We start from the raw sequence: 72,089 nt of genomic DNA, 5'->3' as shown, positions 1-72,089 counted from the left end.
GTATGAATTTAGAAAGTTAAGTATAATGCTTATAAACACATTGAAGTGTATCACAAACATACTTTGAGTAATAACACATCTATAGCCATTTGCTATTTCAATTCTTGCTTACTTATTTTGCTGTATATATCTGCTTTTATTTGGTTGCCTTTCAATTCTTTACCTTTTCAACCAAGAGACAGAGTAGAAGTCCCTCCTTCAGGTTGGAAGTTTTCTGTGACTGATTTGACTGAGAGAATAGATCAGGGATAAACTTTGACTGCTGCCAGGCTCACACTTGGCACATGATGACAATCCCCACTTTTAATCTTTTGGAACAATCTCTTAAATCTCAGCCAAATGCTGAGGAAAAGCCCTGAGCAGTTTCATAGGTTCTCATTAGTAAAAAAGCTGGTCTCTACGGCTGGCAACTTCAGCTCTGTTTTCACCAGTATGAGAAGGAGGTTGAAGGCATTTTTATTTTCCAACCTCAGCCAGCAAAATCGACTGACAGTGTGTGGTACAGAAGCAAGCTTTTCAATTTAAGTACTGATGGAACTGCAGTTCTGTAATCAAGCTAATATTGTTTTAAGACAAGCTTGATATCCCTGACTGTAGAGGAAGGGAATCCCAAACATTCCAACCTCATTCTGCTTACTTAATTCAATTCAGACATGTCCAGCATTTTGCAGATTAGTGTGTAATATTAGGTTATGTTTGTCTTTTAAAACAGTTTCTACATTATTGTGCATATTTATGAAATGCAGAAGTCCAATTAAGCAAAGGTATAAAGGAGCAACATAAATGGTACACAATGTGTTATAGTTCAATTTCCTAGAACCCACATAAATGCTATCTAGGTATGATTACCCATCTATAATCTCAGTGTTTTGTAAGCAAATATTGGAATCTCATTAGAAAGCTTGTAGTTGAATTATTGAGTTCTGGTAAAAGATATTGCCTCAGTAAGTAAGGTGGGAAATACCCACAAGGGACACTCAATGTTAACAAGTGGCTTCTCACAGGCATACATATGTTCACCTTCACCATCTTATAGTGATCCCACATATGTTCTAGCTCACATAGTAGAAATGTTTCTTACTCTATACAGGTACACATGAAAAAAATGAAATACAAAATGTATGAATAAAATAATTATCAAATCAGTATAGTAATCATATACATCCTTATACATATATCATTTTGTGTGTTAGACATTTTTGAATTTTTGCCTTCTATTTGTATTTAATTTATAAATTTATGAAGAATTATAATCATTCTACTGTATTTTAGAATATCAGATCTTCATCTACGTATATAACTATATTGTGTACTTTTTCTATGACCTCTTATCCTAGTTCTATGATTTACATTCTCTAAAGACTACTTTTCTACATTTATTTTACCATTTGTATATGAATGAGGTCAAGTGAAAGAAAGTGTCTGATTTTTCATCAAGCACAACTGCACTCTGTTCCATCCAGGATGTTGTTAATAATGATACTTCAGTCTTTTTAAAGCTAAAATATACAGCACTATATGAGTATATGTGTGGATACCACATTTTCTTTATTCATTTATAAATAGAAACCAAAATTGACTTTGTATCTAGACTATTATGAATAGTGATGCAATAAATATAGATTGAAGATATCTGTTGATATGATGATTGCATTTCCTTGCAATATATGTCCAGTGTGGGACTCCTGGGTCATTTGGCACTTGAATTTTAAGATTGAAAAGCAACTTGTAATTACTTTTAGTGATGGTTACAATAACATATTTGTACAGATAATGGGTTCTCTAGAGCTATATCCTAGGGTCTTAATTTTTTGAACCTTATAGTACTGTCTTCTTATTGGATACAACAGAGTAGCATCCATATACTTCTTCTGTAATTGATCTAAATGCTACCTGGCTTCTCACTGTTCCAAAATGAGGGATTTTGTAGTATTTCTCTGCTACGTGGGATGAAGCTATCTTAGGTACGGTAGATTTTGTTTGTTTGTTTGTTTGTTTTGTGTTTATGCTGTAGCTGTTGAGTAGATACTTCTCATTGAGGGTTATGAATGTCTAGAAACTATAGTAGGTTAGACAGACAGGTGCTCATGCTTGTGTAAACTTCGTAGCACAGAGGAACTAATGTAGAACACTCAAGTTTTAGTAATGTGGGTTGGACTTGGTAGTTTAGGCAGGATTAGTGCTGTGTCCATGGTATTGCAAATGAACTGCCTGTGTGTCTATAGTTCAGGACAGGGATGGTCCACAGGCTAAGAATAGAGCCTGTTAGTGTTCAAAATGCACATGTATACATGCATACACTGAGGGGATCATGAGACTTAGGAAGGATTATTTGTCTTTTGCAGGCCAAGACTACATGAGGGAATGACTGTTTCTTATTCCTCCATATCTTAGGTTTGTAAGGCCTTTTCATACACATTTTCTGTGGTAGAAGTTGGCCTGGTTGCTTTAGGGATAGAGTGTTGTGACTGAGGCAGCCAATGAATTTCACTGGAAGAGAGATGAGATGCACAGCCATTATATATTTTCCTGGTTGCTTTTCAGGTCTATGGGAGGGTCAATTAGTCCCCCATGCTCTGTTGAGTCAAGCTAACTGAACTGTCAGCTACTCCATGAGATTGTAGTTTGGATGGAGCTTCAAAGAGCCACGATGTATCAATATTCTGGCTAGAAGAAGTGACAGCATGGAATGTGCTCTTCTCTGCGGTGATAACACAGTGAGGAGTCACATGCTAGTAGGCTCAGAGCTGGCAAGCTGAAGGTTTCTTCAGCACCAAATGTTACAGGGATCTATGATGGCAGCAGGGTGTAGAGACAAGATAACCCATGTGCCTGTAGTGCTTTGGCATCTGCCTCAAACACACCAGGGAAGAGCCTCTGCCTTACCTTTGTTTGGATTTCTTTCTGCCGAAGATCTGCTCAGACCTGTTGTTGAAGCCATCTTTAATATTATTCTAGTCTCTATTTGCCACACATATAACAAAGCACATAAAGATGTTTGAAACAATTTGTATATGTGTAATTTACATAATTATATTCATTTGTTATTCGAGATAAGGATAGTGGAAATTTGCCAGGATATGTAAGAGTCTTTACTATTAAACAAGAGCACTATGGGATATTTCAAGATTTTCTAGGAACAGGTACATCTCATGTCGCCAGGTATCAGTTTTGAATAAAGGTGATTTTATATGATTCTCAAAGGGGGAAAAAAACAGCAAACTTCATTTAACTATTGTAATTGTGCTAATAGTATGTATTGTTGTAGTAAAAGTAGGAGGTTGTCTGGGAGGTATGCAAACTTTCTCAATTTTACTCTATTCACAAAATCATGTGATATCCAACTGAAGACGTTTTTGCTCCCAAGTAATATTTCTGAATCTTTGCTTTTAGTCAGTAATCCAGAGAAGCTTTTCTATGTTATTCGACTCAGAGGATGAAAATTAAAGAAGAAAGAGATAAACAAAGCGACTAAAAGGGAAAGACTCTAACGGGCATGGATAATCATGCATTCACAGTTAATTATTTTCTTCAAATATAATTCTGAATGACTTCACCCTTGGTAGATCATTACACAAATATAGAGATAACAGTGAAGGAAAATTGTCTCCACACATGCACCTTTGGTGACTCTGAACAGATATACTAATTTGCTCTTACATTAAAGGATTGTAAGTCAGCTTCCATGTTGAAGAAGGTGGAACATACTAGGAAACAAGAAGAAAAGAGTACCTTGGATATAAACTCACCATAAGAATTGAGCCACAGAAAATAATTACTCTGTACAAAACCCACCTTTCTTAGAGTTTAATGCCAAGACTGAGTGTTGAATGGCAATTGGGATTGTTTGGTAGGATAAAGTCTTGAGAACTTTATCCCTGGAATCCACAGTCCCTGGAATCCACGTGCAGAAGGTTCCAGTCAGTTATTCTATAACCTCCACAAATATGCCATGGATCACTCACACACACACACAAATACAGGTAAAATAAAATCCTGTGTTTTTGGTGTAACTTTACTTGAATACTAATTAACAAATGCAAAATATTACATTTCCTTCCCTTTTAAAGGATTCTTATACTTGTTGAGGACAAAGGTCCCACAAAGATCTTTTTTTTTTTTTTTCCCAAGAACTAATTGTGTTCACAGAACTAGGGATGACAAACAATTGTCCACACTATGCTTGTTTTGAGACACAGTGTGACATTTTTCTTTTTCTTTCTTTTTTTTTTCAAAATTTAAATTAGAAATGATCTTATTGTACATATCAATCCCAGTTCCCTCTCCCTCCCATCCTCCCATTCCCTCCACAAACCTCCCATCCCAACCCCCTCTGCTCCCCAGGGATACTCTCTCAGCCTAGACACACACAGGGATGGCTTAGGCCCTGCCCCAAATGATGTGAAAGGTCCCCAATGGAAGGTATTTTTCTTTAGAGGATAGATATTATAAATGTTTACCAATAACAGCCACATGCCATTTTAAAATGCATTTTTTATTTATTCCTTGAGGATTTCATATTTTATATAATGTATTTTGACCATATCAACTCTCCTTCCCCATTCCAACATCTGGAGTCTCTTCTACCATTTCCCTTTCTTGACTTTGCCACTTTTTATAATCCGCTGGATCTAATTAATATTATGACAAAAGAGCAAGAGTACCAAGCCATTCACTGGATCATGGGGCCACATCTCCAATTTGTGAATTTACTTACCCCGTAAATTCCTTTTTATTTTTTCATTCTGTTTCTGTCTTTTTCTAGCTTCCATTATGAAAGTGTGCACCTAGACAGTAGTCTTCTGTTTTCCTTTCACTTGCCTTTAAAATTTATTTTTTTTAAAAAAGCAATGGAAAATAAATGAAAGCCTCATATTCCATGTGCAGCTGGGATTTTGCACAACATGTATTACTAACTGCATCTGTGCAGAAAGACCACCATACGGATGGGAGTGGAATCATTTCATTTAGTTCATATGCATGAAGTAAGTGAAGAGTTGCCTATATTTTAAATCTTGCCAGAGCTAAGCAACCATAGAACTATGAGCAGAATCCAAAAGCATTCATAATCAGTCTCATGTTCTTTCTAGTAAATTGCAGTATATCTTTAAAGGCTGTTCACTTGCATACTCTGAGCAGTCTACATTTTGATTTCAAAACACACTTTATGTAATTTATTTTTAAAATGTTTATGTTAGAAGTATATCTTATTTTTGGCACTATCTGTAATTTTTATCATTTTCATGCTTTTCCAGATGTTTTAAATATGACATTTAAAAGAAAATTGAAATCTTGACAGTTATCAAAATTGAAATTTCACAATTGTATGTGGAAAACAAGTATATATTTCTAAGTAAGGAGAATATTTTTGTGTGTGTGTGTGTGTGTGTGTGATCACAGGCATTGTGATCTGTGTCAAGCTTGTAAAGATAAAAAGACTATTGGGAAAATTGCTTCTCAGAGATGAAATGTTGAAAGGATTCACCAAGAAGAAAGGCACTTCAACATTGGAACTGGGTACCTGGAAAATAAATTAATATATATTATTTATTTATCATTTAAAGCATTGGAAATATTCTCCATCTATATGGTTTTGGAAAAAAACAAGTTTTAAAGAAAAATGGTGAATCCAGTTTTGCCTTTCAAAATAGCAAGTCCTGCTATAAAGTGTTCCTTTTGAAGTCATATATGAAATGATAAATGAACTTGTATGAACAGCTATGAACTTGTAACACATTATTGGTAGAAAGAAGACAATGGAAATTCAATTCTAACAAAAAAAAACTTATTTTAAAGAAATGCCACATGAGGGTGTTAAACCTGGTGATGTCTTTGCGCTCTTTCATTGTTAAAGCCAGCTGCAATGACACAATTATGAGAAATACTAAAGTTTCTTCATTGTTATGTTGGTGACAATTGTTATATGTATTAATATAACTCATGTGAATAGTTCATTTATTCTCCTCAGCTAACAACAGTTGACTTGAGAAGCATGATTAAACAAATCAAATACCAATACATTTTTGGTACAAATAAATCAAATACAAATTTATAATAGCAAGGGAGTTTAATAAACTAAATATTTTAAGGACACTGGCATTATTGGCTATTGCCTTTTTGTCTTTAACTTCTTCTTCAGCATGTTAGTCAGTACGCAATAGGGAAGAACCTGAAAGGAAACCTTTTAGTAAACTGCTTGTCATACTGTTGGAGGGACCCAAGTTCAGATCTCCAAAACCCTGCTAAAAGCCAGATGTGCAATCACGTGGCTATAATCCAGAGAAGCACTGGAAAAGAGGGTATACCTCTTCTTCTGAACTTCCTGGCCAGCCAGCCTAGCCAAATAGAAATGTTTGTGTTTGAATGAGAAATTCTTTCTCAAGCAGTAATGTAGAGAATAAAATACCAAGTATTTCCTGCCCTCCCTACCCATGTGCATATATGTACACATGCATTTGCACACATAGGAAAATGATCATAAACTTACTCCACATATAGCCACATCTCATGTATGATTTATTAAAATTGATCTGACAACCTTAGAAATTTCAAAACATTTTACACAATGAAAAATATAGAATAGAAACTGAAATTCATGTGAGTTTGTATGCTTCTTACAAATTTCTGAATAATGAACCAATTATCAGCCCAAATTTTGAATGATAATAATGTAAGAAGTGATAGATGCTGAAATATATGTGAGTTTGTATGCTTCTTACTGAATTTCTGAATAATGAACTAATTATCAGCCCTAATTTTGAATGATAATAATGTAAGTGATCTGTGCTTACTATATCACACTATGCTATGCCTTTCATGGTCCACACAAAGACCTTTTTGCATTTTAAAGAATAAAGAGGAGTACTATGAAAATGAATCCTAGTTTTATGTCATTTTTCATGCATAGGTATAATCAGACCTTCTTTTGAAGGTTTTAACAAAAAGATTTTTTTGCTGTTGTTCATTGAGTCATTATAGTGGCAGACAAATGTTTTTCTAGCTCACTAGGACATTATAGGTCAATTACAAAAGGATACCAGAGGCAAGAATGTGCAATAATAAATGCATACTGGGGATGGGGAGAAGGGAGGCAGTCCCTGAGTGTCCAGAGGTAATGAATCATTTTGCCAATATACAAGCAGAGCTCTGTGATTATCAGCAACTTGTGTCAGTTCACACAGCTGAACAAATAATGGGTCATTTATTGAGCTCTAATCTTCTTCCCAGGTTGAGTGTTTTGTATATTGAACAGGACTAAAGATTTTGCCCAGATCTTCATAAATAAGTGGAACTTCACTAATTTTTCAAGGCTGGCTTTCTCTTACCAGTCTTTGAAAACATTGCACCTATCCTGCAAAACTATGGTGCTGACCCTCTATCCCTCCCTTTTTTCCTCCATCCTGGGAGTGATAGTCTTTAATAACTATTACTTCGTCAGCAAATTCTTCCTGTGAAGAGTGACTATTGCACTCTTATACAGGAAAGTATTTAGTTGGGGCTTTCTTAAAATTCAGAGGTTTAATCCGTCATAATAATGCTGGACAACAGGGTGGCACACAGACAGATGCGGTGCTGGATAGGTAGCTGGGAGTTTTACACCTGGATCCTAAGCCTTCAAATATATGGACCAAAGGGAGCCATTCCTGTTGAAAACCCCATACTGTTTTCCTACTGAGAATGGTTTCTCTTCCATAAACAGATTTAAAAATCATGTTTTAGTTTCTGATAGTTATGCTCAGTGCCAGTGAGAAGAGAGATACTTTGTCACTGACTGGCTTCTAAGTGATCTGTATATGTGACAAAAGGTTTGCAAATGCCCTGGTTTCTCTGTGATGGAAATTTCTTGACAGAGTACCAATTTCTCTAGCTGAAATTCATATCCCCTAATGTGTGCTGTACATTCTGCCACCAGATGCTTGCTGTAGAAAACTGTGAGACCCTTGGAGAGGTGGCTTTCTGAAGAGGAAGGAAGCTTTGAAAGGAACTAGATGGAGCAACTGAGTCCCACACATCTCTCATCCAAACTTGTATAAAGGAAGTGACCCTGTTTCTTTTTCTGATTCTTCAAAAACGTTTGAAACTTTCTAATAGTTTTATTAGAAATTCCATTATATTGTTAGGCATTGATGTCTCATGCCTTTAATCCCAGCACTCGGGAGGCAGAGGCTGGCAGATATCTATGAGTTTGAGGCCAGCCTGGTCTCAGAGCTAGTCCTAGGACAGGCTCCAAAGCAATACAGAGAAATTCTGTCTTGAAAAAACCAAAATAATAATAATAATAATAATAATAATAATAATAATTCCATTATATTTTGCATTCCTTCAGTCTGTCTGAAGAACCAGTAAAAAAGATGGGAAGCTAGTTTTCTTCAGATTCTGTAGCAAAGACCTCACAATATCTTACAACACATATGTAAACAATGAAGATGTTTTGGCAGGAAGATCATCTTTCTTTACAAATGGCAGAAGCCTGGAACCTCGATATGTGCAAATTCACCTTTCTACCATGACCTACTTATACTGCTTTAGACACATTTAGGATTTCCCATTAGCTGTAGGAATTCAATGTCTTATTCTCACAGAATTCTCAAAGAATTGTACCTTGACTCCTCTTTGATGGAGCCCCAGATAGTAGATTGTAACCTCAACTGAACTCTTACCCAGTAGTGATTGTTCGGCCACAATTTAGTCTAGACTCAACATTTCACATAGATGCCCACAATGTAACATCTCCCACACTTGTGCCTATCTCTTCAACCACACTCAAACACTAACTACATCACGAATGACAGGTCCTGTACCATGTTTTATCTCACTGACCTAGAAATGGGAGATAAAGAAAGGCATAAAACAAAACCAAACTGTTAATATTATAAGTGTAACTTCCTAAGTCTTTGTTATTTATTTGAAATGGAGTTTGTACAAATAAATACAAAAATTAGATGTTTAAAGTTCTTGACTTCTGTAAACCCTCAACTCTTTGATGACTTTTAAATTATCCTTAGTTTTAATGTATTTCCTTTACTTCCCTGTAATTATAATTGTCCTTTGATACACTTATTCACACTCTTCCAGTAATTTTAGTTGGTACTATTAATCATCTCCACTGAAACACTGGTTGAAGAAAGCAGAAGACAAAAATATCTCACCCGTAGTCTACTCTTGAAGAATTTGTTCTTTCACTACACATCCTTGTCATTTCCTTCACAGAATATTCCCTAAGGGAAAGCTATACTACACACTTTCGCTTTGTTAACCATTCCAAAGTGGGTTTTCTTCAAGTTGCCCATCCCTCATACAAATTATCTGATACTTAATTGTGATTTTTCACTGACTACCAATTGGACTGTAGAAGGCCTAAAATAAAGGTAATTATCAAGGGAATGTATCATTTTACCTATGAATAAAAATTCTCCTACTTCTTTTAAATTTCAGTGATTGAGGCAATAATCAAGTAGCCAGGGGAAAATACAAAACAAATTACTGTCCACCTCTTCATAACACAGGTCTTTTATTTTGTTTTTAGTTATTTAAGACAGATGAATAGGAGTGAGATAAAGGATTGCAGAGATGTTGAAAATCTTGACATGGTATTTTTATTTCAAACTGTAGAGTCCATCCTTAAGGACCAACCCGATGACCGGGAGATAGGCAGCAGCAACAACAAAAATAGAACAGGAAACAAATAGGTAAAACCACTTCCTCAGCATTATCTCTGTCTCTGTTGCTATTGGATAAAGGTGAAGTTAAAAGTTTGTATTAAATATTGTTAAAACCTGTATGTACATATTAATGTATATTTTCACATATAAATATATCAGAATCAAAAAGGGATTTTAGAGTTTTATAATAGAGTCTTAAAGCATTCAGTCACTTAATGTCAGTCATATATTGTTTGACTCAAACATTTGATGAAATAGAAGAAACCACATATATTTTATTATTTTTATTAATAAACAGACAAGTTTTTACAATTTTTTAAATAAAGTTAAATTTTGTACTGCTTTGAAAAGTTCTTTTAGGAATTATATCTCTCTTGGCATAATTTAACATGAGATCTGATCAGAGAAATGCACATTTTGTTTTAAAAAATAAAATTTAAATGATGGATAAAACATTGAAAATTTCCAAAGAGCCTATTTGTCTCATGTAGGCTTACATTTGCATTATTTAGACTATTAACTAAAATTGTAACTTTGAAAATTAGCATTGCAATTATCCATGTGATGATACTTGGATATTCTGATTAAAGATAATAAGCACACACAACTTGTCTTGTGTTTTTCTATTCTTACATAGATACTATTACAAAACAAAAGAAGATTCATAGAAGAAAGCTTAACAAAGGATTGCCCTATATACTTTTGTTGCTGTTAATTTTTGTTATTATTGTTGTTTTCTTTTAATAAAAGCGCTATAAGAGAGCCAATGAACATGGGGCAAAATGTCTTCAAAGAGGTAAAGAATGTAAACATAATATCAATATGCCACAAATTTCATGTACTATAATGTTCAATAAGGTTTTCAAGTTAATTACCTAACCTTTGTGGTAAAACACGCAGAGTACTGTACTACTTTGAAATTGGTAGGAGTGCAAGAACATTCACTTTCTTTTGCACCATAACCATTATCAATTTATGGACTGTTATTATTTCACTGAAACAGGCCCCTACCTGTTAAATACAAACTTTCTATTTCACACACACCATTATCTCTTTAGCTCCTAGCAATACCATGCTCTTTCCGTCTACATCAGCCTTTCTCCACCTGTGGGTTGCAATTTCTTGACAAACCTTCATCTCCAAAAATGACATTACAATTTCTAACAGTAGCAAAATTACAATTATGAATTAGCAGCAAAAATATTTTATGCTTGAGGATCATCACAACAGAAGGGTTGACGCATTAGGGTGATTGAGAACAATTCCTCTATGTAAATTTGACTAAAGCTTCATTGTAATGGCATGCCAGAGGATTTGTGCTTTTATAAGTAGTTTGCTTTTCTGAGGTAATGTCATAGTTTGTGTTATAAGATCTTCCGATTTTAAAACTTAATAATATTCCACTGTTTGTGTTTATACATCTATCCTTTTAAGTGCACTTAAATGGCTTCTACATTTTGACACCTATGAACACTTGTGAACCAATGTAGTTTGTCATAACTCCATTTGCTTTGCTGAATTTTGATGTGTATTCAGAAATGGTATATTTTATGAACTCCATCCAATAACATGTTTTTGGTGATATGTGGTGGATGGAAGGAAGAATCACTACTCCAACTTGTTATTTCACTCCTGTTTCTTTACACGTGTGGATCTCAGGAACTGGCACTGTGAAATTAGACAAGACTTAGAACTAACAGCCAACTTGAAAACAAAATGGGAAAACCAGAGCCATAAACTAAGGTCAGTCACATTAGCATTGTCATTTTCATGACACTATTACAATACAAACATTTCTTAATTTATGAGACTTATGTAATTAATTGTTAATTTTGCATTTTTCAGTTAGTCGTATGCCCCCTGGTGTTGAAAGATCACTGTGATGGTGAGGCATAGCAGAAAGTTTGAAATATAGAAGGCCCAAAGTTAGGAGAAGGAATTTTCTTATGCCAAATAGATTTCCACATTAAAGTGGCATACATAATATAATAGACAAAAATAAAACATACTTTACCATTAGATATGGGTGTGAAACAGTTTTTGAATTTTTAAATTTGAGATTATATTTACATAATATCTCCTTTCCCTTTCGCATTTATGAGCTATTTTTTCTTTTATTGTTACTACACTCATATATGTATATGTGCCCTCATGTATTATAAATACAATCTGCTTGTTATGTGTAATGTTATTTTCATGTGTGTTCTCCATACTGAGCATTTGATAATGGGTAACTAACTGCTTGGTGTCCTCTTCCCTGGGAATGTCTATTTCTTTTATTCTCACAGACTTTCCTAAGTGTATTTTATAATATCTATTATTGTCCTTGTTCAGATCGTGTATAGGCACTCTTTCTGATAATACTTAATGCATGTAACTTCACACATTACTAGGAGAGCCAAACTCCATGATCTTCTGGAATTTGGCAATATTTCCACTCCCTTTTCCACACAATGTTCCCTGAGAGTTAGATGCTGAACATTTTTGTTGTTATTGTTTTCCTGTAATGGTCTCTGTTGCTAAGAGAAGTTAAATTGAATTTTATGTTCATTCATGTGTGTAGATTCTGAGACATTACTACCAGTTCACAATCACTTATTGACATCCTGAGCTTAGATTACTTGTTTTAATGTAGCGAAGAGAAGATTCTTCTAGAGTAAAATGGCTTTTAAAGGAATGGGTTGAATATTATTGTGTGGGTACTTTGAGTTGGATGTAAGGACCATTTCTGGCATAGACTTATTTCCTGAAAAAAGGATAAAAAGAGAAGAAAAAAAGAAGGCTTCTAGGATAAACATTCTAAGATATTCTAGTTGGCACAAAGTCATTGTGTTTCAAATCTGCCTTAAAATGGAAGAAAGTGATTTGATTTCGACTTTCTGAATATGATATATATATATTCTGAACATGGTATATATATATATATGTATATGTATATACATATATATATACACACACACACACAGATATCAATTATAGTTAATGACATGTGTACAATCACATGACAGTGTAAAACTACAATTACACAAAATACAACTAAGTAGATGTATGAAATAAACATATTCTAAATGGTTATTTTTTATATTGTTTCATTTCAAAATGAAATGAATACATTATTCTTTAAAAATTCCATACCTTAAAATTAAACTTCTTATTATTCAAGATATACTAATATAGATTTTTTAAACTAATTTTAGTTCCTTCATTACATTTTGTCTTTGCTCTAATGCATGAAATTACCTCCTAGGAAAATATCTTACAGGAGCAGTAATGTGATAGGACAACATGAAATAAATTTGCATTTGCTGAAACTTTGTAGTTTGATAAAAACCATGTTTTGCAAATGACCATTGCCATTTTCTCCATGCAGAAATAGTCAAGAGAGAAGTTCACCCTCAGGTTTGTTAAGCAGAAAGCCAGCTTTTCAAATTAATGGGCACATTTCCAGAGCAAATAGTGCCATAGGAGAGTGAGTAGTACTTAAGAAAATGAAAATAAAACAAAAACTCAAACCTCTTCTCATCTACTATAAATTCAAAGATGGAAGACACTGTAGGAACTGGAATAAGGGACAATTAGAGATTGATGCTATAGTGCATTATGGAAGGAAATAGGATCAGAGACAGTAGTTGAGTCCTCTTCATAACAATGCTATTTTATTCTCTGCAATTTCTTTTCTTACAAACACATTGTGAAATCCAAAATTTCTTTGATACTAGAGTGTTAATAGAATACAATTTGAATTTAAGTTGTATAATTCATCTGTAAAATGTTTTTTTGATTAATCTTCAAAATATTTTATTCATTTTTAATAAATCTGTCATATTGTGAATTTCATATTAAATCTTTGTTGTGATTTTCTGATTAATTTGGAAAGTTGGAGTTTCTGTAACTAATGTCAAGAGGTAATATTTTTCCCTTTGTCATATCAATTCCTGTGTTACTACAGAGTCTTATGACAAAATGAGAGTAAATCAAGTATTTTTACTGTGTAATTTAGGTCATATAATGATGGGGATATTACTGGGGAAATGCATTTTGAAATAGTATTTTTTAAAAATTATATAATTTTTAGAACATTAATATATTTATTAAAGCTAAAAGGCTTATTGTTTCCCCAGGTATACTTTTATGGAAAAACCATCATATATTTGGTAGATCTATAATAAGATTTTTTTTTTTTAAATATAGCGAATGGCAAATGTTTGATTACAAAATTTTATCAATCAGTATATACAGAAAATGGTGAATTTATCTTATTTCAATAAATATTGATAAAGAAAGTGGTCAATAGTTCACTTCAAGTAATTTTCTTTATACCATATATACAATCACAAATATGTGTTTTATACAAAGATATTTATCATTTATTTGAAATTAGGTAATCATATGATAATAACATATTAATATATTTTTCATGAATTAAAATCTCATTAAAGTTATATTTCATTCTTTATGGATATCTCTTAATATAGACGAGTTATACCATAATTCTAAAATGTTTAACAAAAATAAATTGATTATATATAAAGTACATGCATTGATTTATTGAAACTCCCTGCAAAACATTCTAGGTCAACCAAGATAAGCATACATTACTTTCTAACTATATTTACTGATTAGTTGTCTGAGAACCAGAGTATTCTAGATAAACTAAATCTTGTTTTACAATAATTTTTAACATGACTTGTTTCTTCCTAAATTCTTTTTAATTTTTCTAACAAACTTACAGAATTGAAATAAGAACAAATTTACTGGTTAGTCTTGGGTGTGAATGTGAAAGAGACCATGGGGCAACATGAGGAAAATAAAATATGAATGGAGGAATGGTTACATATAAAATAATCAAATAATTCATATTATAATCAATACCAAGTTGAATGCATTTACTTATTATAGTGATTATGATGAGTGATGGGGGCAGGAATCCTGTAGAATCAACCTTCTAATAGATAAGTTATCTAAGAAAATCTAGTTTCTGCAGAATAGTAACATTCCATCACATTATTTTTTCTAGCACATTTTTAAAAAAACTTTTTGGAGAATTTTATAGTAGTGTATACACATCATTTCAAGCTTCCCTGATTTCCATGCTGGGTCCTTTCAGGTCTATTTAGATATTCTCAAAATCATGTATTTATTTTCTTTAATTATTGTTGTGTATATATTATTTTAGTCTGATTGGAGGGATAAACGATTAGTGGTTGTATCCCTGGAAAAGTCAAATTCTTCCTTCTCAAGAGAAGTTAATAGCCTGTAGCTCTTCATCTAAGAATGGAGCCTTTGTTATTTCTCCCATACGTCTTGGTAGGTTAACTGGCGTGATCATTGTGCAGCTCTTGTTTAAGAAAACATATTGTCTAGGTCCCATAGGTAAAATTTCCTTGCCACCTGTGCAACAAAAGATATCCTTGTCTTCTGGCTCTTACGGTTTTCTTGTTTTCCCTTCAGTGATGTTCTCATCACTTAGGTATAGGTTGTGTTGTAGATTTATTAGTTAGCACAAGACACCATATATCAGCTTTGGGCTCTCACCAACGGCTTGCTGTATGGTCTCCATCTTTTGTAAAGTGAAACGTCTTTGAAGAGAAATGAGAGCAACATTAACCTGTGGGTATAAGGATAAGTATTTTAAATACAGAAGAAATTTTACTAATTTAGGAAAGTTTCAGTAGTGTTTTCTCCTTTTGGGGTATTTGGTTAGGTTCTTTGATTTTTATTTCACAGAAACTATGTCATGTATTTTGAATCTGACAAACGAGATGAAATCATATACTTATGGTCACCCATTCTCAGAGAAATGTCAAAACTAGGGATTTAAAAATTCCACTCATTGTAAACAATAAAAGAAAAAATGACTCTATTTTCCCATAAAAGATAAAAAAGTGTGGGATTGGAACCTATGCCTTTATTCTCATCTCTCAGAAGGCTCAGGCAAGTTGATCTCTGACTTCCAGGCTAGCCAGATCAACCCATGAAGTACCAGACCACCACCTGCCCAACATGTATAAATCCTGTTTCAAAAAGTATAATAAAAGAAAAAATGGAAAATAAATTGTGAAAAAATAATAAAGTTTTGCACATATTAACATGAAGCAAAAAAGATAGCTCTTCTTAGTTTTACATTTTAGGACATATTTTGCTCTCTGCTATACATTCTAGGCTAATTTAGACTTGTATGTATAATCTTAATGATGTACAAAAACTGAAAGAACTCAGTAATTACTTTTCTCTAACTATCTATTTTAATTATATTCTTGCTATGCACAAAAAGGAAGCAATCTAAATGATTTGTTCCTAAAAAACTCAAATCAAATCAAAGACTTCCTACATCCAGAGAATTTCTTAAAAGGTGGTTAATTAGTCATTGACACAAACTCAGCAATCCTGCTTTCAAATTTTATTAATCTTTTTAATGTGAAAATAGAATTTTCATAAATACATTTATTCCAAATGAAATGTGGAGAGCACAATTCTCCCATTTTCTTAAATACTAAACATTTCTCAAAATTTGTCTAAAATATATAAAACTTTCTTATACAATGTTTTTCACTCATTTCTCCAAAACTTGTATTTATTATCATGTGATTATATCCTAGTTATACTTAATAATTTTCTTCAATTAATTTTTGGTAGCAAAATACTTGAATTTTTGAGTTGCTTATTCATAGATTATTAGCAAATTCATTAAACTAACTTTCCTGAGTAGGAACTTATGTGCAGATTGAAATGTATCTTGCAAAGAAAACCTATAAGCTACAAGACTGTTTAGAAACTGAGAAAATACCTGTGACATTGTCTAAAAGGTCCCATTCCATTTGTCAATGAGAATTGTTTAGGTCAATGTTGAAGGGCACATGAGATTTCTTGTGAAATTAGATAATTGAATAACACTTGCCATTTACTTCAGTTTTAGTACAAAACCACAAAATTTTCCTTAATATTTTGAATGGATTTCTAACAAACATTATTGTTTGTCAATATTAATTGTCTGAAAAGCATCACATACATTAGCAATTCTTGAAATTAGGAAATAGATATTCATTCTTCCCCAAGTTCAAAAATTTTCTGGCACATAAACATGCCAAAATCTCTTCTGGTTTTACTTTGTTTATACTTTTCTCCAATTCAGTGTCATTCCTGTTAACTCTTCATTATTGAATCTGAATTATTGTTGCATCTTCTAGAAAGGAAAAGGATTCAAATAAGTTATATAAAGGAGTCATAGGTAAAATCAAATATAATTTCTTCAATATGTATTTTCTTCTACTCCTTTTTTTTGAAAAGTATGCAGATCCTGTTAACCAGATTTGGAGTTGTCTTCAGACCTAAAATTAGAAACAAAACCAAAACCAAAGAAAAAGATCCTAAAACAAAGAAAATTCCCCATAATAGTTGAACTATTCTTGCCAGTTTAAATTCTGAAATTGTTTAATTTTGCTTTTCTTTTCTTGTAATACCATAATAGCTTTAATTCAAAACAATGATGCAGAACAAAATGCAGAGAAGTATGTACTGGTTTGCTATGATGGTTTCTGATTCTGTTACTGTTGTTTCTATTTGATGAGGAACTTAGTTATAGTTTAATATGTCTTACACTATTAAGTTCATTTAATTCCTAGGCCTTTTGCATTACCAAATTTATTGATCATTGCTACAAAGTGAATTCTGTAAACTGAAAGATATTAAAAGAAATTTAAGGATCGATAGTAAATGTGGGTTACCTAACATAAATGCCTAAACATGACAATCCAAGGCAACAACAACAGAAATGTGAAATAAATTAGAAGACTGAGAATTGGTCTAAGCAAATATAGAAAGCAAAATAATAATCACCCAAAAATGTATGAAGTGGCTGTTTCTGGAATAAGCCTTTGAGCCATGAGCCCTTTCTTTTAAATCTCTTACACTTAGGATTTTACTCCAGAAGATGAAAGTTTCTAGCTTGTCTTGATGTGGAGGCTAATAGCTTTAGTTTCCTGGCCAGAATGACTTCAATTCCTTATTGAAACAAAAGTCCCCTGCAGTGTGAACATGGTAAGGGTATGTATGATCCCTCTCATCCAGAATACTGCAATAATAACTCACTCACAAAAAGAGCCATCTCCCTGGGAAACATTGTATTTCACATGTTGGCTTGATACTCTTTACAGTTTAGTCTAAAGCCTCCAGAAAAATAGCTATGCATATTTTCTGTGACAAATAAAATTCTCCTGTAAAAGAGACAAAAGACTATTTTACAAGAAGTTGAAAGACAAAGTACTCCGTATATAAGAATTGCTAAATTCATTTTTAATTTTCTGCTAATCTCCTGCCTATGTTCTCTCAGCAAACATATTCGAGATGAAATAAGTATTTCAAATATTTAGTAATTTTTGCTATATGAAAAATGCTATTTTTCTTTCTTCCTTTCTTTTTTTTAAGACAGAGTTTCTCTGTGTAACTTTTGTAGCCTGTCTAGGGACTAGCTCTTGTAGTCCAGGCTGGTCTCAAACTCACAGAGATTCACCTGCCTCTGCCTCCCAAGTGCTGAAATTAAAGGTGTGTCCCAAAACAGCCCAGAGAAAAATGCTATTTTCTGTCAGTATTATTTTCAATACACCTATAAATCAAGAAAATTTACATTATTTTACATGCTATTGATTCATAGATGGTTTCATAAGTTTTTTTCTTTTTGAAATTTTCATTTGCAATTTACAATGTTTCCTTTGCATGGATGATCTAAGAGTATGTCAACATTCTATTTCATGCAAAATAAAAAATTGTGATAAAAGCCTATATGGTATTACTAGTGACCATAGTTATAGATATTGACATAACTGCTATTCTATTTAGACTTCCTTTAAGAGGTTAAAATGATTTTTAATGGTTAATGATTTCAAAACTATTTGAAGGCTAATTAAGTAATGGCAATATTTACCATAGTTCTTGTTTAGAATGTTAACTGTAGTATTAACCTTTTTTAGGTATTTGAATGGATTCCTCAAACTTTAGAAAGTTACTTTGACGTTATTGTTCATTTATTATTATATCACTAAAGTTCGAATTATTCATACTACTGACAAAAAACATAAAGAAAAACAAAAAGTAAAACCACAGACACAGTTGAGCCTAAATGTTACCCTGATTTCTTTTGCTCTTAGTATGCACATAGATGTTTTAGTTTCTTCTCAGTTGAATCCACTGTAATGATAATTTAAACCCCTACTGCACTATGCTAAATTCCAAGTAATTTATCAAAAAAAAATCGTGTTTTGTATTTCAAGGGCAAGCCTTTTAAAGAGAACTGTGCTTACTCATATTAAGAAAACAAAACCCACAAACAAACAAAAAAAGCAACTTGTACAAAATAAGGGTTAAAATGAAGGCAAAGCTGAATGAGGAAAAGGCTATGTCCCATTCTTAAGAAGGAAATTCAAAGTGTGTGTGACCTGATAATTATCTATCTCTTCTACACACAATTGTTATTGTCACAGAAGTATTCCTTATCATTTTTGAACCCACAACCTTAACAGCTTTGTTAGGAATGCAGCAATTCTGCAGGGGTGTGTGCGCAAGGGGGGGAGGGATCCTGAAATGTTTTAGAGGTTTTCATTTATCTGAAAGAACAATTTTCTCTTATTTAGGTTTCAGTTAAAGCACCAGTGATTTAGGAGTAACTGTACAAGTAGATTTTCATGTAACATATTATTCCTGGAATAAGGAGATGGCTCACTTGGTGAGGGAGACACCACTAAGGCTGAGGATCTGAGATGGATCCATGTGTCCCATATGATGGAAGTAGAGAACAGACACGCTAAAGTCTTCTGACTTCCATTACATAATGATATCTGCTCTCCTTTAAACATGTACACACACTGGAATAATCATGCGTCAAATATATTGAAAGAACGAGATTCCTGGTTAGTCCCAGAAGATTCTTAGACATTCTAGAAACTCTACAAAGACATAAAGTGTTATGAGTAGGTTTTTCCCACCCATCTGGTCCCACCGCCACGCCTGCCCAAATAACACACAGAGACACTGTATTAGATATAATTCTGTTGGCCTGTTACTGGTGTTACTTGTCAGCTAGCTTTGTCTTAAATATTAACCAATTTCTATTAATATAAGTACTTCCATGTGGTCTTCTCTTACCGGAGAGAGGCGCTGGTGCTTTTTTCTCTCCGTCCTCCTTCTTGACTCTCCTTCTTATTCCTTCCTCTCTCCTCCTAGTCTCCTAGTCCCACTTCTTCTGCTTTCCTATTGGCCAACAGTGCTTTATTCATTAAGCGATAAGAGAAACATATTTACAGAATAACATCTCCCATCGATAAAGTTAATAGATGTATCCCCAAAATTAAATTCCAAATTTTACTTTTGCATTTTGAGTTATACAAGATAACTTTAATAGAGAATAAAGAGTATTTCACAGATTATTCCTGCGAAACAGAAACAGTTACACTTACAGATATGAAATTATAGTGTATTTTGTTTGTTTGTTTTGTTGTTTACTGAGACAGCCTTTCTCTGTGTAACTGCTCGGACTGTACTGGAACTTACTTTATAGATCATACTGGACTATAACTAATGGAGATCCACCTGCCTCTACCTCCTGATTGCTGGGATTACAAGTGTACACCACCATTTCCCAGCTCTATAATACTGCATTTTACTTGAAGGAAGATGTCTGAGACCAAAGACATTCCTTAATGTTGAAATAATTAAATGTAAGCATTTAAAAATTAGATTTGAAAGTAAATAAAATTTTCTTATTAAGTACTTATCATTGGTTCTTATGTATATCTATATTTGTGGTGAAGTCCTCCTCAGTTATAACTTCATATCTTGCAAAATATTTCTAGTTATTTTTAGGTCATGAATCCATAAGCAAGGTTCAAATACATCTGTGGTTACTGGTGTGTCCCTCCCTATTAAGTTCATTCTACTAACCAATTATTACTAGCTTCTTATGATCACATTACCATAATCTGAAGACACCCCGAGGTCCACTGTGTTGTCTGTCACATAGCTAGAGCATTCTGAGACTGCAAATTTAAAGGGGCATTTACAGGTTTCTCAACTTTCTTCAATTAAACCCTACTGAAATGCAAATATAATTAAAATGTAAGAGATAAGGTTACAGTTTTTATTTTTTTCTGTGCTAGATATGCTTTGTGATATATAGGGTTTTCCTTTGGGTATGTTTTAAAAGGATGGGAATAACTAATAATGCTATTCTTTACAGAAATCACATCACTTGAATAGTATTTAAAAGGGCAATAGTCCTTCTTTTAAGATGAAATTTTATTTATTTATCATACTATCACTAATTGTTTCTATTACTTTGATATTCATAATTGTGTAAGAAAATGTTTTCCCCTTAATTTACTTGCCAATCTGCAGAGCTTATTATAGACTAGAAATGTTACAAATTCTGTGTGGGACTGGAGAAAAGGTCTTTGGTTAAATGCATAGTATAGATTTTGTGCTACTGAACAATACAGGATACAAGTAAAGTCCTATGCTTGGGACATTGGTTTAATAGAATCAGTTTGAGCTGATATTTCTGATCTAAAAGCCCAGTATAAAATGGTTAAGCTAGTATTTTACTATAGTTAGGGTGGAGTATAAGGCTACTTATTCCTGGAAGGAATTTGAAAGCTTAGGTCTTTTCGTTAGTGTGGTCTTTGGAAAATTTATTTTTCTTTTTCTTTTCCTTTTTCTATTCCTTCTTTCCTTCCTTCCTTTTTTTTTTTTCTTTTTTCAGTCTGTAAAGCTATCTGTCTCTGGAACTTCCTATGTAGCTCAAGTCAGTTGATCTGAAACTCACAGAGAATCACTTGGCCCAACTCTCCTGGGTTCTAAGTTTGAAGGTGTGTACTGTCACACCAAGCTAGTAATTTTTATAAAATGCACCAAAAGTATAATCCACATCATCTGGACCTATAGAGTCCATATTTTGATTAGAATAACTAACCCTAAAGTAGTGAATATGAATAGAAATATATGCCAATTTATTGAATATAGTTGAACATATAACAATAAGAACAACCAGAGAAACATATTTTGTACTAGTTTATTGCATTTCATTATTCAAAATGACTTTTACACAAGCTGAATTTTAAAATCACTTGTTAACATCTTCAGCTAGTTAGTTACATGATATTCCCTCAACTCCTTAAAACTCAGAATCCAGACATGAAATTTTATACAGCTGCTATTTAAAATTAAAATATCATACCTGGTCATATAAGGTATGCATAATCCCCAAACTAATATCAGAAATTTATGCATAACAGTTATTTCCAACTTCATATGATGTAGGGTGAATTGTTTCATTTTACACATAAGTTTTCTTGAAATATTTTCAAAATAATAGTAATAAAAACTTGTGTTTTGAACCTAGACTTCAATGTCTGTGCCATCTCTCCAAGCATAGTTTCCCCTTGACTCTCTCAAACATTAATTTCTAATATGTCTTTCATGACCGGTCACTGTATAATGTGAGGCTTATGAAGAATCCTCTCTGGAGAGTAATCCTCATTGTTTGATGCATGATTGCTTTCACTCAGGAAAGATAGTATTCATGCTGTATCATGTTCTATTGGAGATCACACATATTGAGTGACCATTTCATCACAAGATCAATGGGAAATGCTACAAGCTTAACTCAGCTACAGTCCCAGAGCATGTTACAAACACCTTTCTTTAGATTGAATATTAATTTTAATGACATTGGGCAATTATTTATGTTTCCCTATACCATCCATTTTTCTACACATTTTATCCTAATATAATTGATCTCAAAGCACTATACTTATCATATCTGATTTCCAATTAATTTGAATATAACTTTGTCACCAGAACTACTGTCAGTATTTTAAAAAACTTTTTGCTATTACAATTATTAATAAACACATAGCTTTAAATCTTCTTCATTTCTTTGTGATTTTTTTTTATTGTGTTTTGTTTTGGAGATAGAATTTCACTATGGAGTCCACATTATCTAGCCCAGAATAACTAGAGACTTTACTGTCTCTGGTTCATCCTCCAGATCTGGGATTTGTTAAGGAAAAGAAAAAAAAATGTTGGGGGAAGGTAAATTTAAATAATCTTAAAAATGTTTGGCAAAGTACATTAATATAAATTCCTTTAAGTTTTTCTGGCTCAGTTGTTGGACTTAAAATTGTTCAACTGTACACACACACACACACACACACACTACACTTAACAAATACATAATGCACAACAGAAAAAAAATGTCATGCAAGAAATCACTATACAGATATGTTTTATGTGTCTTTTCTCACTAAACCGCACATATAAAGGAAATTGGGTTGGCAAACAGATTGGGAATGTTATTCTAATGAAGCCCAAGGACCTGGAGAGTAAAATATCAAGAGGCAGAGGCAAGATTTTAGGTTCTCTTGTGTCTGTGTGGATTAAGAAGTAGGGCACACAATATTGGAACACTGCAGAAGGAAAAGATATGTGGATGCAAAGCGAATTTAAACACATGGGAAATCTTTGTGGTGTATAGCAGACTTTATGTCAGTTAGTGTCCCTCAAATAATAAGAGTAATTGGGAAGAACATTACTTCCAATGCCCAAAGACCTGAGCAGGTGTAGCTTCTCTCATTCAGACTAATTGCAGCAAATAATATAATTTCTAATAATGGTCATTTTCTTTCTGTGAAATAGGGCTTGCAACAAAATTTACACTTGAAAATTATGTTAGCTTTTGTGGTCCAGCATTAGGTTTAAAAACAGTCATTACTAAGGGAAAAAGCATAGTAATTTTACAATATTAGTTATTGTTGTTTGTGACATTAGTACATCGTATGTATCAGTGTACACAATGTTGGATATAATTTAAACAGAAAAAAATGACAATGACTAATATAATCCTTAGTGAGGAGTGATGGCTGGGGTTTTACACTCTGCATATTACTTTTTTCTGTCAGAGGGGGAACTGCAGATGATGGATTTACTTTCAAACAGTGGATCTATACTGGTGCCTGCACTATTCCAGTGATTTATTCCAGAATCAAGTCTGCAGAAAGCATCTTGCTCCATTCCCAGCAGAGGGTAATTGTTTCTGTGTCCTTGGGCCCTGACTCCCTCATCTCACTAACACTAGTCAATGAAATAACAATTGTGTTAAGAGGGAACTTAACCTCCTTGGTTCTTTAGTCAATGTAGTAATGTTCTAGATAAATCTGCTCCCCTTAGAAACAACTTTCTCATGTGTGATAAGTTCAGTGTCCTCTTTAGAGAAAAAAAATTTCTATGAAAATTTGGATTTTTTTTCTTCAGGTTCAAAATCATTTAGACCAATTTTCTTTAATTCAGATTATTTTCTTGTTCATTTATTTTTAGCTTTTACAAAAGCAGAGTCACATATGTATAAGAGAAAATCAATTTCTGTATTTTGATTGAAATATAAAAATTGAGCAATGATGCTAGTCTTGGAAATGATGTATCTTATAAAGGAAATATATTTTAGTTGAGTAATACATGTTCAGTTTTAATAATTATTGTTATCTTTCCTTATTTCAGTACTATTTTTTCAAATGTTTAAATCCCAGTCTTCAGTTTATACAGAAAGACCAAATGAATGTAAATGTACAGGTTACTTAATATTTTATTCTTTCCTAAGTATTATGTTCCTTCTATCAAATCTAGTAAAGATTTTGAAAGACATGCTCAACACCAAAAGCAATTAATAATGCATTATAAATAAAATCTTGTAGTTTCACAATGCATACATTTTTTCCAGGTATAATTTTATAGACAAATTTCATAGATGGTGGTCTAGTAAAATGTGAACTTTTAAGTGGACAAATTTCTTTTCAGTTGATAAAATATTTCCCTAAAATAGTATTAAACATTTCACATAAATCTTTAGTTAATAATTTATATATTTATGCTCCTGTTTTGTACTTTTGCAATGCTGTTATTATAATTTTACTGTTTTGTCATAAATTCTATAGTTAGAACTTTAGCAATGATAGCCATAAATGTATAAGTTTTCACTTGATGTACATTAAGTGAAAAAACTTGAAAATGGAATAACTTTGTGAATCTTGAGTTAAGCCTGTAGACACAGTGTTCATAACAGGCACATATTTTCATAGGCATACAAACATTATTATGCCCATATTTGTATTCTGTGAATGATTGTAAGTGTATAACATTAATAATTTCATAGTTCATTATTAGATGCCAATTGTTATTATTTTTTATTGTTCTTTTAAGACATTGTGATATGTAACTCACAATACTCTGAAAGGGCTTGTGTCAAAAAATGACCTCGAAATCTGATCTTTCTGCAACCACTTTCTGATTTCTAGAAATAAAAGTGTGTACCATTACATCCAGTCTATATGCTACAGGAGCTCATACACACAGGTGTTCCCATAAATCAGGAAATCGGGTTGAGCTGACATACATCTTCAGCTATATGAAGCTTATTTTCCATATATAGAGTCTTCACTAGGAACTTCTGAATTTCAAAGACAGAAATTAAATTACACACAATTAAAATAGTTTGAACACGTTTCACATAATGAATTAAGGTTCAGTTTCAGGCTGTTTGGAAAAACCAAAAAATCATGAAAACATCTGAGTTATGACTGATTTATTGTTGGATATATTTGATTACTCTTTGTATTCTGAATTCTATGAATATCCTCCACAAAACACATCAGTTGAAAGTAGGGCTTGCTACCATAAAGTATAAATACTTTAAACATTTATATTTAGAGCTCTATTGTGATATATATATATATATATATATATATATATATATATATATCAAAAAAGCTATCATTTAATGTACTTATGTATTCACAAGGTTTTCTAACCATTGCATTAATCTAATTATAAAATTTCATCTCTCCAAAAGAAATCCACTTGTAAGAATATTTTTCTTCAACCCAGTCTCATTTTCCAGTAATCCCCTTTTACTGTTTGTGAATTTGTTCATTTAATGCATTTAATATCAAGTTAGTCATACAAAATTTGGTAGATTGAGTACAGGGCCAATCATAAATTAGTATATTTTCAAAGTAATCAATATTAGCAAGTGCATATCAATTTCATAATGCTCAATTACCATATCTTAAGTTGAAGGGTAGCTCATTTACATTCTTAGTAGTAAGTTGAGTTTTCAGAACTGATCAAGAGAATATAGATGGCTGAAGGGAGGCAATACCATATATGAGTGCACTTTGAATGAGTCTCATTTGAGTTCAAGTATCTCACAGCATGAGACTGTCAAAACACAACAGAAATGCCTCTCTGGGAGACATGGGAAGATGAAGAGGACATATCTGTCAAGGAGATACAATTTGTCAAGATTATAAGAGACTTATTTCAGTGGATCTTAATACAACAAATTTTGGGTGTTTTGATAAATATAATTTTTTTTAATGGATACCACTTAAGATACTGTTTATCTCTGGGTATTTAAAATATATAATTAAGTGTCTGGTATCTGCCTATGGAAATAATTAACAATATTTAATGCAGTTAGAAATGTAAATATACGAACTTTTGTTAGTTTTCTTTTCATCCACACCCCCACCTTGCTGTGAAATGACATTATCAATGTACAAGGATCATTTCTGGATTTTTTATTTAATTATGTGCAGTATCAATTCATATTGTGTTTTTTCTAGATGAGTCATGTGCATGTTGTGGGGATAATTATTTTGGCCTGATGTATTTGGAGCCTTTTTGTTACTTTACCATTATTTGTAGTAATTTAAAGGCAATGTGCTGCTACTTCTTTATAAATATTTTATAGAAGTAATTATGACTTTACAACTTTTTATACTTTCTTTATTAGGAAACTTTTATATTTAAAATATTGTGTCAAGATCACGATAGAGAAATCAATAGAGACAATTTAATCAAGTTCTTGGGAACTCATGAAATCTAGACCAACAGCTGTGAAGACTCCAGGGGACTGAACCAGGCTCTCCATATGTGGGAAACAGTTGTGAAACTTGGACTATCTGAGGGGCCCCTGACAGTAGGACCACAATACAAACCTGGTACATAAGCTAGCTTATTGGAACCCATTCCTGTATTGGGATGTCACATTCAACCTTAATGCATAGGAGAGGGACTTGGCCCTACCCCAGTCTATTATGCCAGACTTTAGTGACTCCTCACAGAAGCCCTTACCAGTGGGGCGAAGTTGGCTAGGGGTGGGTGAGGGGGATGGCCAGGGGGAAAAGGAGGAGGGGTTGAAGTGAGAACTTTGGTTGGAATGTAAAATGATACTTAAAAGAATTTTAGAAACAGAAACAGAAGTAAAAAAAATATGGTTTATATTCATCACCATCATTATTGATATTAATTTAGATATGCTGTGGCTATAAAGTCCAGGAAGGCTCTTAACTTATTCAATTCCTGTCTCAGCTTCTGCTTTGATGACAGGCATGCTGCTATCAGGACATGGTTTAATTATTAGTGTAATAGCTTTAATAGCTTTACTTTTAAGTCTTTCTGATCTTGTACTCAAGTCAGTTTTGACTTTATCTAATCTTTATCTATCTTAACAAGAATAGCTTATTTCCATGCAGTTTGTAATGTATTTAATTATTCTGTGATGCCAGAAATTCTCATTGTTACTTAAAATTTCACAATTTGACTCTTATTTTAAATGAGATCATCAACTTTAAATTTTGTTTATTTCTCCCATATTTTAATGTTGTTGATTTTTTCATACTTTTCTTTCATAATCTGTTTATTTAATCTTCACATTTCACTGAACCTCTGCTTTTTCTGCCTACACCAAATTTAGTGGCACTACATTTTTAGATTCTTAAGGTAAAATGATTTTCACTCATCCCTTTCCAATATTAGTGCATGTAACTATCATATCTTAAAGTAAAACGCTAGCTTAATCCATTTAATTTTTGATTGCAATTTTTTTTTTCATTCAAGATGGTATTGTCTTATTTTCTTCTGTGATTTCTTTGACTTGGTGACTATTTGAAAATTTGTTGTTTAATTTTTATATATGTAAAGTTACTGAATACTTTCATGATTTCTTTTAAGTTTTCAATTGCAATTTACTTTACTTTTTGAATATATACAATGTACATACAAATTAATCACACAGCGAGAGGAGGTTAAGAATATATGTATATATGTATGTAGGTATGTAATAACGATTAATGAAAAATGAAGCCATGATTTGAAAAAAGTCAAGGGGTATATGCAAAGTTTGAAAAGAGAAAGAGGAAGGGGAAAATGATTTTATTTTCCCAGAAATTAAAATAAATAAAATTTAAAACAATAAAATGCATATAGTATATTTTAATGATATTCTTTCTCCCCTACCAATTCTGCCCAGATCGTCAACACCTCCTTATCACCAAACTGTGTATTCTTTCCTATTTCTCTAAAAAATAATATAAAATAAAGCAAAGTAGGAAAAGTCAAATCTAACAAACAAAAGCAATACCACATATACATGCACACACACACACACACACACACACACACACACACACACACACACCATTCAAAATATCTGTGTTTTGTTAGTTGGGTAGCTACTCTTGGGCATAGAGTTCCTCTGCCCTGGAGTGTGGTGCATACACTCAGTGACATTCTATTGAGAAAACTGATTTTCCCACTCACAACAGGCATCAATAGCAAATAGCTTCCTGGTTAGGGGTGGAGCTTTGTGTCCACTTACTTTTCACAGTGCTGGAATTTTATCTGCTTTGAACTTGTTCAGCTCATGTGTGTTCTCTGAAGATCTCTCCGAGTTCATACGTGTTTTAGCCTTGTTGTGTCTGGAGGAGATTGGTTTTACCACTTCTGGCTCTTATGATCTTTCAGTTTCTCTATGCCTTCATGGAAGGGGGGGATTTGATAAAGACATCCTATATAGGTCTAATTCTGCCAAAATATCTCTCTCTGCATATTTTCTATTGTGGGTCCCTGTGTTAATTTCTCTATCATAGTAAGAAACTTCTCTGTTGACAAGAGGTATTGGGAGTAAATTTTTTTAATCAATCTAGCTTTATTTCTTTGACAAATCTAATGATTATACATACATACAATAAGACAAGTAATGTGAACATGTTGGCCTTTAATCCCAGCACTCAGAAGGTGGGAGCAGGAAGGTCACAAGTTCAAAGACAACCTGGACTACAAAAGACCTCACCTCAAAACAAAACAAAATTTTCATGAGGAAAAGTGACAGGAAGGAACAATTTCAAGAATGTGACATAGATACTATGGGATTTTAAAAGTTAAAAAAAATTGATATTCTAGATTACTTACAGGTGATAAATTTTGAAATGTGAACAAAAACGGAAACTTCCTAGAAATAAGTAAACTACAAAGTCTTAGCTAAGGTGAAATAGAAAGACTGGTAGATTAATAATAATCAGATCAATTTAGCTGGGACTGGTGGTATGTCCCTGTAATTCCAGCCTCCAGGAGTTTGAAGCAGAAAGATGGTGAGTTTGAGGCTAGTCTGTGTTACACAGCAAGACTCTGTTTCAAAAACCAAGAAGCTCAAACCAAAATTGGGCATATATGACTTAAATAGAAAGGAGAATAATTTTATAAACTTTCAATAAAAGTATGACTGGACCTAATTTATAATCATGGGCATGGAAACCAAACCTGTGGTCTATCACTTCATCCACCTTTTATTAACATAAATTAAAGTTATGATGAAATTAAGTCTTGGCAAGGATGTGAAGCAGCAGGAGTGTGAGATGTTGTGACAACTTTGAGAAACAATTTGGTATTATCTAGTCAAAGATGCATTCCCCTCATGACTTAACAGTCTCTTTCCTTAATACTAGAACTAGAGATTTATTCTTGAATAGTCACAGAAGAACTCTTTTTAATATTTAAAAAGAATACCAAAACATCCAAATGTTCATCAATCAATAAGTAACAGTTTTATGTATGCATATAGTAAAAATTATATGGTTGCACAGGGGAATCTCAGGCATTTGGTGTAAAACGGAGGAAAAAAAGCAAGTGTAAGAAATAATACAGAATGATTAATTCAAGTGAACATTGAAAGTTCAACAATATCTTCTCTAGAAATGCAGAAGTATGCAACAAAACTACGAAGAAAAATGTGACACAAATATTTATTCAAGGTTGTAGTTACCTCTAACACAGAAAAAAGGGCAACGGGATCTAGAAAGTTTCAAAGTCATTGATGATGATCTTTTGAAGTTAATATCTAGGGCTGCTGTGGTGGTGTAATCCTGCCTGCTTGGGAGTCAGCTCTTAATTTCAATCTCACAAACCAAAGGGAAAAAAAGAAAAGAGAGGAAAAAAAAGCTTGATACTAAATTAACATTTCTCTAGTAACTCATTATAAGTAAAAGAGCTTTCTTGCATAAGGAAGTTTTATTCTTTAGAAAAAAATCAGTTTTAAATAGTATGAATATACAACTTAGAAATTTAAAGTATAATTAACTTAAGCTATAATATCTTATGCCATTATCTATCTAATGTAAGAATACAGCATGAAAATAATAACTACAAAGAAAGAAATGTGCATACATGATGTCAAGATATGCAAATGGGCACACAAACTTTCTTTCCTCCTTTCTTCTTTCTTTCTAGACAGGCTTTCTCCATGTAGCTTTGGAGCATATCCTGGTACTTGCTCTGTAGACCAGGCTGCCCTCTAACCCAAAGAGATCTACCTGCCCCTGCCTCCCAAATCCTAAGATTAAAGGTGTGCACCACCACCAACGGCACACATATTCTTTCAAATACCAATCAATTTGCTGAATAGCATTATGTAAAAATGTAAAGTAGTGTTAATTACTTTAGTAGAAATTTTTATATAATGTGATAAAAATGTGAGCACTGCCATCACTGCCATGTTGATTGGTATGAGTTTTGCCAGAATGCATATATATATATATATATATATATATATATATATGTATATGTATATGTATATGTATATGTATATGTATATGTATATGTATATGTATATGTATATGTATATGTATATGTATGTATATATCTCAGGGGTCTATATCAATGAATACATTAAGAAATTAAAGAATGAAGTATACCATAATTGAAGCCATTAAAAAAGTGGACATGTATTAAAATGTTTATATTTTTAGCTCTCTATGCATTTTATATGATTCATTTATTTTACTTTTATATGTATGAGTGTCTGCCTTGCAGCATGTGCAAGCCAGGGTTTACAGAATTCAGAAGAGGTCATAAGATCCCTTGGACTTGAAGATACAGACATTGTAATACACCATGTTTGTTCTGGGAATGGAACCTGGGTCCTTCAGGAGCAGAAATTGGTCTTAACAACCAAACCACTCCTATAGCTCCTCTCTGTGCATTTCCAGAAAAGATAATTTAGATGCTTACAAAACCTTTGAAATTCAATTTTTAAATCTATTTAATTTCCAGACTATGCATGAGAATGAACAGACATTTTAAAATGATTTAAAAAAAAAACCCAAATAATGTAAGTGTGTATTTATGACAGCTGGCAGAATCACAAACTGTGTACATAACAATGAAATGCAAAGCTTGTGAGACATGGAGTCCAATTCTAATTAAGCACATTGTATAAAATGTAAATTAATTGTGTTTACCACCAAAACACCATCTGTTTCTAATAACTGAAAATTGTTAAGTAAATGAAAAAGTTGTATCATGCTGAAAAAAAAATATCATTTTATTCTCCAGTAGAAAGTGGAAAACAAGATCTTAACTGTTATACACATTATTACAGAATTTTATAAATCACTTGTGAATTGTGAGACATGTAATTATGTCTGCTTAATTCCTTAACCGCAGATACATGGGAGCATGTGTATACATTTTTATAATTACACTCCTTTTCTTAATTATCAATAAAATATATATCATTTCTCTCATAAAACATTTTAACAAATTAATATTGTTTATCATACAAACTCTGAATTTTTTACTGTCTCATAAGGTTATACATGAGATTAAATGAATGTGAGAAAGCAAAATAGTACCAAATAACTGGAAAATAATTGTAAACTACTAAAAGAGAGCTATAACATATTAAAAATTAATTCTTTAACCTTTTCTTTTAATAATTGAAAAATGAACTTACATAATGCAAGAAAGATTATCTCATCTTGAATTCCATAAAATTAAATTATAAAATTTTTAACGACCAAGACTCTTACCATGATTTTTTTTTTCATTTTACCTTGTTGTCCAGATTCCCAGTCTCTAATCTGATTAGTATTTTCTCAGTAGGAAAGTCAGGAAACTCATTTTGCAACCCAGGCACACACTTCTTTTGCTACTCAAATCATTTGGCCATAATGGTTCAATAAATCGGTGGAGTATTAACCTTGGTAATAACTCTGAGTAAAATGTTCTCAAATTGAAATGGGACTATTTTGTATTGCTTGGATCCATTTATTTTCATCTATCATCCATTGTATAAAATAAACATTTAAGTTTAACTGAAGGAGTTTAAGCTAAATTACAATGTAACTACAAAAAAAAAAAAAAAAAACAAAACAAAAAACAAAAAACAAAGAAACAACAAAATGCAAAGAAAACCTGATGACATTTGGTACAGCTTTATGTGACAAAAATAGGCCCTTTAAATATTTTCCTACATATATAAATAATAAGAGAAATTGAATCATGTACAAAAATGCTCTTAATTAAGTTGTTTATTGGGACAATCCTTTGTGAGCTAATGTAGTTCACCTAATTTGACACACAGTAAAAAAAAAAGTAATATCCAACATCATTGATTAATAAGTTTTTAAAAATCTTGCCTACCTTTTTTGCTATTTTCAATTATCCCTTTAAATTATTGAGACCCTAAATGTCTCTCTTAATTTCATTGTTAAATCTTATCCATCTTATTAATAATTTTCTAAGAACCACATTTTTGAAAGTTTAGTGGAATCTCCAGTTCTGCTTATAGTTCTAATAGTTATTATTCCATTTTCAGTGTGAAGCTACAGTAATTTGTATATCATATTAACTCTCAGCTTCACTTGGAAACAGTTCTAAGTTACAGTAGGTTGTACAGAAAAGGTAGGAAATCCTAAATTGTTAGCTGATGTAATTAATTTCATAAAACACAATGGGTGGTATAAGCTCCAAATAGTCAATATATAGAAGCATTTCAGCATGAATTTTGTGAAACACATACACACACACACACACACACACACACACACGCGCACGCACACACGCACGCATGCACGCACACACACACACGACTATTATCAAACTGACACCTTGATTGCATTGTTTCCAACAGTGTGGTTACTGAGTCACTTACAGACTTACAGAGAGAAGGGTAGTTTTTCTACTTTTCCCAATATGAGACTGTGATGATATATTGTTTATGATTTAATGAAGTTTGCATGGAGAGCAGAATGCCTAGTGCCAAATTTCTCTTGAAACCTATAATGGCTCCCTCTATTGATGTGTCTCTTTACTTACTCTCCTATATTCATCTCCCCACTCAATCTTCCTGCTCCCTCATGTTTTCCTCCCGCTACTATTCTCTCTGCCTCTTTCTCCTACCTCCATTCCCCCTTTCCCCATGCTCCCAATTGGGTCAGGGGCTGAGTATGTCTATCTTCCAGTCCTCCTTGTTTCCTAGATTATTTCGAGGTGTGGATTGCATACTGGTAAACCTTTGCTCTATGTCTAATACCCATATATGAGTGAGTGAGTATATACCATATTTGTCTTTTTTTTTTTTTTTTTTGGACTGGGTTACCTCACTCAGGATGGTTTCTTCTAGTTCCACTCATTTCTCATTTGCCTGTGAATCAAGATTCCATTGTTTTTTGCCTCCGTCCTCCCCCATTGTGTAAATGTATCACATTTTTCCATCTATTCTTCAATTGGGAACATCTAGGTTGCTTCCAGGTTCTGGCTTTTACAAATAATGTCGCTATGAATATAGTTCAACAGATGTCATTGCTGTATGAATGTGCATCTTCGGGTATATGCCTAAGAGTGGAATTTTTGGATCTTGAGTTTGACTGATTCCCATTTTCCTGAAGAACAGCCATACTGATTTCCAAAGAGGCTGTACAAATTTGCACTCCTACCAGCAATGGAGGAGTGTTCCCTTTTCTCCACATCCTCTCCAGCATAAACTGTCCTTGGTGTTTTTGATTTTAGCCATTCTGTTGGGTGTAAGATTTATGTCAGAGTTTTTATTTGCCATCCCCTGATGGCTAAGTATGCTGAGCACTTCCTTAAGTATCTTTCAGCCATTTTAGATGCCTGGATTGAGAATGCTTTATTCAGTTCTGTACCCCACTTTTTAATTGGATTATTTGGTGTTTTGGTGACTAGCTTCTTGAGTTCTTTTCATGTTTTGGAAATCAGCCCTCTATCAGATGTGGGGTTGGTGAATATTTCTTCCCATTCTTGGGCTGCCATTTTGTTTTGTTGACCATGTCTTTTGCCTTACAGAAGCTTCTCAGTTTGAAGAGGTCCGATTTATTAATTTTCCATCTCAGTGTCTGTGCTTCTGTCGTTATGTTCAGGAAATGGTCTTCTGTGAAAATTCATTCAAGGATACCTCCCACTTTCTCTTTTAAGAAGTTCAGTGTGGCTAGATTTATGTTGAGGTATTTGATCCATTTGGATTTAAGTTTTGTGAAAGGCAATAGATATGGATTGATCTGTATGCAATGTTCTACATGTCTGCATCCAGTTATGCAGGCATCATTTGTTGAAGATGCTTTCTTTTTTCCATTGTGTAGTTTTAGCTTCTTTGTCAAAAATCAGGTGTTTGTAGGTGTGTGTGTTTTTCTTGCTTAATTACATTCTGAAACAGAGTGTGAGTCATCTTAAAGGGAAGTTATTTGAGGATGGTAACCTAGGCCTATAAATTCAATACTGAGAAAGCATATAGGAGGTAAACTGTAGGCCAGCTTGGACTACTGCACCGCTCTGTCTCAAAACAAACAATCAAGTAAACAAAACAGTGGGGCAAAAGAAGATAAACAAAAGAAGGAGTAATGTGGGAAACCAGTATGAAAAGGAAAAGGGGACTAGGATGAGCAGGCTTAAGAGGAAAAATACCTTCCTCCATCTTCAAAACATTCACTGAGTGCTTGATTGTATGCATTTAAATATTCAGTCCAGGTATAGTATATCTGTAAGGAGATATAGTATATCTTTAAGGAGTAAGGTTTTTCCTCCCGCCCTGGTCTTGTCCCGCTACTGCACCAGCCCCAAATAACACACCAAGACTCTGTATTTGATATAATTCTGTTGGCCTGTTACTAGTTTCTTATCGGCTAGCTCTGTCTTAAGTATTAACCCATTTCTGTTAATCTAAATATTTCCACATGGTCTTATCTTACCGGAGAGCTGGCTGACGTCCTGCTCTCTCCAGACTCTCCATCTTGACTCCTCCTTATTACTTCCTCTTTCTTCCTTGTCTCCTAGTCCTGCCTTTCTTGCTTTCCTATTGGCCAACAATGCTTTATTCATTAACCAGTATGAGATACATATTTACAGAATGATATCTCCCATCAGTTCACCCCAAATTTATTCCCATCACATCGATTTGAAGTGCTCTCATCAAACTGTATCACTAAATTAGTAGACTGTAAATTACAAGATTTAGAAACATTATGGGATTTAGAAATATGTAAAGATTTTTGACTCCATCACTCTCAGATTTCTATTATGCTATTGTTTTGAAAATAAAGACTGATTGACATAATTAAGATTGGTGTTTCAGAATCTTTTGTTTAGTATTATGTGTATTGTTGTCTTGGTGTTCTAAATTAAATATCTTTTAAATTTGTGTTGGTCACATGTACATAAAAAGGATTTGTCTGCCTATTTTGGAAGATAGTCTGATATTCATAGAAAATAGAATAAATTAATATCATTGGTTTTTTTCAAATTGCTCTTGCCAAACATCATTATTTCTCTGGATATATTTACATTTATTTTGTAGGGATAAATTTAAGTATCAGTAAGCATTCAATAGTAGGAGTGTCATGGCATTACCTTGAATACAGAAATGTCTCATTCTGCTCATTTCCTTGAAATTTATATCATTTACATGTTTATATCTACTAGTTTGGAACCTTTGATTTCCTTTACATTTTTATATATAATAGTTTTTTGTTTGTTTGTTTGTCTGTTTTTCAGTACAGGGGAATAAATCCATACTCTTGAACATGTCAGGCAAGTGCATTCTAACCCAGAGTCATAATCCTATGCCATTATATTCTCTTGGAACCATTTTATACATTCTGTTGTAATCCATATTTTATGTATGTAGACACATTTACACAGAAATATTGGATATCCTGGTCAAAAGCTTGAAGGTTTTATAGATATATATTTTTTAAATTCTATTGCATTAAAAATACAAACTATGAATGATATGATCCTTTTGAAACTGATTGAGGCTTATTGTTTCTCTGCTGCTGAGTAGCTACATTATTTTAAAAAGTGACTGAGCAATTATTGAATGTCACAATGTGTCAATGCCAGTAAACACAATGGACTTCCTTCTTATTGTTTGTCTTACTCAGTACTGAAAATTGAAAAAAACGAAGCTTTCACTTTAAAATATTTTATCCTTTGTAAGTATTCTGCATATATAACCACAGACAATTAAGCAATTCTAAGAGCAAGAGGATTCTTCCTCAGGGAAGAACACCCCAGCATTTCATTTTTAAAGTCATGCAATTGAATCTTTATAATCATAGGTGCATTCTTAACTCATTATTACTATGCCTTCTAAAGGAATGAATGCTTTTGTCTTAAGGAAGCTGCTATTTCATGCCTACTGATTCATTAAAGGACATCATTGCTTGGATATTTACTTCATCTTTCGTGTGTGTGTGTGTGTGTGTGTGTGTGTGTGTGTGTGTGTTCTTAAATGTTATTTAAAATCTATCTTTGTATGTAAAGTCTTGTTCCTTGGTTATGCACTTTGAAATTTTACCTTCTCATCTAGCCTAGTCTCTCATGCTTGCCATAAATGTGTGCCTATAATCACACCATTCAGAATATTGGGGATGGAAGACTGGTTTGAGACTGGGTCCTGAATATGCTAAGCAGTGAGACTGTGTCTAAATAAAAAAAAAAAAAACATAATTAATTGTAGTAAGGAACTGAAAGTTTCTACCTCATTACATTTTGACCGATATATTAGAATTATTGATTCAATAATATGTAAGTCCAGCAACTTCAAATTATCTGTTTTACCTGGAATTTCTTTCTCTATTTCTTCTTTCCACTGTTTAAGGACAATTAATCATTTTTTATTACATTTTTATATGCTTTATATAAATTAGAAACATACCTCTTCACTTTAAAATTTTTACACTGGCCTGGGGTTGAAACATCCACTACAATATCCACTACAGTAGTCATACCTGCTTTTGGCCTTTGTAGTAAAATTGTAGTTATAAAAATTAAGCATTTATAAAAAATACTCATTCCTACATCAGCACTTACCACCTTCAAAACTTTATTGAACCTGTTTATCTAATGCAAATAGTGTTGAATCTACAAACTTATCGAATTTGGGAGATTTGCTTCTGAGTTTATGACATAAATCTGTCACTTATTTTACAGATTCTGAAAATATATCATGCTACTTCAGGATCGATAGACATTCTCTGCCATGGCTTTCCATCCGTGCTTCTGTCCAAGCTTGTGCTTCATTATCAACTCATAGTGCTTCTGCATACAACTCAGCCTCTTATTAACTTCATAGCATTTTACTTCAGTGAATAGCAGTAGAAAATGTGTATGTGTAAGCACATGCACATATCTACTCAGATAATGACTTTGCTTTCCTCATGAATTTAGCTCTTGCTGGTCTGTACTGCAGTCTGTCATCCCCTTCCATCTGAGAGCATTTTGGAGTCATTTCTTCCAATTCTTTCTGTGGGAGACAAATTTTCTGACATATCTTTAGAAAATATTTTTGTTTTAGTTTCATTTTAAACAATTTTCTCACTAGATAAATGGCTTGAGAGTCACTTTTTGGTTTGTCTTTTGAAACTCTAAACATGTTATTTGGTTACCTTGTGTTCTCCAATGATCCTCACACAACAGTGATCAACATCACATAATTCTTGTATCCCACTGGGAAACTAAGTCACCACCACCCTCCTCCAGCCCCAGGTTCTTTGTAGAATTTCAAGGAAGGATTCTGGTGAGTTACATTTGCATCACTGTTGTGAAAGTTCAAATAATGTAATAAAGTTACTTGGATATCAATTATTAAGGATTCCCCTATAAAATATACTATAAAATATACTAATCTACAATGTATTAATGGATGGGTTAATGGCAAATGGCTTACACAGTACATTATAAATTCAGATGTGTTGAAGAAACAAATACTATTTTTGAGTGCAAATATATATATATATATATATATACATATATATATATATATATAAAACTGATTTTAAGCTGTCTCAGATCTAAAACAGTACATATCACTTTTTTTTTCTTTTAGTGCCAAATTTTTCTAAATCTAAAAATCACCTGCTGATTTCTTTTTATCAGTATTTTTTAAAAAATAAACGTAATGAAATATTGACAAGCTAGCATGTGCTTCATTTGTGTGTTAATAAATAAATTTATTTTATGTGTAAGCATTTTACTAGATTTATGCTCAGATTCTTTTTATCCAGGTTCATTTCCAAAGTCCAGCTATTAATGGTTGTATACTTTTCCACCAAAGTAGGGAAATAGTAAATGAATTAATATGAACTTGAGTGTGTTAGCTGTAGATGAAAGAAGTTATTCCCAAGAATAAAGGAAGTTCAAAAAATTGGTGGACTATCAATGATCTAGTCAAGGTTGGGTATGTGTATGTGCGTGTATATAAATAAATTGCATAGACTTTTTATTTTCATAGTTTGGACAACAAAGCCTCTACCTTGGTTGTAGATGGAGGTTTTTCTACTGATTTCTTGATTGTTTCAGTCTTTGGACTGTATCCAGGGATCTCTCACTCTATCCAAATCTCCTTTACTTAGAAGTCACCATCCAGGTTAGAGTGGCCTCTATAATGGCCCATTTAACTTTTGAAATGTTCTGTCTCACAAATACTCACACTTTTATCATTAGTGGGATTAATGCTTTGGCACCTGCATTTTTATGGGGAAATAATTGGCCTCATTACAGGCTAGGACTTGAAACAGTAATATATGCTTGTTAGAAAATATAGAAAGTACTCTATTTGAACTTATTAATGTTTAAATTAGCATACATAGTAATGGATTTCATTATAGTATCTTCACATATATAATATGTATATTTACACACACACATATATACATATATAATTATAATTTTATATTGTTCTTATTCATCTCCTTAATACTACCATCTCTCTAATACCATGTCTGCCCATTTGGTGCCCTCCCTCTATCCTCTTATGTTGCGGAATATTATTTTAGGATGTGTTATATTTGTTTATGCTGTGAACATTTGTTTTAGTGATGCCAAGATGTTTTACATTGCTCTTGTTTAACTCTGTAAAGCAATGACTCTTTTCCTGTGTAAAACATTTGATTGGTCTAGTGAGTAACTAAGCAGTCAATAGCCAAGCAGGAAGACAGAAGGATAGTTGGACTGGCAGGGAGAGAGAATAAACAGGAGGGAAATCAAAAAGGAGAAAAGGAAGAGAGGAGGATTCCAAGCCAGCAAATCAGCCACACAGTGAGACACGAAACAAGAAGGAAACAAAAGATATCCAGAAATAGAGAAAGGTAAAAGCCCAGAGGCAAAAGGTAGATGGGATAATTTAAAGCTAAGAAAAGTTGGTGAGAAGCAAGCTAAGCTAAGGCTGGACATTTATAAGATAGACCAAACCTCCCTGTTTGATTTATTTGGGCGCTGTATAGCAGGCCCCCAAAAGAGCAGAGAGAAAACAACCAGCAACACTGTTATCTTACAGGTCCCATGTGTCCTTTACCATCCCTTCCCCTACCACCCATGGATATACTTAAGCTTACTTCGTTATGTATTCAGTCCACTAGTATGTTTCTAGGTATATGCCAATTTAATGATAGACAATGACTGGCCAAAATACACTTACTTTTCTCCCAGTTTTTCCTCACTGTATGGGGAGATAAATGTCATTGCAGAGCAGCAATGCTTTTATTCTTTCAGCCACTGCTCTTTTGCTTTAGCGTCCTAGCTGCCCTGGCATAGAGGCAGCATAAAGGGGGAGGCAGCATAAAGGGGGAGGCAGCACCCCAGGAAGTTCCTCTGTATGCAGAAAGCTGAGGGAAATGATGCATTCTTGTCTACAGCATTTACCATAGGTACCGACTTAAATGGCTGCTTTCTATGAAGCTTAATTTTACTTGGTAAAGATGTTCAAGTTTTCACATCTGTCCAGCCCTCTGCCCGCACCTGATTCTCTTCTTTATATGGCATTTTAGTGTTTGCCAGAGGATACCAGCGTCCTCTCAGTGTCTTTGTGTTGTCCCCAACCTTGTCCTTCGCTCCAGTTTCAGTGCCCTTCAAATCTTAAATCCATGTCTCTGTGGATTCTTGATTTATATTATTTTTCAATTCTCTCAGAATCGAATCTCGCTTTCAGATCCATGGGGCTTAATTTGTCCCAGCAAGGGTAGATCTCGCATTTGATTAGCTCTCTTTCCAACTTGCTACAGCTGAGGTCTTTCAGTGCAGTCTCCTCCTGCGCCGCCCAATGTAAGCTACTCCTCTCAGGAGATTTGCGTGACTCAGCGTAGTTCTCCTACTGAACAGGTTCCTGACACCATGTCAAGCTCTTTTGGAGTTTCAAGTTCGGCTTGAATCTGAATTTTACCATGGTGACTGGCCTGCATTCTGTACCTATAAATCACTGGCTAATTTTTCTCCTTAGTTAAAACATATGGGCATAATCAATCTGTATCTACCCTGTGGATCTTAGCTATCAAGGATGAAATCATGAGAAAAAAAATGCACACACACACACACACACACACACACACACAAAAGCACACCATTTTCTATTTTTTCTGCTCCATCTTTTACGTCCTCTTGCTCCTTTACCTGTCTCCTTTTAGTGTTATGAGAGAAAACCCTCTCTGTGTGTCCAAAGCTGGACTGGAACTCATTACTTCAAACTCATAGCAACTGCACTGTCTTAGTTTCCTAAGTGATGGGATTGTAGGAATGAGAGGCTGTACAAGCTTCCACTCAGTTGCTATAATGAAACACTGAACAATGCAATATGGGGAGGAAAGGTTTACTTCCAAGTCACAATTATACACAGAACTCAAGGCAGGAGTTTGAAGCAGAAACCATAGGGAAAAATTCTGTTTGCTGGCTTGTTGCAAGGTTCATGATCAGATAGCTCTCTCTCATGACACAGAACTACCTGCTTTGAGTTTGTAACACCCACAAAGACAGCCTCAAGCTATAGAGATCAGGCAGTGGTTATACACACCTTTAATCACGGCAGCCAGTAGCTAGGAGGTAATAGTATACACCTTTATTTCTAGGACTCAGGATTAAGGTTTGTCTTTCTCTGTCTGTGTAACCTCACTCAGGATGTTTTATTTTTCTAGTTCCATCCATTTTCCTTCAAATCTCCTGATGCCATTTTAATAACTGATTAATATTTTGTTATGTAAATGCACCACATTTTCCTTATCATTCTTCAATGGAGGGATGTCTAGAGTATTGTCCGTTTCTGGCTATTATGAATAAAACTACAATGAACATCGTTGAGCAATTGTCGTTGTGGTAGGATGAAATATCCTCTGCTATATAGAGCTGGTGGTATATAGAGCTGGTTCTTGAGGTAGATTGATTCCTAGTTTTCTGAGAACCCTGTATATTGATTTACAAAGTGTGCAAGTTTGCACTCCTACCAGCAGCTGATGAGTGTCCCTCTTACTCCACAACCTCCACCACATAAACTGGCATTCCTGTTTTTTACCTTAGCCATTGTCACAGGTGTAAGATGGAATCTCCAGTCATTTTGGTTTGCAAATTTCTGATGGCTAAGGATAGTGAACATTCTTTAAGTGCCTCCTGGCCATTTGAAAATTTTCTGTTTGGATCTCTACTCCATTTTTAAATTTAGGTTATTCGGTTTGTTGATGGCTGCTTTTTTTTTTTTTTTTTTTTAATTCTTTATATATTGTGGAGATCAGCCCTCTGTCGGGCGAGATGTTGAGGAATACATTTTCCCATTCTATAGTGTACTGCTTAGTCTTATTAACAGTGTCCTTTGCCTTACAGAAGCTTCTCAGTTTCATGAGGTAACATTTATTAATTGTTAATTTCAGTGTCAATGTTATTGATACTCTATTCAGAAAGTTGTCTCCAATGTCAATATGTTCAAGGCACTTTCCCACTTTCTATCTGCCAGCTTTAGTGTAACTGGATTTAGGTTGAAGTCTTTGATCCACTGAGAATTGAGTTTTATTAGGGCAAGTGATTCAGTTCTATTCATATTCTTCTATATACGAACATTCAGTTTGCACCATTTGTTTAAAGTGCTATTTTATCCATGGTATAATTTTGGCTTCTTTAAAAAAAATCAGTTTTCTGCAGGTGTGTGGATTTACCTCTGAGTTTTCAGTTTGATTCCATTGACCCAAGTGTCTGTTTTTATGACAATAGCATGCTGCTTTTACTTATACAGCTCCATAGTAGAGCTTGAAATCAGTGGTGATGCTTCTGGAAGTTCCTTTATTGGACAAGATTGTTTTATCTAGCCTGGATTTTCTGTTTTTCTATATCAATTCAAGTCTTGTTCTTTCAAGGTCTATAAGAATTGTGTTGGAATTTTAATGGGAATTGCATTTACAATCTGTAGATTGCTTTTGGAAAAATGGCCATTTTTACTATGTTAATCATACTGATCTATGAGCATGGGGGATTTTTAAATCTTTGATAGCTTCAGTTGTTTTTTTTCCAAAGATTCTAAGTTCTTGTAATATAGGACTTTAACTTGTTTGCTTAGTATTATCAATTATTTGTGGCTATTGTGAAGGGTGTCATTTCCCTGATTTCTTTTTCAGACTGTTTATCTTTTGTATACAGGAGGGCTACTGATTTTTTTTTTTCAGTTTGCTAGTATCCAGTCACTTTGCTGAAGGTGTTTAACAGTTGTAGGAGTTCCCTGGTAGAATTTTTGTAGTTATTTATGTATACTATTATATCATTTCAAATAGTGATACTTTGATTTCTTCCTTCCAATTTGTATCCCTTTAATCTCCTTTGCTTGTGGCTCTAGTTTGAAATTCCAGTACAATATTGAACAGGCATGGAGAAAGTAGACAGCCTCATCTTGTTTCTGATTATAGTGGAATTGCTTTGAATTTTTTCCATTTAATTTGACATTAGCTGTCAGCTTGATATATATTGCTTATATGATGTTAGGTATGTTTCCTGTATCCCTGATATCTCTAAGACCTTTAAATGAAGGGGTGTTGAATTTTTGTCAAAGGGTTTGTCAGTCTCTAAGGAGACGATCTTTTGTTGTTGTTTAGTTTCTTTATATGGTGGATTATATTCACAGATTCCCCCCCCCAGGTTAAATCATTACTGAATCTCTGAGATGAAAACTACTTGATCATGGTGGATGATCTTCCTTTTTTGATGAGTTCTTGGATTCAGTTTGCCAGTATCTTACTGAGCATCTTTTGCATCAATATTCATGAGGGAAATTGGTTAGTAATTCTGTTTTTTGTTGAGTCTTTGTGTGGTTTGGCTCTCAGTGTGACTGTTGCCTCATAAAAAGAATATGGAACTATTCCTTATGTTTCTATTGTATGGAATTATTGGAGGACTTTTGGTATTAGTTTTTCTTTGAAAGTCTGGAAGAATTTTGAACTGAAAGCATCTTGCCCTGAGGGTTTTTGTTTGTTTGTTTGTTTTTTGTTTTTGGTATGTGGCCCCTATCTGCTTTTCTTTTTCCATTTTAGATTTGTGTGTGTGTGTGTGTGTGTGTGTGTGTATAAACAGGGTTTTGAAGTATTACCTAATGATTCTCTGATTCTCTGGGTTTCCTCAGTGGCTATTGTTATTTCCTCCTGCTTTTTGTTTCTGATTGTGTTAATTTGGATAGTCTCTCTTTGTCTTTTAGTTAGTGTGGAAAAGGGTGTGTCTATTATGTTGATTTTTTTCAAAGAATCAACTTCTTGTTTCAATGATTCTTTGTATTGTTTTCTTTGTGTCTGTTTTATTGACTTCAGCCCTGAGTTTAATTGTTTCCTCTTTGGTGTGGCTTTTCCCTTTTCTTCTAGGGCTTTCCGGCATGCCAGTCAGTCACTGGGATGAGAATTCTCTAATTTCTTCAGCCATGCACTTCACGTTATGAACTTCCCTCTTACCATCACTCTCAATGTGTCCCATATTTTTCAGTAGGTTGTGCCTTCATTTTTTATTGGATTCTAGAGAGTCTTTAATTTCTTATTTTATTTCTTCCTTGACTCATTGGAATTTCAGTTGAGAGCTGCTCAGTTTCTTGGAGTTTGTAGGCTTTCTGTAGTTTGTGTTGTTGTTTAACTCAAACCTTAACCCATGGTGATCTGATAAAATACAGGCGATTGTTCCGATTCTTTTGTAGATGTTGTGATTTGCTTAGTCACCAACTTTGTGGTAAGTTTTAGACAAGGTTCCATAAGGTGCTTAGAAGGTACTTTTTCAGTGTTTTGTGAAATAGTCTGTAGATGTCTTTTAGGTCTGTTTGTGTCATAACGTCTGTACTCTTATTTCTCTGTTTAGTTTCTGTCTGGAAGACCTGTCTATTAGTGTGGGTGGGGTGATGAATTCTCCCACTTAATGTGTGGAGTTTGATGTGCGACTTAAGCTTTAGAAATATTTAGAAATGTGAACACCCTTGTATTTGGTTTTGTCATGAAATATCTTGTTTTCACTGTCAATGTTGGTGGACAGTTTTGCTGGTTATACAAGTCTGGGATGGCATTCAGGTTGTCTTAGTGTCTGAATGTCTGTCTAGGCCCTTCCAGCTTATAGAGTCTCTACTGAGAAGGCAGGTGTAATTCTGATAGATCTGCTTTTATATGTTATGTGGGCATTTTCCTTTGCAGCTCTTAATTTCGTTTCTTTATTCTGTATTTATGCAGTAGAATATTATTTTAAGGTGTATGACTGTTGCTTATGCTGTATTTATTAAACTCTTGTGAAGCTGTGATTTCTTGCCAGTATAAAACACCTGGTGGCCTAATAAAGAGCTGATTGTCTGACAGTGAGGCAGAAGCAAGGATAGGCTGGACTGGCAGGCAGACAGCATAAATAGAAGTAGAAAGAAGGAGAGAAGAGCCAATAAGAGAACAAGGGAGGACATCAGAAGCCAGTCACCCAAGCACTCAACCAGCCATGGAGTGAGATTGAAAGTAAGATACACAGAAGAAAGAAAGATAAAAGTCCAGAGGGAAAAGGGAGATGGGTTAATTTAAGGGAAGAAAAGCTGGATAGAAACAAGGCACACTAAAAACACAGACATTCATAAGTAATAATAAGATTCTAAGTTCAATTTATTTGTAAATTGGATGCCAGGCCAACCAAATGCCAAAAGAATCTAACATAACACTACATATTTATGTATGTTTAGTGTCTTGGTTATTACCTGATTAGAGAACTATTTTTATGTCCATTTTATTAGATATTGTTAGTATTTAGGCATTTTACTGGCCTGCCTTTGGAGTTCTGACACGATACTTCCTCAGCTGCACCCACCAAGAGCATCATCTTTGCTTATTCACTATGTTCACTTTTAAAGAGGTCTACTCAACTCTCATCCCTCTCTCATTCTTTCTCTTCCTCTCTGTCTATTTCTCCCACTCTGTCTACTTCTCCCTCTCTTCCCCCCTCCCCTCTCTCTTTCTCTCTGCCTCTTTCTTCTCCTTCCCAATGTTCCTGTCTATGGAGACTGGTCTCCCCTTTCCCATTCCCCATTTTATGATCTTTATCTCTTAAGAAAAGAATAAATAATAATAAAACAATCACTCCTCTTTACCTGTGTTGAATGGTATCTTTCTCTTCCAAAAAAATAAAATATTACAACAGGTATTATGTAAGCTTATTATACCCTTATAGGAATGTTCTTTTCTAGGTTGGGAATGTTCTCTTCTATGGTATTGTTGAATATATGTTCTGTGATTTTGAGCTAGTGTTCTTTTATTCCTATTCTTTTGGTCTTCTCATGGAATACCAGATTTCCTGGATGTTCTATGTTAGGAATATTTTAGTTAACATTTTATTTAAGCAGTTAATCTATTTCCTCTATTATAACTTCAATGACTGAGATTCTTTCTTCCATCTCTTATATTCTGTCGGTGATACTTGCATCTGTAGTTCCTGTTAACTTACCTAGATTTTCCATTTCCAAAATATTTAATGTAAACCTTATCTTTTTCTATCCAGGACATTTTTAGCAGCATATTTTTGTACATGTGAACACATAAAAAGAATAAACACACACATGCCTACACACACGTGTAACTAATGGTCACGGCTGTGTGTGCCTATGAGCCTCAATGTTGTAGAGCAGATTCATGATGATATATGGAGATGGATATTCAGTCTAGTAGAAATGCTGAACTTCTGCGTCAGTATGATACCTTATTCCAGGAGAAATTGGGGTAAATGGAAGGAGAAAGGAAGCTGATACCTGTCATCAACACTTCATTGCTACTCTATGAGACTGAAGTGCTACCTACTGAGCTAAGGAGGCACCTTCATTGCTACTTTATAATTGTAATTTTACTGCTGCTACAGATGATAATGTAAGTATCTGATATGCAGGATAAGTGTTATACAACCCCTGTTTAGTTCATGACTCACAGGTTGAGATCTAACCCCACAGTCTTGTCCCTGGTGCTTCAACAGATACTTGCTGCATCCCCCTTACCCCTACCCACATCTCCTGTGAACCCCATGTACTATTCCATCCTAATTCCTCAACCCACTTGTTGCTGTAACAAAGTCCCCAAATTCAGCAGGCACTCCCTGCTCAACCACAGGCCACATCTTCCAAAAAATTATGTAGACTGCCAGAAGTGTTTCTCTTCTCACTCTTTTTCATAAAACAAAATCCATAAGTAACTTGCCTAGTAACAAATCATCAGCTGAAGCTTCCCTTCCCCCTGCCCACATCACCAATGAATCCAAAAATGCCATGACCTCCTTAACCTTCTCCACACACACTCACACAAAACCACAACAAAAAACAAAATTAACAGGAATCATCCATAACTGGCAATAGAAAACTCTCAACATAAAGTATTTCAATTCCCCAAGAAAGGCATATATTAACAGAATGGGTTTAAAAATAGGGCCTGTTCTCTACTGTACCCAAGAAATACACTTTATCATCAAGGACAGATGACACTACAGGGTAAAATGCTGGAAAAGATATTACAAGAAAATGGACATGAGAAAGAAGGTGGTGTAGTGGCACTTTTAATATCGGAAAAAATAGACTTCAAACCTAAACTAATCAAAAGAGATGGGGTGGCACTACATACTCATCATGGGAAAACTCCACCAGGATGATGTTTCATTTCTTAACATCTAAGCTCTCAACACAAGGACAACCAAGATTGAAAAAGAAACATTACTACAGCTTAAGTAGCACATAGGTCCTCACACACCAATAATAGGAGACTTCAGACCCAACTGTAGCCAATATCAAATTAAATAGAGAGAAACACAAACCAATTTCACTAAAACCAGGAACTTAGTAGTCCACTCTCCATATTTAGTCACTATATTAATTAAAGTCTTAGCAAAAAAAAAAAAAAATAAGGCAACTGGAGGAGATCAAGTGGCTACAAATTGCAAAGGAAGAAGCCAAAGTACTATTATTATGATACGATAGCAAACCTAGGTGACCCTAAAGATTTTATCATGGGACTCCTCCTACAGCTGGTGAAAACTTTCAATGAAGTGGCTGTGCCTAGCATTAATTGGGAAACTATATGTAAATGACAAAAGGACTGAATGGAAATCAGGGAAACAACACCCTCACAATAACCTCAAATGATATAAAATAACTTGAGGTAACTCCTACCTTAATGATTTCTTTGTTAAAGAAAAACTTAGTTAGAAAATGAAGTAATTATTAGAAGATGGAAATCTCTCCCAGTCTCATGTATGGGTAGAATTAATGTAGTAAATGTGGCTATCCTTCAAAAAGCAATCTATAGATTTAGTGCAGACCCCATCAAATTCCCAAACAATTGTTTACAGTGTCTGAATGGAAAATTCTCAACTTCATATAGAAAATCAAAAACAAACAAGCAAACAACAACAACAACAAAGCCCCAGGGTATCAAAAAGAATTATAATAAATCTGATGTCAGATATCATGATTTTTACTGCCCTAGAAATTCAGTGTTATACCCGATGGCCCCAATTATCTACTCTTTCTCTACTCTGAACTAGAACATTCCTAAATTTTGCAGAAAGCATTTTTACTTCATTTACTGTTCATAAGTTTCCTATTAAAATCAACTTCCTCCAAGCCAGTCACTTTTCCTTCAGAGACGTTAGTTTGATAGCAAGAGAAAATCCATTCTATTCAAATTTACATTAAAATGAATTTTAAAGTCATTCAGAGCATCGACTTTTGGCAGGAATTTACTTATTATGAAATGCAGAAGAATTGGATCTGCCTATCAAAACGATGAAACTGAGCACACATCTGCCAAGAGTATCGTGTACATTGCTGAAATGTATTATTAACCTGGAACACAATGTGTTTTGTCAAATAAAAGAAATCCCATTAAGGATGCCAGTTTTAATATCCATGGCATAGTTCTATTCAAAAACTTCCATGAGTTTTTGTCAGAATCACAAAAATGCAAACAAGGAATATTTTTTGATGCCCCCCTGGCTAGTTTAGGTAGTTATTCCAATACATGAAGACATTTGAACAGAAGAACTTATCTTTTCCCTAAAGGGCTTAGATGACATAAAACGAAAACACCAAGATCCATTATTAAATAAAACTTACAAATATTTCTAATTATTTTTCAAAATTGCAGGAACAATGATTTTTCAAGTAATCCAATGATTAAAAAGCACAAATCATTTGCTTGGGTGTCCAGAACATAATTTCATACAGATCAGAAGCTAGGACATAGTGTATTCAGAGATGTCACGCTGTAGGAGTCCATGAAAATAAAGACCCAAAAAGAGATACAGAGAACTAATGATGCTGTCAGTCATCACATATAGAAAATTAAGGATTAACATATTTTCCAACATTACCTGTCCTACATTTTCTGCTCAAAGTTACCTGTGTTACAATCATTGATAGATGGGCTATATCAGTTTATATGTCCACATCTCTTTTTATTCTGGAAGAAAAATAGTTCTGCTAAAGGCTAAAAGTAAATTTTAGTTTCTGTACAAAAATATCATTAACTTAGTGAGCTTTAATTAATGAGTAGGATTAATGCTCCATGAAGTCAAAATGGTATGAGAATTTATGAAGTCCATAATGAATGTCAATGTTTCTGTGGTTTGGAACCTAATGAGAAACACACAATAATATATGAATTATGATCTCTAATTTCTGTCTGCTGCTATATGTATCTAGAAAAGCAATATCAGACATAGTGGTCAGAAAGGAAGTAAACGCAGGCATTAAGGGAACAAACTCTTCTACAAGACTTCACAACTGCTGTATCCTCTATTGGTCTCATAGAAACTAATCTCTTTTGTTATACCTCTCATCAATCCTGGATTCCATACTATCATATCAATGTCATGTACACCTAATTATTCTACTTTATTCTATGTTTCATATTAAGGAATAATGAAGGATTTGTAGGAGAGTCAGGATGGTGGATTTATGTACTAAAGCTGTTTCAAATTCTAGTTGGCAATCATTTCGAGTGCCCCAATTCAAACTAATAATTTATTTTTAATATACGGAGATTTTCATGTATTCATTTCTTCAAATATCTGATCTATTTTCATCTTCAAAATAATTTTAAAACACAATCACCTTGCTTGGCTATCACTGAACTTTTGTTCAGTTTTGAACAAAGTAAATAAAAAACATTATATTTGTAATTTTGGTATTTTAAGAGTTTTTAATGTTTGGAGTCAATTACAAGACCTTACTTGTGCTGGACACACACAAACACTTCCACCTGTTAGCTACATACATGGGTGATTTATGTTTTATATCCTTTATTATAATCCAAAGCTTCATTCTATTCAAGAATAAAACTCTTGAAAAGTTCTCTTTCCTGTTTCAGTGACCCATGGATAGTAAAAATAGTGAAGAATGCTTGGAACTGAGTTGGAAACTTAAAGATAGATATTTTCATTAAGCAGCATGGCACAAAACAAAATATTTTAGGTCACCTGAGGACATGACAATTGTTTTAAACATTTTCAAAACTTTTAGTGTAATAATGTGACCTGGGGGCTTTTCTATATTCTTTCACAAATTTCAGTAATGATTCAGTTGTAATATATATTATATTCAGACAAGAGTTTTGTTAGATAAATGGGAAGGATTGATTCTGTTGAAAGTTAATCCCATGAACTTTGAAAGCTTTAAGCTCCACTGGTCAAAGAAAGGGTTGAAGGATTGGTATAATGTACCAATACTCTTTCATACTTAGTATCTGTTTCTCCCACTGTAACTTTATTAGTTTAATTTATTGAGGAAGTATCTCTTTCTGACACAAGCTGATCTAGAAATTTTTATATATCTGCCTCTATATTTTATCTGACTGAGTTACAGCCATGTGTCAACACACTTGAACATTCTTTTTTTAATACTAGAATGAATACAAAGTTTTTGGTCACGTAAACTAGCAGATGTGTTTGCATGTGTTGCTGAATCATTTTACAAGTAATCCAAATGTGGAAAATATGAATGGTTAACCTCTTTAATGAAATGAAGTATTTTGCATGCCAAACTTGGTTCTCCTGGACAAAGAGTGATTAGGTAAACGTGATTGGAATGAAGTCTTGTCCTAGTTACTCTGCTTTGAAGCTTTGAGAGAAAAAGAACAACAAATGAGAATATTGAATTAATGCAATTCTGGCTCATGTTGTGGTACCAGCATGCAGGTAAAAATTTGTTTCAAAGTAAGCTTCTTTATTTGGATTTCTAGTAAAATCATTTTTAATTTAGTTTTCCAATACAGTGAATATTGAGCTGGTAAACCATATTGCTTTTAAAAATAAATGAAATTTCATTAAAATAATTAAAATTTCACCAGGTTCTATAATTATTCTCTAAAATACATTTAAGAGAGATATTCATAATTAATACATAATGGCTTTCCAAAGGAACATTACATTGTGTATACAGATGTAGGAAGATAATATGCTATGTAATTTTAAAAGCCTTATTAATTAAATAGCTAAAACTTTTTGAATCTAATTAAAATACACCTGCCTCCTATTAAATTCACCAAAATAAAGTATAGTCAGTGCCATTTAATGAACTCATACCTCAGAAATAACCAATTCCAAAAGAACATTGATATCAGTTCAGTCAAAAACAAGTATTGGGTAGGTAATTTTTTAATAAAAAGATTCACACACTTTTTTCTTCTATTAATAAAATAGATGCTTGCAAGACCATAGTGGATTTGCTTAAAAGCTAACTCATTTATAGCACATATTCATAATATAAATCAAAGAATCATTATACCACCTGATTGAAACATTTCTAGAAGCTTCTGTTTGGTTTTGGTTTAGAAAACAAAAGTCAACACACAGAATATTTCTGTTCTGCACTTACCCGCACTTGTCAAAGTAGAATCTAGTAAAATTTAATAGAGAAATGATGGGAGATGTCATTCTGTATATGTTTCTCATACTGGTTAATGAATAAAGCACTGTTGGCCAATAGGAAAGTAAGATAGGAGGGACTAGGAGACAAGGAGGAAAGAGGAAGTAAGAAGGAGGAGTCAATATGGAGAGTCTGGAGAGAATAGAACTGCTATTCCTCCACTCTGGGTAAGACCACGTGGAAATACATAGAAATGGGATAATACTTAAGACAGAGCTAGCCGATAAGAAACAAGTAACTGGCCAACAGCATAATATCAAATACAGAGTCTCTGTGCATTATTTGGGGCTGGCGGGGCGGGACATGACTGGCGGTGGGAGGAAAAAACCTTACTCCTTACAGAGAAACAAATATTAAATAGTATAGATACTGTTGAGGTGGTTCTATGTTTTGGTAAATGTAACTATTTCATATTTTGGATCAGAGATAAAGCTATTGATTTTTGTCTTTGATAGAGGGTTTATGACTTGGCTTGTTTTATCATGTTTTGACCTGTTTGACTGTCATCTATTGTAGGTATCCACTTTTCTAAAGAGGAAATAAAGGGAAATGATATTGGGAAGGCAAAAATACCTTGATAATCCTAGAAGGAAGAATTTTATACTGTTTTAAAAAAATGTCATTGGAGCAAAAATTAGTCTCTTCACATGATCTAATCCTATATTGCCCCTTAGTAATTATGTGATGAAAATGTGTCCCCATGCAAAAGTTTACACTTTAATGTCTGTAGCAAATTTATTCATAATGTGAGACTATAGAATCAGTTAAGATATCTTTCAATAGACGATAAACTGGATCACATCCTACAATTAAATATTTTTCTATATTTAGAGAAAACCAAACTATGCTTGGTGGCACACACATACAAGGTAGGACTTAGGAGAGAATGTCAAAAAGACCATGAGTTCAAGGCCAATCTTTGCTATGTAACAGCTTACTGTGAAGCCTGAGCTTCATAAATGATCCAACAGAAAGCACCAAATAAACAAACCGACAATGAATTCAAAAGGCACATGAATGGTAAACAGAAATTTTGAATGCATAGTGGTGATTGAAGAATAAAATCCCACTTGGAAACTTATAATTTATATCATTCTAAATGTGTGACATTCCTGAATAAATAAATAAATAAATAAATAAATAAATAATTAAAGACAGAGACTTAAGAGTAGCAGATGTTATAGATTGTGTGCACAAATAAATAAATAAATAAGAAAAGGATTAATAGTTCATAAGAGGGAAATTTTTATGGTAATGAAACTGTATCATATTCCACTGGTCAGTAGATCAATGATATACAGCTGTGAAAAAAATAAAAAAAAAAATCAAAAATGTGAACGCTTTTGAAAATAATGGGCTTCATATAATAACTGTCAAACTGGCTAATCAAGGGTTACAAGTGTAGCTTCCTAATGTAACAAGTTAATAAACAAGGGAAATATTGTTAAGGATGCAGAAAACATAAAGAGACAATAAGTTTTGTATAAATTACTGTAAACTTGAAAACATTCTAAAAAGAAAAATCTTCTAATTTTACATAAAGAAATACATTTTATAGAACACATAATCATACCAATATTCCCACATCTCCCCTCACCTAAAATATATATTGTTTTATAAAGATGTAGAAATTGTATTCATTTTGCCTTACATAGCACAAAGAACTCTGTAGAGATGGTTAAGTTTCCCAATACAGTTATTGAATCTAATATCTTGTTGAATTTAATCCACTGACAGTTAATCTTAAACATCAAAATGGGACTTGATTCACCAAGACCTAATCATGAACATCATAATCTTTTCACTTGTGTATAGCCACTCAATGTGGAGCACTTTGTTCTAAGCCTGAATCCATTAAGTAAAGTTGATGTATGTAGATGGGCTACAGGTTACATAGTCAGATCCATAGTGAATGACATTTAAACTTAATCAATACCTACAATATTTATTAAACTTAGTTTAAGGGTTATATATAATAATGCAAGTATGTATGATATTGGATGTAAAGCCCTGAGAACTTAGTAAATATAATTGTTCCAATACATGTTAGCCATGGTTTTACTGAACATTAGACCAGTTAATTTATGATATCTCCTTATCATTCAGTCGAGCTAATTAGTGCATTCCCAAGATGTTGAATTTCCAGCTGATGCAGGTTATCTGTCACAGTCACACTGAAATGCATGTTAATTGAGAGGGCATGGTTCTACTTCAGATTATCAACAGGCTGCTTTTAACATGGTTAATCAGCAGTAAATATGACAGATGTCTATTTCACTACTTCTAAACTCACAGTGTCTCCAATTGAAGCCAGCCTTGAATTGTTTTATAACTGAACATTCTCTCATTAATTGTTTATAAATTTTATGTATGTGTATTTATCACATCTTGTTATAAAATCTCAAATCTAGATCTAGTTTTGTCTGCAAGTGGCGTTTTTGGTGGTAATAAAACTGCACATTAGATTATTCCAAGCATTATTTCTATGATGGAAACAATTAGAATCAGAGCTTTCAACAGGCTTTACTGCCTTCACATGAAGAATCTTTGACATCTTTCATTTTTTTAGAGGTTTTAGGTTTTCATTCATAGATTATCATAGATATAAAAAGTCTACGAATTATCATGTGACAATGAAAACTTAAGTATAAGAATTTTTTAGCTCATCTGTCATAAGAGGCAAGTTTTGCAAGTATTTTTGCATTTAATTGTACTTAGTAGTCAAGAAAACATTTTGTTTTATTACCTGAGCTCATTGCTTAGCCTATCCTCTGTCTACAGATTTTGCTTCATTGATTTGAGAGGGGTGTGTGTGTGTGTCCACACATATGTACATGCATAGGGATAACAGAACACAATCTTGGTTGATGTTCATCCACACTTGTAAAAGATTATACGTTTATTTATTTGGAGCCAATCTGGCATTAATGAAGTGAAGCCATGTAGGAAACTTTCAAAGCTCAAAATCAAAAAAGTTTCTATCTGAACTATTTCCATTTTCACCCTTCAGATAATGTTCACAGCAACAAATGGTCTCAGACTAACATTTTCTCTTTCAGTTAAACATAAGCATTTATGTTAAGTGCTCTTTACATGTATTTCACAAAATAGTAATCAGTAGTCCCATATGGTTGTTGGAAACTTCAAATGTAGCCAATAAACTTAAAGCATAAATTTAAATTTCTTAGATATGCTTGACCCATTCTGGCATCTTGCCTTTAATTTCAGCACTCAGGAGGCAGAGGCAGGAGGAGTTCTTGAGTTGGAGGTCAACCTGGTCTACAAATCTAGTTCCAGTATAGTTAGAGCTACACAGAGAAACAGTGTTTCATAAAATCAACTAAACAAATGAACAAGGTTTACTTATTGTAAATGCAAATTTTAAAAGTCACATCTGTCTAGAGATTACTATGTAGTGTAACTACTTATGTAATAACCTTTAGATATCAGCATCTTTTCTACAGAATACTTCTTTATCCTAATCTTGAATTACTTCTGTTGTGCTTTGTTTTGTTCTCTTTTTAAATAAAGAATTGTTGTTCTTATTTTTTTCATAACTAGACTTGCCAATATACTTGGCCTAAAATTTGAACAGGGTCATATTAAAGGATAATTTTAAAGTATTTTTCTTTTACTTTTTAACCATAGAGTATGTGTTTATTTTCCATGTAACTAGGGAGTGTGGAGGCATTGCCAACTAAACCATGCTGAAGCCAGTGTTGACAGTTTAAAAATAGGATTCATTGCTGCCAACACTTCCAGCTTTTTAAAACATAATTCGATTTTTCACATTGATGTGAAATCTTCAAACTTCTAAATGTTAGTTACAACTTTTCAAAACACTGTAAAACTGTCTGTATAAAAGACACATTTCCTGGAGAAAAATTTACCTTCTTTACATTAAAAAAATAAATGTTGTGCATTACATAATTGCCAATACATGCCATATGTTTATCATTAGTTCTATTGTTATCACTCATCATGGATGTGCAGTATCTCTTAACTGAATTCATTTTCTTTGGTTACCTATGCAGGAATCACATTTGCCTAAACATGTGTCATTTGGTTTCATGGGGTGTGGGGGATTAAGTAGCATTTTTTAATTCATAGTAGTCATTTTAAATGAAGTTGAATGGAAATTCAGCATGATAGTGGTTTGGATTTCCATATGGATAAAGCTAATAATGTTTTTCATAAATTTATTGAACAACTTTTTTTATTACTTCATTTTTCTTTAAATATTTTAGTTCTGGTATAGTTTTATCTTTATCAGCTGAATACTTGACATGGTTGTCTCTTATTCTGCACGTTGCATTTTTTCTCTGTTGAGTGGTTCTTTTCATGTGTGGAAGTATTTTACTGTGTTATAATCCCATTGGTAGATTCTTGCTTTTGTTTACCACACTTAAGTCTCATTCAGGAATGAAAATGGTTTTCATCTGGTAGTTAAAAGTAACACTCAAGAACAACAAGTATCACATCTTTTACCCCTTCAGATGGGAAGTTAATTAAACCAGCAAACAAAATTAATAAGCAGTAGAAGGTAGGTGAGTATGGTAAAGACAATGAAAAAAAGGTAGACAACTGGAGGACATTATTTTCTCCTAGAACTTCTACCACACTGGAGGGAACCCAGGGCTCAGTGAACCACATGAAGACAATGCTGAAAGACTATCAGGGCCAGAGGGGATGGATAACTCAAAGAAAACAGTGCCTTCCAGATTCAACAGGTCAGATGCACAAATGAACTGACAGATACCATTGCAACATGCACAAGATTTGTACAAGTTCAAGCCAGATGGGGTCCTAACACTGAGAGAAGGAAGTAGATAGTGGCTCCCAACCTTAATCAAGAAAATATCTGAAACAATACCCTCTTGCTAAAGGAAAATGGAGTGTCACTGGTCATATTAGTTCCATTTCATGATAGGCTCCATGTCAACCAGCAGATGACCAACAGAAAACAATGGTAATTTTTTGTAGAAATTTTGTTTCATGTAGATTTTTTGTGTGTAATTTCTCAACTTATTGGTGTTTTGCTTATATATTTCAGTTTCTGATTATGGTGGGGTTGAGTCCAATTGTGTCCTTCTGAAATTGTCTCCACATATTGAGCAGAGTAGTTTTCTTGATAAAGGGATAGGGCTACACTTATCTGTGAGTATCAGAATTAACAATGAGAATTCAATACTTGTTTAGTAAAGTGCTAACTGTAGGCTCTCCTCAAACATCCATGACTTCATTGGTCCTGGGAAACAAGCTAGGTTTCCAGCACCAAGCATGATTTCTTCTGGTTGAACAGGTCTTAAGGCCAATTAGAGAGCTGTTAATCCTGTTGATCCAAGAGCATCAAAGGCCTTTCCATCTTCTGACGTCTTCTTTGCTATTTCTCTACAATGCCTTATAGATTTTTATCATACATATCATCCACTTGCTTGGTTAAAGTTATTCCAAAATAATTTTGAGACTATTTTGAAAGATTTTATTCCTTGATTTTTTTCTAAGCCTATCATTTGTATACATGAAAATATTTTTATGTGTTAATTTTGTATTCTGCTACTTTGCTGAAAATTTTTATCTACTAAAAAATTTTCCTTGTGGAGTTTTTAAGGTCTTTTATATTGTTATTATTACCTGAAAATAAAGATGCTTTGATTTCTTCCTTTCCTACTTGTGTCTCCTTTATTTCCTTCAGTTGCCATTGAGTAGTTATGAGGAAAGTGACAGCACTGTCTTATTCCTAATTTCAGTAAAATGATTTAAATTTATATCTATTAGGCAATGATATTTTTATAAATTGCCTTTATTTGTTGTGGTATGCCTGTCTCCTCTTGAAGTATGTTCCTTTTATCCCTAGTCACCCCTAGACTTTTATAATTAAGAGATGTTGGATTTTATCAAAGGCGTTTTCATTGTCTGATAAGATGACCATGTGTTTTTGTATTTCAGTAAGTTGATGTGGTAGATTACATTTATTGATTTATATGAACTGTTCCTGCATCTCTGAGATGAATCAACTTGATATGGTTGATAATATTTTTACATGTTTTGCATTTGATTTGCAAGTATATTATTGAGAATTTTAAAAGAATATTCATAAGGGATATTGGTCTCTAATTGTTTGTTGGGTATTTTTGTGGTTTTCCTGTTAAGGTAATAGTGGCCTAATTAAAATTAGAAAATGTTACCTTAGCTCTTTTATTGTAGAATAATTTATGGGACCTCAAGAAACAGAAGAACATTTTTGTGGCAAAGGAGAGCATCATTGGGGCAAAGTTTGAAGCTATAAAATAGCAAAACATCTTTATCAATTATATATCATATAGATGCTTATTATTGAAAAAATATATAAAAAACTCCAAAAAGGGTATTAAGCAAACAAAACCAAAGTAAAAAAAAAATGTGCATAGAACTAAGCAGAGGATGAATGGAGCTAGAAAACAAAGATCTTCCTGAAGATCCCCAGTCCCCAAAACACAAATACATGTTTTCTCTTATACGGAGATGCTAGCTTTGTAACCTTCAGTATGTGTGCCACCATTCAACAACTAAAGATGTTAAGTATTCAATAAGATACTATGGGGGAAAATTAAGCTTCTAAAGAACAGGAAATAAAACATATTGTTATGGAGACTCAATGGGGAAAATATAATAAGATTATATATGGAAAGATGTGGAAGAGAATAGGTACAGGAGTAACTAAAGCTAAGGCCATTTGACAACCCATGTGAATACACCTATTACTGATAAAATATATACACATATGAAAGGAACCTAAATGTTGACACCTCATGGTAGGGGAGAGAACATACCAATTAGACATCTTATGACAAGCAAAACCTCTAGTTACAGGAATGACTTGCATCTTGTGTGGTTACTGACCAAAGAGGGGTGCCATAGAAACTCCCAAACATGCAGGCTATAGGCAAAGCTATTGGTTACTCTTCACAACTGGGTAGAAAGGTTCTATTGCTGAAAACAACATCACTAAGGCATTGAACATGGAGAAGAGGTGCCTCACTAGTAATTTCACCTAACTGTTAAATTCATGACACTGTAAAGCGCATGATATCTGCTATTAATGCCCATTTGCAAAAGAAAAAAAATCAGTTTTCTCCAATGGGTGTATTAATCACATCCTTGTGTACAAGTAGTTGGCCAATACAAAATGAACTCAGTAGAATTTTTGTAGAGTGTTTGTTTGGGTGTATTTTATATTTTTGGTCTTTTGCTTGTCTTACTTTCTGTTTTATCATTTTTGTGCATGTAATTCTTGATTTGGAAGATTAGTTTGTTTTTAAAGAGACATTAAAAAACATAAATCTGGAGGGATACAGATTTGGGAATAAAGTGGTAGGAATGGGGAGGGTAAAATATGATCAAAAGATTTTGTATGATTTATTTCCAGTTTAAAAAAAAACATTCAAGTGTGTTGATGTGATTTTTGAAAACAAATGTTGTGGCACACCTGTAGGAGATTGATGGAGCATTCTTTCGAGTAATTACGGGTTTGTTGAGTCTAATAATCCTAATTAAATAAAGAAGCAAAATAATTTCGATGAATCAATCTCTTGCATGAAAAATGCCTACAACCGCAAAGTAGACAAAGAAGTCTACTTAATATAAACTATGTCTATCATGTTGTTATTTCACATTATTGTCAAATAATAAGTCAAATAAAATAACTGTAGAGAAAGTAGAAATACAATCCTATGTAAGCTGTAATTAAAAAAAAAAAAAACTTATTCCTCTACAAGGTGAGTTCTTCCCTCCAACACACTATGTCAGGTGTCACGTGTCACCTTGTGTGTGAATATGCAGGAATTGGTGGAAACCTATGTCACTATAAAGGAAGCTAAACCCTGACAATGTTTTCAGACTTGCAGAAAAAATATGCTAAATATATCTGTGCTATAAAATTTGGAATGTTTGATCATTTTCTCTTTGTTCAATTTATTTTATACTTCTGAATAAATTGTTTATTTAATGTAAACCATAATATCATAAGAAGAATGAGCCTCGATTCACAGGAATATGCTATGAACACCTTCTGCATGTAGTCTACTTTGATGATTTGAAAGAAAAGATATGATTTCTCACAGCTTTCAAAATTCATCCATATACATACATAAACATATACACATACACAAGAAATATGTTTGTTTTCAAACAGAACACTAAATTTGTATTGATTAATGTTTGAGACATATTCCTCAAATAATTAATGACTGAGTTTCAAAGTAAATTAATTTTATTTACTTTTATGTATTAAATTACCTGAATTTTTAATCTAATATGTAAATTGAATATTTAAACATATCATCAGCATGGAGTATTGATATGCATTTATGTGATATGCAAATGATTTGTGCGTTAAGTTATTGAAAACTGATCACACTTTTCACTTAATCAGTTTATTACCAAGATATTTAACATATACATAATAGATGCAGAGTTATATAATGGTTTTTACTAAGATGCTAATTTGATTCTATCTTTAGTCATATTTCTATTTTCAGTTATATATCTCACTCATACTCCTCTTGTCATGGGTCATTGTCACTGCTTTTATCTAACCAGGTTTCTGTTTATTGTCTGTTATAATTAAAATATGGTATGTCACTATACGCTAGACCAGTTTAGCTTTCTTTTTTCTTTTCTTTCTTTCTTTTTTTTTTTTTTAACTCAGAGAATGTGTAATTGACTTGCTTGATGTTGAGATAGTATTGGATGATACAGATTGTGTGGAAATTCATGAGTGAATTAAAAAGGAAAGATGGTGTGAAACAAAATTTTGGTTCTCCTTCTTCCATTCAATAGTAGATGTTTTTGGTAGCAAGTGATCGCAGATATATTTTAAGCACTCACATATCTCACTACTGTAATCATGTCCTTCAAGAAAATTAACTTTGGAAATTTTAAACTTCATTAACTGTTTATTGCTTCCCTTTCCCTTGTGACTGTTACTTAAGAAGCTGCACTGAGATTCTCATCATGAGATTGATAATCCCACAGTGGTGTGCTCCTAGTGTTGATACTCAACATATACATCATTCTTTATTCATATGTTCCTTTAGTAAATATGAATCCCTTTGGCTGATGTATCAATGGTAGTTACCCTCAGCCAGACTCAGAGTAGCTTCTTTAAATGTTGTAATTTAAAGTTTTGATTAACATGCTGTATTTTATTATGAGTATGTGTGTGATGAGGGAATGTTCACCCTGCAGTTCTCCTGTGGAAGAAAGAAAAGAGCTTCCTGGAGTCTGCTCTCTCTTTTCTCTTTGGGTTCAGGGAATCTAATTCGTAACATAAAACATCCATAGAAAGCACCTTCACCCACTGTGACAATGTCTGATACAGTTGCCATTATTTGGAAGGTGGACGTTGCCTCAGAGCTGCATATGGCACCAGACGGGGCCACCCTTCATTTAATTCACAATGTCTCTTTGCTTATTATATTTCCCCATTCATGAATCATTCACTGCCTTATAATATCCTCATGAGGGCATATTTGAAAATACTTGCATGAAGATGCTTGCCTTGGTTCTGCTGCTGAGGAACTTGACATTAGACATATCTGGTCCCATGTCAGCTCCCTGTTAATAAGATGAGTAAATTGTAAACTAGATGGAGTCTAAGTAACAAGATGATTGCTAGAGAGAATGTCTTTTCTGTTGAGGTGGTTTTCCTACTTAAGTAATATCCTTGGGCTTCTAAGATAAAAAAAAAAAGGCTTAAATTGAATTTTTGATCACACAGGAAAACAACAACAACAAAATTCTACACTATAAAGAGAAATCTTGACTACTGTTTTAAAACAATTCATTAAGACATCATGAGATGGCTCTAATGGTGTACCTGTGTTATAGGTCAGTTACACTGAACAATGGATATAAACACAAAAGCAATGGAAGTTCAACACTCATATCCTTAGAGTCTTTATATGTAGTTAACATTATTCTATTAATCTAGAGGTTAGCTAAAAAATGAGCAAGTCAAATTCTTGTTTTATCTATCCTGTTATTTAAATTTCTTGTATATTTTTGTGGTACTATCTTTTCATATAGATTATGTCTTCAGGCACTTCTAATGATATGAAAGTTGGCAGTCAGTATAGGCTAACCAAGAAGAAACAGGCGTTCTCAAATGAATACAGTTTGGCTTCCAGACCAGAGTCCGTCTTAAAGGTGAAAATAGTCACAGTATTCTGACAGCATCTAACCTGGGAAGAGGATCTGTATAGACTTTAAAAAACTCTTGCTGGGTTTTGAAAAGATGAGAAATGTAAATTAACTTGGGAAGAATCATTGTGTGTGGGGGGCAACTAAGAATTTTGATGATACAAGCTGTGAAAAGCTTAAATTTTTCATATTAAATGTTATGGAAACATAAGCATTTAAATTATACTAAATAATCTGCCTTAAATGTGTGACTGCATGAAAAGCATAAGGGTCCTTTGAGAAATATGCAATATACGCAATTCAGACAAAAAATTTTAGATGTCAAACCTCCTTGCTAATGACCGTCAGGGAAGAGTAGGAGAGCCATGTTCTCTAATTGGCCTTTCCTAATGGAGTGATACTTTAAGGCTCATAGTTTTTATATGGTACATGCAATTTTAACTACTGCTGTATTGTTTTATGTATTCAAATTGAACACTTTACATGTTTCACTTGGATCCTTAAACTGATCTAACCATGAAGGGCATGATATTATAAACCTTAGCTTGGCTAAGGGGAGTGCATAATGACTCACAATCAAAGCAGCAAATTCTATCATATAGCCAAGAAGATTAGAGTCCAAAATTAACTGAAAGTTCTGAGGAGAGTGAAGGACAAAACATGGAAGTTAGTTTGGTCTAATTCTGAACTCTAAAAACTCATCATGTCATGGGTTTATTTTTAATAAAGAACAGACAGGAACTATTATTGGAATATATTTTGTTTCCATTTTCTCTGTCCAATATAGTTAGTACAAATTTTGACACATTCAAATACATGGAGTTAAAAGAGAAACATTGAAATTCAGCAAAGATAACAAGAGACACCTCTAAGTGGACTAAAATCTCACATGGTAGCTACATGCCTTTCGAGTTATCATTACAGCAAAAATGCAAGAGCACTTCCTAGGTCTCCTAGGATTCATTGAACATAGTAGAGAGTGGAAGCATGAGCAGAAGAGAATAACCCAATAAGCAATGTGGGAGAACCTCATGTTTACTGCTGCCTGACTAAGAGGGGTAATTACTTTGTTTATAAAGAAGTACTACGTTACTAACAAATGTTTGCTTTAAGTTGAGGACATATAAAGAGAGGGATTACATGCCCTACACTGCTTGATTTGCCAGTATTTGGAGACTAGATAGCCCGGAAACATATTGTAGAAGCAAACACAATTAGAAAAAAAAAAAAATAAAACCTTTCCCAATGCAATTCTGCTATACTCATAGTTCAATGCTTTTTCCAGTCATCATTAGTGAGGCTTCTGTCCACAGCAGATAGGAGTAGGTGCAAAGAATTTCAATGAGGCATTATGCAGAGAGAGAGAGAGAGAGAGAGAGAGAGAGAGAGAGAGAGAGAGAAAGAAAGTTAAAGTCTTCTTGTCCCTTTCCTTGGAGATCAGGGAACCCCCTTGAAGAGGGGTAGAAAAGACTGTAGGAATGACAGGTGATGGAGGATACCAGAAGAAGATGGCCAATGGAATCACCTAAACAGGGCTCACATGGCTGCAAAGAGAAAGAAATGCAACCATAGGTGTGTATTGGTCGGCCCCAGGCTCTCTGCAAATATGTTATGCCTGTTAGCTTGGTGTTTTTGTGGGATCCTAACAGTCTTGGTGTGTTTCTAACCCTTTTGCCTTCTTATGAGATTCTTTCCCTCCTATAGGGCTGCCTTGCACAGCCTTGATTTTTAAATAAAACCTTGAAGTTATATAATAAAAAATCCTGTTATTTTATCAATAAATGGTGAAAATTCCAAAATAACAACATAAGGATAGGAGATATTATATAAATTTATTGAATGATTCTATTTAGATCTAATGTTTCCAGAAATAAAGCCCAGATCCTGACCTTAAAATATTTTTAGTCATTTAACTAACGTCATGTAAAAGACAGATAAATGTATTTTAGATCCTTATTTTGTTGAACAGCCTTGGCCCTTCACTACTCCTCACAGATTTATCTAGTTGTCAAGGTCACTATGGAAAACATTTAATGTTAGGGTTGAAAAGACAGATGAGATATCACAGAGGCAATCTGTACTGACACCATATAAAAGTGTTAGAATATAATATATGGGAACGGGACATGCTAAGCAAGTTCCAAGTTAAAGCCGGTTCAGGATCCTCTGGATGTGAAATAGCTGATCTCCTTAGTCCACATGATGTGATTTATAGTAACCTAGGACACTTCTGGGTATCTGAGGGTATTTTCAAAAGTTTTAACTCGCTGTGATTCTGTTCAGCTGGGATCCAACATGAGTACTAAGAAAACTAGAAAAAGCTTACTGAATACCATCGTTACAATTTTCTGCTTCTTAACTTTTGACAGTGTTAATAATTTTTTGAACCTATTTCAGCCATGCCTTCTCACCACAATGGAAACCTTAAACCAAAATAAAACCCATTCTCTCAGTGGTCTCTGTCAGTTATTTCATACTGACAATGGGGAAGTAACTATTAGTTGGGTAAGAAAATAACAATGTACTTGATAGATATAATTAAACTGGAAAGAAAGGGCCTTACCATTAATAGTGTTCCCCTCAATGGAATGACTAATTGATGAGGTGGGTATGATTAACCTTTTACTAAAGTGTGAATCTAAGTTGGTGAAGTTAACCAGAAAACTTCCAGATACTATATTGTCAATGCACCCTCAGCATGCTGATGTCAGGGTTTTGTGGTTTTATACCCCTTGCCAATCTGGAATTCAACCTATGACTTTGTATCTGCTGGTCAAGTACCACATTTAAACTATATCCTCCAACGTTCCTGAACTTTATGAAAGGAATAATTTATATACAATAGAACTAATAGTAAAAATGGCAAATTAAAAGAAAAAGTGGCTAGGTGGTGGTGATGCACATCTTTCCTCCCAGAACCTGGGAGGCAGAGGCAGATGCAGCTCTGTGAGGTAATGGCCAGTCTGGTCTAAAAAAAGCTAGTTCCAGAACAGCCAGGACTGTTAAACAGAGAACCCTGTCTGGAAGAAATAAAAAATCAAAGCAAAACAAAACAAACAAACAAGACTAAGTGAGTTAATCAGTTGGATGTGGATACAAAATAGATATATCATTTTAAAGTGAAATGTCTAACAATAAAGTAAGAGCACTAATATTATGTTATGGCTCAGGGAATTGGCCTTTTCCATATGTAGTAAGAAATCCCTTTCTATTGCCATTTTCTCCACTACTCTAAAACAAACCAGGTCAGAAAAGGAGAAAGGTCTTTCAGTACAGTAGTGCCTGAATAGCATCTCCTCTTAAGATAAAGAGAATCAGAGTCACAAGTAAATAACTTTGTGATATATTCATTTTCCTTATTATAAAAGAATTCTTATGATCACCTAAATTTCTTCTTCATCATCAATACAAAATAATTGAGTGAGGGGGTCTTTGGACTTGATTCCTTCATGGCTGCAGATGCCTTATGAAAATGGTCAGTAATCGTTACAAAAAGTTTTGTGGAAGCTATTCTCTCTGACTACCTTAAAAGGAAAAGTAGGAACCTGCTAGTGTTTTTTTATTTGTGACATTCTAGCTTCCAGAAGTATAAGAATTGCATTTTTATAATTTATAATCAACCAAATTCCCATTGTTTTGTTACAAAAGACCATAAAAACAAAAAAAAAAAAAATACAGTCTGTTTAATGAATTCTTAAAGATCTTGAACTGTAATTATCATACATTAAAGGTACTGATTTTGTTCTGTCTGAGAACAAAGTGAAGTATTTAACATGAACGACTCCCAGCATTTTCATCATCCAACTTTTACAGCTCCTTATTAATTTCAGGTTTTCTGCAAAAGCTGTCAAATTGGAGAAAAAAATCATTTGCTCAGTCAAATTGATGAAATCAAAGATGCATTGGACAGATGGATACATTTGTCTTTGCACTACCAATGTCTCCATCCAGAGTGGAAGTACTGAGGGAACAGGGAAGGTACGGCTTGAGAATGTGGATGCCTCAAATGTTGAAAATTTTGTTTTATTTATTTTAAAGGGGTGATGTATTTCATCTTTGAAATACTTGCATAAGTAACCTTACATTCTGTTAGTAATTTAAGTGTGTGTTGGAAAATGTATACACAAATATAGTCTTCTTTAACCTAGAAGAAATACAAAGAAACTTTTTGTTTATGTATGCTTGATGACACAACTATCATTATACACATGAATAGTATTTGCTATTTTATTCTTTGGATTGCAAAGTAATGAAACAGCAAGGATAAACATTAAGTTAATGAAATGTCAATGAAGCATGTTTGCTTTTCCCACTTGTCATGAATATTTTCTTTCTGCATCTATTAGATTTTATCAAAAGTGAGAGGATAATCAATGTTATACAAATAACTTGAATTAGTATATAATAAACTGCACACTTAAACTATTTACTCAACTCTATACTATTTATTAAGTTAACTATAAAATTTTACCTATGAAGTTTTCTCGTGCATTAATGCTTAATTTACATGCCAATTTTTGCCTGTGCAAAAACCGTATGAGAATAGAATGCAGTGTGAGACTTAATGGTGAGTATGAAGTCTTGGAGTACTAGGGTAATCTCTGTTGTTCCTTAATATTGCTTACCAACCTCCTGATTCCAACAGACACATTTCCTTACTATAGTCAAACAACTATAGATACAAATATAGGTATGAATCTGTAAAGACATAGGATTGAGAAACTTGGACTCCCCCCCCACACACACCACTACCAATTGTGGCATGTTTATTGTCATTGTTCTGCTCATATTTAGGAAGTCATTTGGTGACACATTATGCATTTAGCTTCCCATTTACACATAATCGGAGAGCAAATTTGCATGTATGCATCCAGTTCTAGTGCCTGAACACTTATTCTCATTTTCCATCTACTTGTTGATACTGGCCATCTTCAAATATGTTCATAGACTAGTTCAGTATCCCCTTTATTGCGTATTTGTTCATCATTTGCTAGGTATATGATTTACATAGATTTTTATGGGTTCTAAGTACCAGAGTATACCCTTCTGGATTGTTTGATTTTCTTTTTAATACACATAAATTCATAATTGTACTATATTCCAATTACAAAACTGCAGTTTTTGAGCTCATTTCTTTTTATGCTAATTTAAGAAATAACTGTTATTCCTTTCACATTAGAATTGCAGTCCATCTGGAAATAATTTTTTACAAGGTATAAACTAGTTACCCCACCCCTTTTTTTCCACATTCAGATACAGTTGAACCATTTATTGAAATGAGTGCACAACCAAGCCAGTTTTGTCATACGTACAGGGACAGTGTAGGTCCTCTAGTTTTAAATTATTCCATTTGTTGGTTTGCCTTAGTTAATTTGAAACAATACCATTCTTTATTAACTACTGTACAACTTTAATGCCAATTCATAAATCCAAATATTCCCCCAAACCACGTTTAACTATGAGTTTTTCTCTACTTTTCTTGGCCCTTTGCATTTTCCTCTGAATCTGCAGAAAATCTTCAGTTTCTGTGAAAGTGTGGTACAGAACTAAATAGAGAATTCTCAACAGAAATCCAAAATGGCAGAAAGACACTTAAGAAAGTGCTCAACATTCTTAGCCATTAGGGGAATGAAAATAAAAACAACTCTGAATATCATCTTACACCAGTTGGAATGGCTAAAATCAAACACCAAAGAAAATTTATGCTGGAGAGGATGTGGAGAACACTACTCCACTGCTGGTGGGAATGCAAACTTCTTATACAGCTGCTTTGGAAATCAGTATGGTGGTTCCTCAAGAAAATAAGAATCAGTCTACCTCAAGATCCAGCAATTCCACTCTTAGGCATATACCCAATGGATGCACTTTCATATCAACATTTTTAATTTAAAATATCTGTTAAAGGTTCATTTTCTCTTGGTATTTTGCATATTAACCATTCAGGATATTCACAATATAAAAATGTTTATATGTTATTAATTTTTCCAAAGATTTTAAAAAGTATTGGAATACTCCCCATACTATTTTAAAAAGCCTTCTAGTTTGGATTATTTATCTATGGAAAGAACAATATCCAAGAAGTTAATATTCCTCATTGTATTAGACTTTCAATTAAGCCCAATAGAATAAGGCCAATTCAATATTGTAATTGGGAAAAGATTGTTTTATTCTTGGTTGCATTTGGCACCTTGCCTACAGGCCACATGCCAGACTATTAGACACATGTAAGGCTTGCTGCCCCTCACATGGTTTTATCTTTTCTTTTTACTCAGGGCCAGTATGTTCCCTTTCAGGTTTGTAATTCATTTTTTTCCTGAGCCAAATATATTCTGACAGTGATTAGTAAGGTGATGGGACTGACATTAATCAACTATCTTGTTTTGGCATATTCATAAGGTATTACACTTACAAAAAACTGGCTCACTTTAATTTTATCAGTTACATAAGAAAAGCATCAGTTTGTTACTTCTGAAAACTATAAGATCTCATAGCTTCTGAGCTATGTATCATGCTGCCTGTTGATTAAAACTCATTTCCAATTGGAATGTGAAAACAGCAAATGTATGTATACACATGCATATATGCATTGCAGCATATGATGACTATATGCTCATGAAATGTATAATCTTGTAACATATTCATTCATCTTCTGAAATATTTATTACTTAGGACTTTTTATCGGAAAGGATTATACTCCTTCAATTATACATAATCTGTATTTGAGGAACATTAAGTACATGTTGAAAAACTGATGAAGGCTATATAGTCTACAAACCAAATGTTAGTTTCTCTTTTTTTCCCTTTTAAAGTCAAATGCTACTCACTTTTCCAGCATATAACTTTGAATTTTACTTTGTTTCCTGAAAACTACAAGTACAGATAAATTTGTCTCTGAGCTGGTCAAATTGAAAATCTAACAGCTAAGGATTGATCACCTTGGAGACACTCTCAGTCACATGTCTTAAGTAAATCTTTAAAAATTACAGCAAAGAACCACATATTATTCCACTGTTAAATATAAGAAGATTTAAGGGCTTTGAACTGAAATTCTCCATGTGTTCTGCCTCCAGTATAAGGTGTCTCCCGATATAGGGACTTAAATCAAGTTCTGGAGGGTCAGCCTGTGCAGTGGGGTGATGTTGGGAATCTACAGGACCCATTCACCCAAATCTTGAAAGGCATAAACCGCATCTTCTTGTTTGATGGCCTGTGGCATGTGTTGTGGGCATTATTGTCCTGTATAGGATAAATCCATATATAGTTACAAAGCCATGTCCAGTGTCACATAGCCTGTTAATGAGTCCCTGTGTTGAGTTCTAAGGTTCATTCTCTTCTGAAACTTTTAACCACTGTTCTATTTCCATGACTGTGAGAGGATTAAGCTGCTTAGTACTTTTTTCTGCTTGTCTTGTCTGAAATCTTTATGTTTGCAAATATTTTTACTGAATTACATTTTTAAGGAAATACAACATATTCACATTTTTTTCCTCTGATAATCTATTGTCATAGTTTCTTGAAAAGTCATTCCTTGCTCATGTGTTTTTGACATAATTAAATCTTATTTGAGTGTTCTTTTCATTGTTCTAGGGTTTAGGAAAGGATTTCTTTACATTGTTTGTAACAATATTGCAAAATACTTGACATTTCCTAATCTTTGGGTGCCAGTTATTTGTTCTTTTCTTACCTCTAAATGTTAATGTCCAATCAAACTGATACTTACATTCCAACTCAAAGAGTGTGGTTTATTCCTTATGATAGACAATTGGACTATGTTATTGATACAAAGAAAAAGCTAAGTCAGTCATGAGTCTGCAGCTGATGCTATATATAACCCATTTAATACCGTTTTAGATATAGTTACAACTCTCTATATTCATTTCTTGGGTTTGTATTTTTTATTTCTTAGACTGATATCTTTTGTATTCAGCACTGACAACCAGAACTATCTAGCTCAATCATAGTCTTAAAATTAATTTATTTTATGACTCACACTTCAATATTTACCTGATATAAATAATGACCAATTTCCAGTGGGATTAATTTCAGGTGCAATTTGTTCACTACATCATCCTGCAAGTTCAAGTTCAGACCAAATGTAGGACTCCTACATCTCTCTGTATTTTCTGTATTATTTTCTATCTTTTCCTTACTAATGAGATCTCTTAGGGAATCTGTCTTGAGTCCAGTACCTTGGTTGGAATACATGTCTACATATTTTCCTGTTTGTTTTACAAAAGTATACCAGGTCATTGATCCAATTAGTTAAAATATAATACATAAAGCTATGATATTTTCCCAATGAAAAGGCACAGATACACAAACTTTAGCAAATAAAGGACTTAATTTGGGGGGAGAGTTCAAGACAGGGTTTCTCTGTATTGTTTTGGAGCCTGCCCTGGATCTAGCTCTTATAGACCAAGCTGACCTTGAACTCACAGAGATTCTCCTGCTTCTGCCTCCTGAGTGCTGGGATTAAAGGCGTGCAACACCAACACCTGGCTCAGGACTTAACTTTTTAAACACCCAGAAAATAAAATTTATTAGTATAATACTTGATTTGTAGTTTTTGAAATCCTACCTGCATGAATAGTGGCTTATAGAAATAATGGGGAGAGAGGACATAAATATTACAGAAGACTTTTCTCCACAATATGTATTATTTTTGTCTTTCTAATTTTTCAATACTAAAATATCCTTTAATCTAACTTTATTGTTTGTGAAACTATTTTCTATAACTTTTGGTAAGGATGCAAATATATCTATACATATCTGTCTGAGTGTAAATAAAGTTTCATTAATGTGTATCTATCATCTTATATTTCTAAAAATGAAGTAATTTAGGAAATACATTTTCCTTGCCATGAGTTCATTTTTCTCAAATTCAAACAACACTAGATGAAATTCTATATTTAAGAATTACTCTTGGTTGAGAATTGTTTTTATATTTGTATTTGTTATAGTACTTACTGTTAAAGTTTTTAGTTATTTTGATTTAATAGTATTTAGTTTGGAACATCATGCCTGCATAAAATGTAATTTGTCAAATCATCTTCTAGTTTTTCTTTCTAACTATTCTTTACTCTCACATTTGTTCCCTAATTCATGAAGTTTCTTTCATTTTTAAAGAAAAACAAACAAACAAAAAACTGAGTCAGCATAGTGCTGCCGGGTGTATATGGGAATATGACTATCTAAACTGTAGCATTGGTAGACTTATAAGAGCCACTCCCCTGAGGACTCCTTTCATCAGGAGCTATCAATTGGCAGTGGCTTTTCAGCTCATTAGCTCCTCCTCATTCCATGATGATTCCATTAATTTTATCTTCAATAGTAATTTAATTGTAAGCTTGAATACCATCATGGATTCTGGATGACCAATCCATTTGGAAGCTTAGTTACTAATAAATGTACTCTTAGAACATGCTATAAACTGTGACTATCACAGAAGTGTATGGATGAGGCTAAAGGATTTGCCCTCCCTCAATGCAACAGAAGAAAGTTCCTCAAATTGCATTAACTCTTTACCTTAAATTCAGGAAAACTCAGTGAGCATAAAATCAACATCATTAGGGGCTAATGGTTTAGTGTTCAAAAGTTAATCTAAGTTAGGAGAGGTTTGAATAATGATTAATTGTTTCATCATATTACTTGAAGACAATGTAAACTTCATTTTATACAAAAGCAAACACAGTTGTGTACAGAAATATATATAAGAACATCAACTCTACTATTTAAATAGAGTTGATTATAGCATGTAAAAGGTCATTTACTTTGCATAAAATAGTCATATTTGTGTAGAGTATCATTCACTTCAATAAGTACATGTTCATAATACTTAAGCTTTCCAACCATGAAAATTAATTCCACATGATATTAATTCCTAAATTATATACCATTTATGATGGAATAGTTAAGGAGAAATGATTCATTCTCATGTCTAGAAATGTCAAATTGTAAGATCAGCAAGTATTAAGTGTAGTGCATGTTCTACAAAGAATAATTATTGTAAATGCTACCGAAAGTGTAGAGGTCAATATGAGTTTTTAAAAATATCCTCTAAAATTTAACCCATTCAATGGCATATAATGAAGTCACTTTGGGAAATGGAGAAATTGTGATCAAGTCCATGTAGTATGTTTTTTAAAAAGAATACATGTGTTATTCTGTAACTGGCAATATTAAATATTATAAGTGGTTTCCATTGTCACTAGAACTCTGGGAAGAGAGTACAAAATAAGTGAACTCAAGAAGATAAAACGCTAATGTCATCACTTTCCCACATATCTAAATTATGCTGATGAGAAACTCCTAATTAGCATTTTGACCTTTAAGCAGATAATTCAGTGAAACTTTCATTAGTAGTAGATCAAGAAGAAACTGCAAATTAAATTGCAATTTTCTGATTTGTTACAAAGCCTACTTATTGAATT

The sequence above is a fragment of the Phodopus roborovskii genome, unplaced genomic scaffold (genome assembly GCF_943737965.1).
Source record: "Phodopus roborovskii unplaced genomic scaffold, PHOROB, whole genome shotgun sequence".
Lineage (NCBI taxonomy): Eukaryota > Metazoa > Chordata > Mammalia > Rodentia > Cricetidae > Phodopus > Phodopus roborovskii.
This window is presented reverse-complemented; position numbering follows the sequence as displayed.